At 51.9% G+C, this 58,831-nt stretch overlaps 1 protein-coding gene across 3 annotated transcripts; it reads right to left on the reverse strand.

Annotated features, from left to right (window-relative positions):
- Nucleotides 1–3,125: 3,125 nt before the first annotated feature.
- MAPK4 (mitogen-activated protein kinase 4) lies at nt 3,126–45,535 on the reverse strand. 3 transcript variants are annotated; one of them, XM_086771216.1, is made up of 8 exons: nt 45,458–45,501; nt 28,605–28,661; nt 27,868–28,142; nt 24,404–25,834; nt 15,388–15,532; nt 10,141–10,302; nt 7,867–8,068; nt 3,126–6,658 (listed from the first exon to the last, which is right to left on the reverse strand). In XM_086771216.1, the coding sequence occupies exons 4-8, from the start codon at nt 24,947–24,949 to the stop codon at nt 5,971–5,973; spliced, it is 1,743 nt and encodes a 580-aa protein (XP_086627342.1). In that variant the 5' UTR covers nt 24,950–25,834; nt 27,868–28,142; nt 28,605–28,661; nt 45,458–45,501; the 3' UTR covers nt 3,126–5,970. The 3 variants fall into 3 exon arrangements, with proteins under 3 accessions (XP_086627342.1, XP_086627341.1, XP_086627343.1); XM_086771215.1 differs by having other exon boundaries at nt 27,868–28,265; nt 45,458–45,489; XM_086771217.1 differs by lacking the exons at nt 27,868–28,142; nt 28,605–28,661 and having other exon boundaries at nt 45,458–45,535.
- Nucleotides 45,536–58,831: the final 13,296 nt, after the last annotated feature.

A 58,831-nucleotide genomic window follows, 5' to 3' on the forward strand; every position in this document is an offset into this window, starting at 1 on the left:
CTGCCTTTGCTTTGGGGTATCCCAGGCTCCTGGTCTCTTTATTCCTACACCAGTGCCAAGCAGCTCTCATTACGGAGAAGGAATTAACATCTCTGGAGGCAAAGGAGGCTGGAGAGATGTGGTTGAGATTTGTGATGAGAGGGAAAGATGCATCTATAAGGATGTAAACGCACCTTTCCGATCCAGAGGCCTGACCCAGAGGCATTTCTATGCGTGCACACGTGCACAGATCTGTGCCTGGCTGAGCCCCGTTCCTGCGCACCATGTTTCCTTCCACTTTCCCCCTTCCACTTACCTGGATGACCGGCATCTTCCCGACACCCAGCTGCTCACAAGCACAGATCCCTCACAGAACGCAGAGCAAAACTGCTTCGGGCTGAAATAATTTCCTTCCCTTATTGTGCGCACGGCTCAGCAGGGGAATTCATCACTTCTGTAGGCCCATGTGCTCTCTTCCCCACCCCATCTCCCTTCGGTACTGCATTTTCGCCGTCCTTCCTCTCACATGTGGGAGATGCAGCACCGAGCTTGTGTACGGGAAGACGCTTTTTGCTGTGGCTCTGTCCTGCGTGCTCTTGCTGGCACTGAAGCAGTAACAGTGGCCAGAAGGATTTGGGGACAGTGCCAACGGGACTAAAAGAAATGCCCCAAGATTTTAAAACCGTGACTGCGATAACCACGGCGAAGGCTCTGCAGAGTTTTAAGATTTTGCGTTTCTTAGCAGCTGGTTTGTGACACTGGTTTTAGCCAAGCTGCGAGGTTTCGGCTGCTCTGCTGTGGACTGTTTTCACTAGACTTGGCACTAGACTCAGGCTGTTCAGATCAGTTTTATAAAGGGTCCTTCTAGTGCGGAGCTGTATAAAAATAGGATATCATGAGAAACTCCTTATTCTTAAAAAAAACAACCCAAATACATCACAGTTCTTCCCTCTGCTATCCCTGATCTCAGAGCCAATCCCACCCACCGGTTATTCTTACCCGCTCCACTCTGCAGTCTGTATTATCGAAATTTTGTTTAATTACCCCAGATTTTGCCCCGGATATTGATACCACCACCACTACAACCTCGGTAGAAATTCCCGTGAACACGAGGACGGAGCCCAGGCACTGGGCAGCCATCAGACGTGCCCCGAGCGGTTCTCACCCGTGGACACCAAAGCACAGAGGGTAAGCAGAGAGTTCAAAATCACGCTTTGAAACACCTTTACCCAGATCTATTGCTGTTTTCTGGGAGGAATATTATATATTGCTTAAACTTAACACAATATGCCATCTGTGTGTACACACAAACAACGCAACAGTGATCAGTCACTGGAGTTAATTACATTTTTAGGTAGATTCTGTCCTGTCAAAGATGTACTCGGGTATATTCTCTCCAATGCTTAATAAAAATTTATACAGACTCCCTAAACCACCTTGTTTTCACTGCAAAATCCATCAACCCTTTTGAAATCCTCTTGTTGCAATCTATTCTGCTGCAACCCAAGAGCCGACGGGATAAGGCCCTGTGAGAAAAGGTCATCTTTTTAAGACAGATTCTCCTTTTTTTTTTTTGAGAAATAAATCCTACTCTTTGAATTTAGCAATGTGGTCATTACGAACCAGCTCCGACAGCGGCCAGGTGGCAGTTCAAAATGAGCACGGTCTCGGAAAGCCAAGATGCGCTTTGAGAGGACAACATTCCCCTGACTATTGTACCACTTCAAAATCAAACCCTGCCCTTCAAAATGTCAAAGGCAGCTATTCACAAGCAAACACCATATGGTTTATTTGTCCTCTTCAATTCCTCTTACAATCAATAGAAAAAAAAAAAGAACATTTCAGACCTGAAATGACTGCATGCCACGCTGTACAGTGTTCTCACCGCAAACTCTCCAAAATGTTAGGTGGTGGCATCAAAAATTGCTCAGCTACGTCCTTGCCTTGGGTTAAAAGGGACAGAAATGATCATTAGCAGTCCAGTCTCCAACAGCTCCGCTCTTAACACTCATGGATGCTATGTTGTGGTTTTACTCTGGGATCCAGGTGTGTTTTGCAGAGGAAACACTTCCCCGGATGTCCCTAAAACCAAAAGTAGCTGATTTTTTCATGACTCTAATGGTGAAGCTCTGAAGATCTGGCTAAGGCAGGTCTGCGATGGTCTAATAGCTGCTGAACCACAACATGGTTCAAAATAAACTGCAGTAAAGACAGTCACGTATTTGTGACTGGGGAAGGACAATAACTGGGCCAGCAACTGAACCATCGGAGGCATCATTTTGACATTTAAAGGTGTTTTTAAGAGCAGCTGCCCCCTCGTCTCCCTGATGGATTCCCAGCCCCCAGGGCAGTGGGTGGCAGGGCAAACTCCTGCACGGGGGCCACCACGAGCAGCTCCCATAGGTCCAGGGTGGGGTGGATGCTGCTCCCTCTCTTCTTCAAATAAAACAATGTAAAGGGCTGGCCGCCGTGGTGGGGACCCACAGGAGCACTTACCTACCTGATCACTGGCTTAAAGGTCAGCCTCTAAACTTGAGGTCCTCCTCAGCTTGGAGACATCTCCAGCTCCTCTGCTTCTGTCCCCTGCGTTGTCGTTGCGGCGCCTCTCCACGTCGCCAAACAGGACCACATCGCTCACTCCGGAGCTTCGGCAGTCACAACCAGCACCCTCGGTCCCTCCTGCCTCTGCTCAGCACACCCACGCCAACATGCCTCTAAGTCCAGGGCGTCCACCCATCTCCCACTGCCACACCATCTACATTATTAATGACAGCAATGCTCCTTTTTTCCTCTTTTTCAAATAACAGTAACGCGCGGAAATTTATTGAAATACTCGATGGTTAACCTTGCACTGACATGACTCTTCAAACACCTGCAAGAAGCAGCAGTTTGCAGGAGCAAACCGTGTTGGTGGCGAGGTCTCAATTCCCTCCCCTGACCCTGAGCACTCAGCGGAGGGCGCCAGCCATAGCAAAGCTCGGTGAAAAGCCACCCAACAACAAACAACTCCAGAATGCAAATGTTCATGTGATGCATGTGCTAATTCACGTGTTTGTGTTCATTTGCAGAAGAAACCGAGATGCGAGTAAAGGAATAAACATTTCAAGTCTCATAATAAGCAAAATAATTACACAATGCCAAGCAAAGAAGGCTCAGGCCTTAAATTTTATTGTCGTAGAGGAGAAATACATCTGGCTTGTGATCAGCTGCACACATTCAGGCGTACAAACTAAAGCCACCCCTCTTGTTCCCCCACTTTCCCAGCACGTGATGCTGAGGTTTTGGAACAACGTTAAATAACAGCTTATGAACTGAGATGGAAAATTCAGAGCAGCGGCAACAAGCTCCGTTTGCTTCTTAAAAAGTTAATATTAGACTTCAACTGTGGGCCCCCAAGCTCCCACTCCTCCTAAGAAGATAATATTCAAAAGCAAAACTCTTACTTTCATGGCCACAATAAATTGTCCCTGGGGAAGACGTTCAGGCCGAATGTAACAACCCACGGAAAATGGCTTCTGGTTGCAGAGGATGCGGCGACTGACATCCGCCGAGGAAAACGCTGGCGTGGTTTGATTGCTGCTGATTTCACGTCTCAGCACCTCTCCATGTTTAACCCAACAGTAGCAAATAGGTGCTGAATCTGTCAGAAGAGAGTTTTAGAAGTCGGCTCTCGCATTGTTGATTTTATCCTTCAGGTTTAAACTCCGACGGCTCCCAAGCATCTAATTTTCAGCTGATGCCTCCGGCTGCAGCGTTTGTGCATCTCCCATCAGGGGCGGGGTGCTATCTGCTCCTCCCAGGGTGGCACCAGGGAGCGACGGGGCACAACGGCGGCGGCGGCTGCTGCCTCTTCCTCTCTGGGCTCACACTCGCTCGAGCACCGGCAATCCCCTTCCCAGCCTTTGCTGGCTGTTGGCAGGCACGCGGCGAAGCTGAGCAGGACTACGGCTGGTGAGTGGTGGGCTGCTGAGGCCGGATTCGGATCTGTTCTACTGCAGGGGCGGCCACTCCTTCAGCGTCTGAATTTCTCCCACCACGAGTAAAAGTGCTGAACTCTAGTTGAGGTATATCGATAATTTGCAACACACTGGAAACTAACCTTTGGTCTTTCCCTTGTTTCCTCTTTCTAAACCGCTGTGGGGGATGTCCAAACACTCAAAGCAAAGACCAGAGCCCAATGGCTTTACCTTCCAGATGCCTTCTCCAATGGCTTTGCCTTCCAGACGCCTTCTCCACCCCTGCCCCAGGACTTCCACCCCATCCCATCCAGGCAGTCAGCAGCCTTCACACCTACACTGTGAATCAGCTGGAGTAACGGCATTTCAGGCAGCCTAAGGAGAGATCTTCACAGTAAGAACAAGTCTCGGGGCCTTGCAGAAGCTCTCCTACAGCTAAACCTGTACCTGATCCCACCAAGATCAGAAATCAGGGTTAATATAGTAAATGCTGCTGTTAGTTATCATCCCAGTCTCACACAAGTTTTCTTCACATCTCAGAACTTTTAGTCGATTGCTTGTTAAAAGGGTAGAAATATTTCATAATTCATAACAATAGTTAAATATGGACCTTGGTGTTCCTAAGTACAGTAGTTTCTCTTTTACAAATGGAAGCAGCGCCGCCGTGCTGGGGAGCACAGTGACAAGACGGCAAGGAGACCAGACGTTGGCTTTTATGACACTACTTACAGGTTTTCCATTTTAAAAACTGCTGAGTTTGATTAAATACAACTATAGAACATTTCTTCCATATACAAACTCGTTGTTAGCTGATTAATTATTAAGGTGCTCAGAAGTGTGGATGAAAACAGAAGTTACAGTAGATCAGTTGTGTTTGTGTCTATTTACAAACCGCGCTCGGCTGCCTGTTGACACCAGCATCTTCCAAAGAAGCTGGAAAGCAAAGTGCCTCGGAGAAACGCGAGTTGTTTTTTTTTTTTTGACGTGCCCATGGCCAGTTACGAATTGAATGCCACAGGAACTGTTGTTTTCTTCACAGCATCTTTGTCAGAAGGTAAAATAGTAGTCCTTTCATTCCTTTTTTTTATTAGCAAAGGTGGGTGCCCTTGCTGAGTCTGTGTAGCTGGTGGTGCCAGGCAGCATTGCACCGTAAGACACCCTGCTTCTAGCTCTCCACTCCTGCCCAGCCCCTACCACCAGAATTTGCTGGCCTGCTGGGCAGCTGCCCGAGACAGGGCTCGCAGCACCAGGCTGTGACACTGACATGCATCCTGTGGGGCCTCCTAAGTACTTGCAGAGCTCAGATCCACCCTGTGCAAAAGAAGGGAGAATTTATGTGCGGGAAACCAAAGAAGGAGAAGGTGCTTAGCAAAAATTTTGTCTTCCAGTCAGGAAAATAAAATCCCAAGTGGTCCATATTTTGCAGGTCAAATTCCTTCCCCATTAACATTCTCAAAGAGTTATTTTCTGTCTGGTGGCCAAATTCTACCTCTAGTTCCATTCTCTGCTGACTGACGGCTGACCACGGGCACTGCCTGGCATCGCTTCTCTCCGTACCGCCTGCACTCACACAGGTGCCTCAGAGGAGCTCAAAGTTTGGCATTTTGGGAACCCCTCAAACCAGGAGGGTATCTGACCATTACGAAAATGCTGATTTTGTCCTCGTCCTTTTAAGATGCTATAGGAAAAGAAAGGAAAAGAAGTTGATTTGACTTCTGTTTGCAAACTTATCATGTACTGTCATCCTGCCCTTGTACATTTAAGTTTCAAACAAGTCCCAGAGATTGCAAGGCAAGAGTGTTAAGGCAGTGTAAGAACTTGGTATTTCATTCACACCTCTTGATTCCCTTAAAGGTATTTCTAAGGCATCAAAAGGGGCATGTGGTTTGTGCTTGCCTTTTCAGAAAAAGGCGCATTCAGATTAGTGTAAAAAATGGATGCTCAATGACAGACGGAAGCCACTCAGCCCCGGGCAATGGCCACACCATCAGAGAGGAACAGGGAGATACAGCAAGGTTTGCCGGGTGTGGGCTCCTCACCATCGCTCTTTCTGGTACACCTCTGTTTGTACAATCTCACCGGGGTGCTCGGATATGCAGGCCCCGTTTATGTCATTGAGCTTGTTGTCTGGAAGATCCTCAGGTTTTGTGCAAAGTTTCAGCGCCCTGGAGATGAAGACGTCCAAGTCAAACTCAGGGTCTGTTCCACTGTTCACCTCTGTGGGTTCTTTGTGGAGATGGTGAGGAGAAGATGGCAGGGTCCGTTCTTGAATCTCCGGAAGAGGACTGGAACACTCAAGACCCACCTGCGTGCTCTTCACCCACTGAGCAATCTCCAGAAAGAGGTTGGATGGTTCTTCTTCCAGTGCTAGCTCAGCTGTGGGTGCTATGGTTGCTCTTTTCCAGTGGGATAAATCTAAAATCAGCTTGGGCTCTGAGTAGTGGTGGGGCTTATTGTCTCTCCACAGCAATTTGTCCAAGTAGGAAGGTGACCCCACTTTGTAATCACAGGATTTCCCGCAGTCAGCATCAAATACTCGGTCCATGGATGAGTGAGATAGCTCCAAGAACCTCTCCGAGCTGCTTTGTGAATATTTCCGTGGATCAACTTGTGCTTCTTCAGCGATGGATTCAGACCCTGCCCGGGGGTCCCGCTGAACCTCATCCATGTCGTGGTATTTATCGTGTCTCCATTCCAAATCAGAGGAGAGGCTGACGTGGTACCTGTGAAAGACACGCTGCTATTAGACATACATTGTCCTGGCAATGAAACATTATTCAGGCATCCCACAACACACAGGCAAAATCATTTCCCGTCTCCAAAACACTCAGCTTGTGTTGCAAAATTTACAGCCCTATAGCAGGGCAGGTCCCCAGCCAAGTGGCAGGACCAACAGTTTAGGTCCCAGCTTCTTGTGTCACACCAAGAAAGGGTGACAAGGTGACCTCCAGCAGCTGATTTGCTGCTTTGGGGACTGTAACGGTCAGGAATGCTGGAGCTGTGGGGATACACTGAAGGTAGATATCCTGAAGCTTCCAGCTTCCCTCTTTACCTAATTTACTTGGTTGTGCCCCCCAGCTTCCATCCTGATACTTGTTCTCTCAGGCGAAGAGATTAATAGTGAAGGCAAGGGATTTATTCAGATTATTTTTTCAATGCTGGTGAAATATAGTGGATTAAGAAGGCGAGGAGATTTAATTGCTGTGCAGAGAGGAACAATGCTGCAGACATCCTCAGCCAGCTCACCTTGCTCAGCTGGAAGGAGCTCTATAGGAAAATGAACCTTGTTAATTCTTAGCTGCTTATTTTGTCCTACCTGCTCCGGTACTGGTACTGGTGTAGTAACTGGGGTAATCATCTAGGACATGAGAGACCTCAGCTCAGGGCTTTGATCTGCTCTAAACTTCCTGTACAACTTTCAGCAAATCACTTAAAAGTCAACACAATTAAGGATGTTTTAAAAGACCCCAGATCTGTGGCCTCTGGGGCTTACGTGACTTGAAAAGTGATAAATGTAGAGCTCCAAATCAGGCCTGGTCCCCAGAAGGTACAAGAATGACATTATTTTATAACTTGTATTATAGGGACAGAGGGAAGAACTGCAGCGTCACTTAAACAGATGTAACTCAAGTGAAGACAATATGGGCTGTGAATAAAACCACGAGCAAAAAGAAACCCAGTAACTGGAACGTGCAGACCCAACATCTGCTCCCTGTGGAAATCAATGACGAACCTCTCGTTGGCTTCAGCAAGGCGCCAGCTTGGGCTAGAGTTACAGTATGGCATGAAGAAGGAAAAGCAGGTGTCGTATGTGGGTCTGGAGCACGTGTGACTGAACCCAATCAACAGCAGGTCAGACACCCACCAGTCAAGTTCTGCCTAAAGAATTTAAGGCAGTAACTGGTCTCTGTCCCAGCCCTGGGTACCGTACCTGTCCCAGTTAGACATCTGGCTCTGGTTGGCTTCCATCAGTAAAATATCATCAATCTCGTCCTCAATCCGGAACGGATGCTGAGACACCGGTTCGTCCTCGGGACAGGAATACGGACTCATGTAAGGATGCTGCAGACCCATCTCGGCCGTTAATCGATCCATAGGGTTAAATGTCAGTATTTTCTCCAGAAAATCAATAGCTGTGAAGCAGAGAGAAACAAGCTCACTAATTCCTCAAAAGCAAACCAGCTTCCTTTTCAGGACGAGCCACTTGAATCCCCCATAACAAACCCCCTCGAAGTAAGGAAGGAATTAAAGGTCACATCCCGTGTGCATCTAAAACAGGCACCTCTGTCCCTCCTGCATCCATCTCTGCCCCCGGGAGCTGTGTGCTGGCAGTGGAGCAATCCTGCACTCGCAGGTATCAGTTCATCTAGCAAGGCAGGAGAAATGACGGTGCAAGCATCACACCTCCACAGGACCGCACGTACGTGTTAGACCTGGTGCTAGAATGCTAAGCTTGTACCCCAAAAAGACTTTTGGATGGTATGAGGAGGTGTGATTCCACACTCTCAGACCCACACTGCATTTCAGACAACTGATTATGTGCAACTGAAGCGGGATCAGATTTGAAGTGCAATTTTAAAAATTCTTCAGCATGACCAACACGACAGAATTATTTTGCCCATTAATATTTAAAGAATTCTGAGTGCCTAAAAATATTTTAGAAAGGCTGTGGAGCATCAACTCTTTCTATGACAATGAAGCAGAAAATTAAGTGCAATTCAAGCGACTAGAATTAAATCCAAACACAGAGGGTCTGCTGTGATTTCTCTGATGGTTCCTTTTACCGAGGTTATGTGAAAAGATCAAATCCTGTCATTAAAGGTGTTGCTTATTAAGCTGATTCTTGGTGCATGGAAGAGTCCCTTAGAGTTCAGATAACACAAATAGGAATACACCTTTCTTCAGATACATCTTTTGCATCGTACCTTCAGAAACAAAAGACTTAATTGTGTGAATGAAACTGTTTCTTTACAGGCAAAATCGCTCAGCAGAAAGGAAGGGCCATACCTATTGCCTCAGTGCTTAAACATTAACCAATATCCAATTGTCTCACACGGGATTATTTCACTGCTTGGACTAATTAAGTAGGAAGGAATCAATAGCTTCATAAGGTCACTGACTGCGGGCAAGACGCATGGTGATATGATATATCACGAGTTACATATTACAATATATTATGGGTCACAGAGGCAGGAAAATGTCAATGAATTATGTACGGGGACGCAGGTGACCTTTCTTCCCGCAGTAACGACAGGGAATAAATCCATTCCTGCTTGCCAGCGGCTGACACGGTCCCTGGGTAAGCCAGGTCTATGGGAATCATGTTGCCAAGCCCATATAGCGGACAGAGTTACGCCAGCAAAGATAAGTTGGGCTCGGCTTTGATGTCTTCCCAAAAGCAGGTGGCCAGGTCCACCAGCACGGTTTAAGCCTTGGAAGGAGCTCAGAAGTGCTGACGTGCCCTCGTCCACCCTGCTCACCTCTGGCTGCCTACAAAGCTGCTCCAGGCAATAGTTCAGGTCCAAAAGCCTGTGGTTTGTAGCCCTCTCACAACACAGTGCTGATTTTTTTTTTTAAGCTTTAGCCAAAAGAGGGAAGTGGCTGAAGTGGTATTTGAGCACTGCAGGATGCAACAGCCCAATGCTGTGTGATGTCCAAGCCTTGGAGCACCTGGACAACGTTTCTGCCTGTAGCAACGACCTCATGGAGTTCAGATATTTCTGAAGGAAAAGCACTTTCTTGCACTACATATAATTGCATTCATCCAAATGGCACAGCAAGAAAATGAACAGGGTTTGAAAATAATCTCTGGGCTGAATCCTCACTTAAGCTCAAGAAGAAACATGGGAAGGCCGGGATGCACCTTGAGAGTGTCTGGAAATAGACTTGGAAGACTATTTCAGCCCTATTTCCGTACAAGCTACCTGTGAGAAAGCTACTGCATCATGAGCGCTGTCCTGCAGCCCACACTGTCCTTGGTGGGACAACAAGCAGGACCTGGTGGGACAGTGGTGAGGACACGTGAGCTACAGGTGGGACCATGCACCGCAGACCCCCAGATATCTGAATCCCATTCACTAGTGTTTGTGCACTTGGCCCTAGAGGACAATTCCTGTGACCCTCTGGGGAAATAGGTCTGAAAACACCACAGCCGGGGGAAGTCCCAGGAGAAGGACACTGCCGAAGCCAGCAGACACCACGGTACCTTCACTGTCCACTTCAGGGAGCAGCTTGCGCAGCGGCTTCCTCACTTCCCAGGTGCTGTTGATGAACGTGGGCATCACTTTGAGCAGCTCCTCTTTGTCTTCCTCGTGGATAACGGGGATCGTCTCCAGAATAAGCTGCATCTGTTCCAGCTCGTGACCCCCTAAATGGGCAGAAAACAGGCAGTGAGGTGAAACCCAGAAGTTAAATCAGGGGAGGGTTGGTATTATCGGCCACCCTCCTGCATGGCCACCCCTCTGAAAAGAATCAGAGGGCATGGGAGCTATCATCCATCGGTGAGGTCCCTGCCAGGCGGGGCAGTGCCCAATGCCGTCACCACGTGTCCCTGCCACACGCTGTGCTACACCGAGAAACAAAGCCCCTCTGTGCGGCAGCGACAAACAGCGCTGCCACAACCCCAACGCTAACAAGACCATCGTGAACCCAGCTCCAGGGCTCGCAAAGTGCCTGACCGCTGCGCTCTCCTGACAGGAAAGGCGTTTTCTGACCGGGTCCTATCTGGCTGCTGGGCACCAAGTCAAGGATGATCATAGCGGTTGTGGGGATCATATGTTTTAAATCCTCTTCCTTCAGGACGTATTTACCCACGCACCCCTAAGCCCCCGCTCGGGACTGTCTACCAGCGAGAGGAGAGAAGCGGCAGCGCCAGCGGAGCGGAGCCAAGCACCTCATTAATGAACGTTAATCCCATTCTTTAGCACGCTACTGGATGTGACCAAGAGCTCTGCAGCTGATTTCCAGCTTCCTACGTGTACAGAGAAGCAGCCCGGCAGAAATACTGAGTCGCACTATCGATTTTCTGTCTGCCAGAAAAGCCAGCTGTAAATATTCTGTCAGTAGAGGCAGGACTATCCATTAAGACAGCAAGATGGCTGCGGCAGACAAACCAATGGGGATTTTGGGGATAGCAAGCCCCTCGCTGTCCCACTGATGGATTTCAGGCTACTTCACCGGCAAGCAGCACCTGGCTGATCCACAGCAAGAGGAGGGAACCTCATTTATGGCACAGCACTTCCCATCAGTCTGCAGGGAAGGCGGAGAGGCCAGCTTGTAGGGCATGGTGGAGACCATCACTGGCTTCAAGCCCTCAGGCAACCCTGTCCCTTTGGAGGTCCCTGGCACCTCGCAGGTGCTGCCCTCCCCACCCCAGAGATCCCTGCAGGTCTGCAGGAGGTTTCCAGACTCATATCCCCAGAGCTGACTCCAAACGCAGCCTTCTTGGGCAAGAGTAGGTCCAAACCTCGAGGTTGGGAAAGGGTCTCCATCCGTCATGGCCTCATCACTCCAACATGGTTTGGTTCAATGCAGTCATGCCAACTTTCACCCAAATGGCAGAGCTCCGAGCCAGGACATGGTTATGAACTTAGACAACCCCAAACCAACACTGACGTTAGCACAGCTGGTCACCATCACATCACACGTCTGCTCAGAACAAAGCGTCAGAAGACAGAGCAATAGAAAAAGCACAAAAGACAGAGGGACACCCTCCTAATATCAATCCTGGGCAAAAGAATTCACTTTCCTATAGAAAAATGAATTTTAGGTCATCTAGAGGTTCACTGCATGGCTCCATGCGAAACCAAAGATGACCATCAGGGAACAAACACCTTGTTAGTCACCCCAATTCCCAAATTGTGGTCAAAATTACAGGGTATTAGAAGTCACCAAGGCTTCGTAGCTGTTCTCCCAGTGCAGCTCCAGCCACTGAAGGTACCTGGCAGCTGAAAGGCTCCGTGTTTAGTTACACAAAGAAACTGCTAATGCAACACTGGAAGCGTTGAATTATAGCTCTCAAGAACCCAATTCCCCACCATTATCCTCTGTTTATGTAATTCCTAGGGATCTTCTGGAGGCATTAATCCCTGAAAAGAGAAACACGAACTACAGACAGAATAAATGCAACACACTGTCGTTACCCAAGCAGGGAATGAGGAGCTCTGCATCATGTCCTGGAAAAGGGAACCCCTCCCCGGGCTTGCAGCCAAGTCCTGGGTGAGCACCCAAACCCTGCTAGCAGCTCCTCTGGGATGGAGGATGGATCCCATGGGATAAGCCACCACACCACTTCCTAGCTCTTGGTGACAGGCACGGCCCCACTCGTGATCCCCACGGAGATCTGTGAGGACAGGCAGCTTTTTTCTTTCTCCTGTTTTTTCTTGCTTCCACTGGCAATGCTTTCAGACACGCTTCGGCAGCAGAGGGTGGAGAAGTCACTGGAGGGAGCTGTAGGCGCTCAGTTACGGATGCTCTTCCCTGTTTTCCACGCTGCTCGTGATGGGGAGCTCTCTAAAAGTCTGCGCACCACATTTTAGCTGTTGGAGATGCGCTACGCTCCTGCGAGCTCTGGGCTAGCCAAATTTCTTGTGCCCTCTGGGGCTCTGCCAAACCCAAAGGTTCTCCTGAGAACGGAAGGGGCTGTGGGGAGGGCAAGGGGGCTGGGGGGTCTCGCTCTGCCGGGAGCTCGTTAACTTGAGTACCAGCATGAAAGCAGTGAGTGACATCTGTTCCTAATAATCGATCACCTTAATTGAACTGTGTTTCTTAAGCACCCCAGACCGAGCACTGAGTTGATTATATTGACTTATGCTAAGCACCCAATTTAAATTGTGCTGCTGACGGATACTCAAAAACTGATCTATCCAGTGTAAGGCAATTATGGGAGGTTTGCAACTTTCTGGGAACTGCATCGCTGTTATTTCCCACAGGGTGCTTGCCGGCGACCCAGGACTCTCCAAAAGTCTCATCCTGCAGCCGCAGAGCGTGGCTGCATCTGGCCAGGGACAAACTCCTTCTCCCAAGCAAAGAGAAAAGGAAAAGTAAAGATGAACCCCCACTGTCGTGCAAGTGTTTGCCAGTTTTAGCTGTTCTGAGTGCCTGGGTTTTTATTCTTCTCCTCTTTGGCACCAGGAGATGAAAGATGGTACGTGGCATGGGACGCCATGGGCTTCCCCCCACTGCCGGGCTCCCGCCCCAGCTCTGCTTTACTTACTGGTATAGGACAAAGCCAGGAAAATGGGGCACAGAGCCAAGACGTTTCTGTAACAACTCGACAGACTATTTTTAAAGCAACCCGAAAGGAATATGTATTTTGAGCTCCAGTTTTGATCCCCACCCATTAACTAAGTATCCTTATCTTGCCATCATCTCGGGGATTATTAAGCGATTGCACAGGGGTGGACAGCAGAGAACAGGGATGCTCTTGTCTAGCTGAGCCCAGTCTGCGATCTGTCAGACCCCATCTCCTGATCTCTAACCTGCTGTGGACTCTCAGGAACCAGTCTGTAAAGCAGGTTCCCGTATGGCTGCTCTGGGACATCAGACCGGGGCAGCCGGGACAGGACGGATCTCACCTGTAGCCATGTGCAACACCAGCACGTTCTCCAGATGCTCTTTATGCGTAGTAGTGGAAAAATAAATATTTCTAAGGCACAGTCAATCTCACTTAAGGCAGACAACTTACAAAGGCCAGATGAATCACATCCTGGAGCTGCCTCTGCCTCTGCCTTGACCATGACGGGAGCTGTAAGGAGCAGCTTGGCCACCTAGGCAGCAGACGGTTGGTGTCTGCCAACGTAACTTCTGCCCTGGGGTCCACAAACAGCACAAAACCCAAGCTGGGGCTGAGACAGGGGACAAGCACAGTCTGGAAAACCAGAATATAGATGTGTGCTTGGGTGCTATGGTGAGGATGGCCACAGAAGGACCTGGTCTTGCTTTGCAGTTGGCTATGAGAGGCAAGTATGGGAAAAGAGAGATTGTCCAAAAGAATTTCCCTGGGGGTCCAGCTACACCCAGTTTAATATGAGGTGATGTCTTGCTCCGGTCCAGTGCAACTCTTGCAAGACCAGGACCCTGCCATCTGCAGGGACAAGTGGGACGTGGAGACGTCTCCGCTCCTGGCACAGATCCCAGGGAGGCAGCAGGAGCAGCCACCTCTGATGCATGATTTTCAGAGCTGAAGTCCCTGGACTTGATAATTTTGGGGAGGGGAGACCGAGGACAAGAGGAGGGAAGGAAGGAAAGGGAGACAATTTTAATGATTTCTTTGAAATGATACCGACGGCTTCATTTTCAGCTTTCACAAAAGAAATACAGAAGCTGCAAGCAGAAACGGGGAAGGAGCGACAGAGCAGCTGCAGTCAAGCACTGGCTGCAGAGCATTGAAATATTTGTGAAGAAAGTGTCCTTTTCCATTATTAATGGGTCTAATTATTTATTTACACAACTCTGCGAACAGCTGCTCACGAAATGCGTTAAATCTTGTCATTCAAAACGCTACTGGGTGGTGGCAGAGACAACCAAGGAGGAGCGTCGCTGCAGACCCTGGGCAGGGAGGCAGCTGCTCTGATAGCAGGAGAGCGTCTCCTTCACTCCTGAATGAGCGGCTCCGCATCTCAGTTTGGGAAGCACAGCTTTGCACCCTGCAGTAGCATTTTAAAAATTTTTTAAAATTTTATTAAACAAAGATTTGCTTCTCAAGAGATCAGAGCTGAGCTTCAAATGCTGCACAGCTCCTTGCTGTGCTTTTTTTGTCTTTTCCTTGCACTGCACCTTTACAACTCCAACACCTGCTCATAAGAAAATCCTGAAAAAAGCTGAAAATGGGTAGTGGCACTCAAATGTCTGCCCTCAAAGAAAATAAATACCTTGAAGACAACAATCACAATTAAAATCCATAGCACAGAGCAGAAAACCGCTGGGGACAGGGCCACATTATCTGCTGTCCTTATACTCCACCCTATGATTTTTTTTTTTAGCATCCTTCCTCCCAACAAAAAGCTCTTTTTTTTGTATGAATTGTTCTTTGTTTGGGGTTTTGCTTTCGTCCCGGCCCCGCAAGGCGTAGCACAGAGGCACCGTTGACCCTGGCCAGCATCGGACACCCCACCGTCCACTGGCGTCCCACCGGGTGCCATCACACCCGTACCACCCTGTGTCCATCCCAGGCTATCATAAGAAGGCAGAGTGAAAATCAAGATGGTAACTCTTCTCCAGGCCTGCCTGTACCAGGGATATTTGCACCAAACTAGGGACCCTCTAAGAGCAGAGGTTGTGCAAGTGGTCTGGAGACTAGTCTCATGTCTAACGACCAACTATGGGATCCCTGTACTGATGCTGGCTACAAAGAGAGGGGAATTCCCTCTGCCACGCTAAAAAGCCTTGGAATCGGGCAGCAAGAAAGGAGGGAGGGAGGAAGAAAATGAATCAATGGCAGCCAGAAACCTACCAGCGAAAAGCATCCTTCCCGTCAGCATCTCAGCCAGGATGCAGCCGGCTGCCCACATGTCGATGGCTTTGGTGTAGTTGTTTGGCGAGAGGAGGAGGCGAGGGGAGCGATACCATTTTGTTACCAAGCCTTCAGAAAGGTAACCCTGAAAAAGCAGAGACAGAGACATCAGGAACCTTGCAGGAGAGCTCCCCTGCTCCTCCCTGGTCATCCCTCTCTGCCTGGCCCCACCGTCAGATCTTGTAGAGAAACCTGCCCAGCGCGCTTGTGCTGCTTCTGTGGTGGGCTGTGGCTGTGTATCCTGCGGGAAGCAAAGAGGTGAGACGTACTTCTCTGGAAACATGCGTTGCTTCAGTGCTCCAGGAGGCAAAGCAGTTGCTGCTCCCCCAAAACTGATTTGCTGCTTGTCTCTGTCGTACCGAAGCACCTTCTGCAAAGGACAGATGGCTTTACTAGCACAGAATTGCAGATCATACCTGCAAAAGTTATTTCAGGTCACTGTCAGAGGACTTAGATGAATTAAATAAATCCCAGTTCGACCATCTGAGATATTCTGAGGTTAAGCATGTTATGAAAGTACTTTGCTGGGTCCCAGCTGCAACCCACCGGTGTGTGAAGGAAGCCCTTTCCCAGCTCAGTACCCGTAACCACCGTGCCTGGATTTCCAAACATTACCAGTCTGCAATCTTTTGCCAGTTCCATCTCTAGTTAAGCCTGTATCTATAGTCCCTCTGTGGCTACCTACACCGCCGGTAACAGCAACCCACGCAGCGCTGAATTCCCACAAGTCCAACTGCCAGCACTGATGCTGACGCTCTCAGCAGGATCCGGCCTCGCGCAGAAGCCAGGCGAGTTCGTCCTGCCTGCATCCTCGGGATGCTGCCGTGGGGGAACCCGTTTGGTTTGAGGTGTGTGCCGGGAACTGCGGATGAGCCCACACAGCATCTCGGAGGGATGGGATCATCTCAGATGTGGGATCTCGTAATAAAGAGGAGAACGAGGGGACGGGCAGAAAAACAGATTTACGGAGGAAAATCTAAAAATCCTTCCACCACGTGGGAGGAAAGGCTCCTGGAGCAGCTGATGTCTTAAAGCATCACCAAGCACGTCACACAGCCCTGCAAGGGCTCCTAGTTAAGAGTCTTGAAAATAGGAAGCCAAGGGATAAGTGGGAAAGCCCTTCTGGGGATTAGCTAGCTGATGAAGAGCTAAGAAACCCTGTCCTTTCTGCACCGAGCCGTTCCTGCCTAATAAACCGCCTCTCTCCCTCACCGCCCAGTCCCTCGGGCCCCAGCATCGCCTCTTTGTCCTCCGTCCTACTTTGCTTACAATGAGGATGGTCGGTGGGGATGCTTGACTTGGTTTTAAAGGAGGTGCCCTCAGCAGCACCTCACGGGACAAAGACCGAGCGCTGCCGTCTCTTTGGACCGCAGCCCTCCAGTTCCTGAACTCACCCGGGAGATTTAACACAAGTGCCAAGCGCTCAAGCAGCTCTTGCTGAAATCAAGGGGATGCGTTCAAGCCTGTAAATGACGCTGGCATCGTAAGGGATGTCCCAGCGCCCCTCGCCAGCCAAGCTCCGGATGCGCGGGTGCCATGCCGGGGCTGGACGTGAATGGTGATTTCATCAGGATAATGTTGGAATATTCCTAAGTAGTGTCTTCTGTATTAAATATCACGCATTAGCAGAACAAGGTAGATTGAAATGCGGTAGAAAAGACAAAATAAAATGAAATTGTAAAGTTGAATTGCATTTAAATGTCATTAAACATTTGGAGGGTATGAAAATGCAAGAAGACCATAAAAACTCATTCAAAAACTCCATCCTAAGTTTAAGTTCCATAAACTCTTTTCAGTTGCAATACAACTGCAGTTCTCCCATCAGAAATTATGCAGCCAGGTCAATTTTATTTATTTTAGTTCTTACTCCTAATTCTTTTTTTGCTCTTTATTGCTCACGATGAAAAGGGCTGGCGCAAAGACGCAACAGGACTTTTTACCCCTCTAGTTTCCCAAGGCACACGGGCCGGTGTCTCCGAGCATCCTTCCGCAGCGGAGGATGTGCCACCCTCCCCTCCTCCCGCGGCACCGGGGGGATTTCTTTGTGCACCATCACCAGGTTTTTAATACTCGTCTTGCCCCGATGCAGATTCTTCTTCCAACTTCCAAACGCGCAAGTCATCAAGCCTTTAATCATAAAGGGTTTGCTTTTAAAATAACATTTTAATTTTGGTCTTCTTGAGATAAGTTGCAATGGAGACTGATTACTGAGAAGTTTCATTTAAAGATGTTTTATTTTTGCTAATGCTGCAGAATCAGAACGGGCACAAAAGCCCCCAGGCGTTATCTGATCAGACTGCAGCTTTTCAGCTACTGTAATTATTCCCAGCAATGGAGATGTTGGTATTTATTGGAAAAATCCTAAGAAAATAAACTTTGCGGATAGTGATCCAGGGCGATTTGTGGCCGGATCAATTTCCTCCCTTTCCCAGCAAAGGAATGCCGCTGTCCTTACAGATTTAATGCTCGGTTTATACATTTCTCCTCTCTGAGAGCAAGATGGATTTGAGTTCTTGGGGGTGTGTGCACCATGCAAAATGTATGAGCGATATCCTGCACATGTCTACATGTTGCAACAAGCCAAACCTTTTCTTCCCCAGATCAGAGAAAATTCCCTGCAAAAACTCACCGAATATTTTGGACACGTCTTCAACCCCTCCTCTGCCGTGTGAGGTTACTGGTGGTAATTAATTAGGTAATTAAACACTCTGCTTCCCCCTTCTGTTACCTATCACTGTGTATTTGACTGTTGTCTCCCTGCTTTCGTCTGCTGAATAACCCAGTCCATCGGGTCGCCCACCACCAAGGACCCGTGGAGAGGAGCGACCTACAGCTTGTCTTCATCCCACTGACTCGTGGACCATACAAGCTGGACCTCCCTTGCTTCCCGTGGCATTCCGCTGCTGGGCTCTGGGTTATCCCTTCTCTTCCTCGGGGGGGGGAAATACTGGGAAGGGCTGATGGGTAAGGATCCACCTAAACCTGGCTTAGGTACGGGCACAGATCTTACCGGTGGTACCAGGACCTACTCGAAGGCAGCAGTCATGCCAGGATGGAGAGCCTGAGCGCTTCCAGCCATCGCTTATGCAAGGCATGGGCTTTAGCGCAAGAATTTCACCCTTTAAGTATATTCAACCAGACAGAAACACCAAGAGCAGAAGCATATTAATGAGTTCTAATTAAGATAGAACGTACATCTTCATGACAATATTCCACACCGCCCTTTCTGATCTGAAGAACTACTGGAACCTCTTTAAAAAACAATATAACGCAGTTAATTTAAAACCAGAAAGAGCTTCAAGTCCAAGGCTTGCTCTCAAGCCCTCTCATGCTTTTTTTTTTTGCTATTTTAAAGTATCATTTTTCTGCTTCTCCTCCGCTCCCGCAGCATGTGCAGGAACAGCTGAGGCAATCTATAAAGGTGATGAATCACTACAGGTAGGATAAGCACCAAGTCGTATCAAACAGAACAGCAAGGGAACTGAAAAGCAAAGAAAAATGAATGCTTATCTTTACACAACATGGATTTTGTGCGTTGCTTGTAACACCAGAAGGAGAAACAATTTCGGATGAGTGCGGGTGCTGCTGCATCCCGCTGTCACGGTGGTCGCGGCACGCTGGACCGCCTGCATCCCGAGCGCGCAGAGGGAAGCTGGCACGGCACGGCAGCACGCGGGGAGCGCAGCAAGACCTGCCAGTGTCCCAGGACAACAGCTGCCCAAGCCTGGAGCTTCTCCTTGGTGCTGGAGGGATCGAGAGCATGTTTCCTCAAGGCCGATGACAAAATTCAGGATCTTACCTCCTGCAAATCAGGCAGCCCCAAACGGTGCAGCCCAAAGCCTCTCCCGTGAGTATTTCACACCAAAATCCATCTTTCTGCATTCAGAAAGACGCAGGACCCAGCTTTTATTTTAAAAGGCAGGTAGGGCAGCTGTAGGAAGGGCTGAGAAAGACGCCTGGTTTGCAGGAACGCTGCTTCATAATAAAATAATAAAACCGCCGTTGTGCGCAGCTCCGGCAACGTGACTTGTGTTCCCATCATTTTGGGATGACAGAGTGCATTTATTTCAGGACGGCAGACTATTATGTGCTTCACCAGAGGACTGGGAAGGAGAAAACCGAGTCGAGGTCACAGTGGGGAGGCTCGGTGCTGGCTGCGCAGGGCCACCGACAGTTGCCCCAAGGGCTGAACGTGGAGGGTGGTCTCCAGAGCAACGTCCCACATCCTCGTCTCCTTTGAAGACCTCCTTATGACAGCCCACCTGGGAATTTTGTTATTTTACTGGAGGAACTGGAAGCTATTACGTTTGCACTGATGAGCAAGTACAAAGCAAAGGGAGGACTTCAAAGGTTTGAAGATGTTCTGGAAACTATTAACCAGGAGATCTCCCCCTAAAAGGGCTGTCACATCCTCCTTGGTGTGGAATTTCTGCCAATTAATTCTGTAACTAATATTGCCAAGAAGCAAAGGGAGAGAGGGTCTCCTGGAGCCCTGTGCAGATGCCCCCAAGTGCTTTAGGGCACCAGGCAGAGACCCCAGACCCCCAGAAGAGGTAATCTATCCTATACAACATGAGCAGGCTAAGGAGTGTCCCACCTCACCGACTCATCACTCGAGTAGAGAGATTCAGCAAGTCTCTGTAACCCCATATAGCAGGCACTGCTGTTGTCTTCTCCAGACAGGACCACCCAACCCAACAGCTCCTTTCGGACCAGCACCAGGCAACATGCTACGTAAGACGAAAGGCCAGGGCTGAGTTTGCCCTCCAGAACTTAATTCTTTTTAAATCTAGACATTCATTGGTGTTTATCCTGACTTTTAATGCTTGGCTTTGCTGTCTCCCTCCTGCCCACTACAAGCTGAGGGTGCTCAAGGGAGGACAGCATGTCACTTTTACACCCCCTTTTCCCCCAAACTTGGGGCAGATCACAGCTGGACTGTCATTTACAGCCAAAATATATTTATGAGGGCATAAGAGAGAGGATGGATGGATAGATAGGCAGCTACACATGACCTTATGGAGGCCGGAGCTGCCCTTTATCTTCATCTCCAACACTCCTCCACTCATCGTTTGGGCACCACGTTGCACGGCAAAGTGATCAGACCACAAAGAGCAGCGACCAAGGAAAAAAGGATTAATGTGGAGACGTTCTAGAGAGATAAACAGGAAGATTAGTTACTCTCAGGCAGAAAGAGTAGTAAGAGGGAAGAGAAAGATGCCTGCACGGGTGGATGGTGAGTGCACTGGGGAAGAGACAGGGCAACAGAGAGAGGGGGACGCACAGGATCACCTCCCGAGGGTCCTCTGCTGCTCAACCTGGTATTCTGTGCCCTCAAGAGATGTTTGCAAGTACGCGAGCACCCAGGGAGCTTAGAAGCGTGTTTATCTGAGACAGGGCTAAAATGTAAGCCGTTGGGTGCAGCCAGGTCTAAGGTGCAGACCCAGATCTGGACATGACCTTGGCAGCCTGAAATTCATCTTGTTTGCTACTGGGAAGTTTCAGATGAACAGATGCCCCCACGCTGCTCTTCCCACATGGAGAAAGGGATGTGAGCAGCAAACAACACCAAATGGTGGGAGAAACGCAGGCGAAGCTGCTCTGCTTCGAAGCTGGTGAAGGGCAGCACCCCGCTGTGGTCCAGGGCATCTCCCAGAGCTGGAGAGCTCTCCCCTTCCCACCAAATTATCCTAATTAAACAGTTGCCTGCTGCCAGCCATGTAAACAAGACACACTGCCAAGTAAGGGCTGTTATTTAGGTGGCATATGTATTTCTAAACTGTGTTTAAAACTGGAGTCACGCTCTCCTCTAGTTATGATTTGCCATTTTAACAGTGAGCAGGGTGGTTTGGGATTTGAGAGACATCGGGTCAGAAGAGCTGCCACCTTTCAGACATATGCAACACACAACCTGCAATTTTTCCTGTTAGCAGGCCCCAGCCATCAGTCTCAGCATATTCCAGATACAAAACATCGTAAGGGAAAAAAATCCAAGCGCTTAAGACAAGCCTTCCTCATTGCACAGGCTTGCAAGAAAACATTAGAAGTGTAGCTCTGCACTGCCTTCAGAGGTTTGGATCTACTGGGTCTTTAGAGCAATTAATTACCCGGGGAGCAGGATTTCCCCTGGTTTTGGTTAGCTCTGCATTAGCACCTGCTGGCAGCACCAAAACTCGCGGTGTGAGGATCCCTGTTCTGATGGACGCCGATCAACAGCGGAGATGGTGATGCGCCGGTCCTCTCCCTCTTGCTGATGCTTTCTGCGAGAGCGTAGAGCAAGCAGCTTATAAATCTGTATGAGCCCTTGAGGAAAGAGAAGGTTGAAAGAGAAATATGGAAAGGAATTGATTTTTCTGAGTCATCTGAGAAGAGCTGGAAATCAAAGGTGGGAATGACCCAAGCCCCATCCTGCTGTACCTCTTCCTCTGCAGCACCCGTCACCTGGCTCCAGCAAACGCAGCCCTCCTCATCGCCAGAATTCACAAATACCTGACATTACTTGTGGTGCTGGATGCTCACCCACAGCGCTGCTGGTTTTGGCTCTGCAATGGAGCTGTATCCAGGTCTCTCTGCACAGCGGGGCTCTGCTGTGGTTTGGTTTTTTTTTTTTCACATTGATGCTCCAGCCTCCCACCCCTGGGAGGAACTGGAGGATGCTCATGCAACAGCATCTTCCGAAGTTACGTCCCGCCACAGAGCCGCGGCCCTTGACAGCTCTTTCCCACTGCACTGGCTGTTATTAAGGAGACAGAGAACGGCTTAGGAAAAACAATAATTCTGCAGCAGACACGGACAGACGACTTCCACCCTCATCCTGCAGTCTCTGACAGGATGATGCTCCTTACAGCAGCGACTTTCTGTGTTCATGTAGCGCTGCCTTGCTTGCAGGGGTTTTCTCCAGGAGTTATCTTCCCTTGGGAAAAGCCTCTGAATGCACCTGACTTTAAAAAAAAACAACAAAACACTCACTTAAAAAGCCAGGAGCCTCTTGCTGAGCTGGGTAATGAATAACTGATGAGGAAGGGAGCACAGGAAGGGCAGGCAGCTGTGAAAAGGACCCCGCGCTCACCCCGCAGTGTCCCTTGCAATCTTTTTACAGCTCCTTTTCCCCAGGGCCTCTTTCTGCCCAAACCCCTGGCTGAAAACCAGAACGGATCAGGGGTCAGCTTTAGGATCACCCGATCATCTGTTCCATCACCCTTTTCCCGCTCCCCTTCCCTGCCTCCCACTGGTGGGGAGTTTTCCTGCAGGAACCCACTGGTAATCGCAAAGCATATTTAAACCTCGGCGCAGGTGCAACGGCGGGTCCATGGGGAACACTGAACTCGTCCACAGAAACATCCAGCTCAAAAAAATAGATTTTCTCTTATCTTGTAATAAGAGATTTATAGCAACTTTAACCAGAAACCGGCTGCAGACTGCATCACGTCTACTGGTGCAGACCACGCGATGCTTTGCTTTCTCCCAGGACCACATGGATCCGCGAGCTGACGAAGCCTGCGCCGTTCCAAACCTCCAGCAACCTGCATTAAACATCTTCAACTCCCTTCAAAATCCGTTAGCATCAGGACCGCGTGTTATAGAGACCTCTCGCTCGTTTTCCTTGCCTCCTTGCCTTCCACGCCGCCTGCCCGCTGTCAGCACAGCCGCTGCTCCCACCCTGAGCTGCTCCCAGCTCCAACCTCCCTTTCGCACGGGCACGGGAGAGCGGCGCCGTCGCGGTGCCCTGGGATGCCGGGTTCCTCCCCAGCCCCCTGTCCCACGAGAGAGCAACGCATCCAGGGATATCCCACCAGGAGAGCTGTACTGCGAGACTGCCGTGCTGAACTAAATTTGTTAGAGGAAAAACACAGTTCTTTTAACAGCTGTATTTTCGGCTGAGTATAGAACTGGTTTCATTACCTTAAATTATTCTGCAGGCTTTGGCAGTTGCCTGGGAAGACGATCCTTTGCGGAGCAGCCCACAGCCTGTGGCTCACTAATTGCTCGTTAGAAAGCGTCACTGAGTCAGTCTCAAAGACCCCCCCAAGAAGGAGATGTATTTCCCCTACTCAAGGGTAGGCATTTGTTTTTCCTGCGTTTTGCTTCATTGCTCCTCTCTCTCCCTCTCCACCCCAGCCAGACTGCTGTGAGAAGGAGTGCACGGACCAACGGACAGGATTGCAGGGGATGCCGAGGCTGGGGGGTCCGAGGGGCTCTGGGCATCCCCTGTCCCAAGCAGAGCAGCGGTGGGGCACGCTACGCTGCCCCCGGCCACTCACAATTATTATTGCATCATCATACAGCGTGTAAGTACCAAAGAGCAAACAAATTTATACTTTATTTGGATCTTGACCTCAGATGAAAGAAATATGATTGTACCTCAAAGACCCATCCCTCTTTCCCTATCATTAAGTGTAATTCAGACAGAGTCGGGTTTTTAAAAAGCCAGCTGGCACAGGAGTGAGGGCAAAGACAAGCAGAGCGGCTGCGGATGAGCCAGGTACCCTTTCCATGCGCTTCCACTGCAAGGATGAACGGCAGCTCCTGTTTTAGAAAAGCAGCAAAGCAAAAACCAGGAAGTTTAGTCATTTAAGTAAAGTCAGCAAACGCATGCCTCCCCACAGTCCATTGCTGGAATGGAATAAAACGTGTATTTGCTATAAATGACACAAAGCAATGAAAGACACCTGAGTGGCACATGAACCCTTCCTGCTTGGTGCTTTGTGGCGCTGGAGAGCCCTAGGGTGCACTTGGCAGAGCTGAACCCATGGGCTTTGCCCAGGAAACACGACCTGGCTTGGGGCAGGGAGGGCAACCACCACCAGTGACCGCCCCAGCAGCGCTTACAGCTGCCCAAACAGCCCCAAGGACCGGTTTCTCCCTAGAAGATCTGTCACGGTCTGACCGCTTCACCCTATGCGCGTTCAGCAGCTCCGCGTGCCAGCCAGCAGCTCACCAAGAGAGCATCACCTACCTTGTGCGAGTAATGCTGATCCACGATTCTGGCCAGCCCAAAGTCACCGATCTTCAGCACCAGGTCCTCCGTGCTGATGAAAATATTGGCCGGCTTGAGGTCGCGGTGGAGGACGTTGGCCGAGTGGATGTACTTCAGCCCCCGCAGCAGCTGGTACATGAAGAGCTTGGCGTGCTCCTCAGCGAGCTTCCCCTGCTCCAGCAGCCGTGCCAGGTCCGTCTCCATGTACTCCTGGACGATGTACACCATGTTAAACTTGAAAAAATCCCCACGCAGGTTGGTGCCCTTCGGCCCCAACACCTCGTACACCTTCACGATGTTGTCGTGGTCCAGGCGGCGGATGATTTTGATCTCCCGGAACGCGTGCTTCATGCTCCGCGCATCGCCAATGGTGATCTTCTTCACCGCCACTTTGCGGCAGCTCTTGCTGTCGAGGGCTGACAGCACCAGCCCGTTGGCTCCGAAGCCCAAAGGGCGAAAATTTATGAAGCGACAGCCCAGGTCGTACCCGTACATGCTTGCGATACAGTCGCACTTCTCTGCCATTGTGGGTTTCCTCCTCTTTTGGCTTTTTCCTCTTCGTCACTTGAAAAGCTGGGAGAGTTGATGGGCTTCCAGATCACAAACGTGGCTTGAAATCAAGCGCCTCATGATTACTTACAGATGCTTGGGGGGGTCTCTCTGCGAGCCCATTGCATCAAGATGACACACAGATGCAGTCAAAGTAGATCTGAGCGCACACACACACACAAATAAAATGTTTTAAACCTGGTGAGAAATCAAGGGGTAGAAGAGACCTTCCAAGCAGCGTGGATAAACGCAGCCCAGAGATCTCTCAAAACAGAAAGGTTATTTTTCTTGAGACTAAAAGAGCAACACTGCTACATTTTTCAGCCACTTCCTTGTTTTCCTTCTCCGATGTCCCAGAGACGACGCCGGTGCGTGGGGCTGGTGGTGCAGCCGGATGCCCGGCCCGACGTCCGTGGCGTCTCAGCGTCAGGGCAGCCGGTCGCTACCCCTGCAGTGGGGCAGAGCCCGCAGCAGCCCCATGGCCCCTCCGCTGCCCCAAATCCTCCCTGCCCACAAGTTTCGACAGTGTTTTCCCCACCAGTGAAGCGCATCCAGGCACAGGCCGGGCTCCCCCGCAGTCAGCAAAGCTTCGCCCTTCTCCTCGCTCCGTTTTCAGTATGAGAAGACTCCATCTCCTCCATCAGCAGATAAAAATCTTGATGGTATAAAATGTTTTGCAGATCAAAACTGACTTTATCAGCTGCATTCAGTGCAGCAAGTTTCCACATCTGCAGTTCCAACACCTTCCCCTTGTGCCTCCTTTTCTGGCGAAGCCAAGCGCCATCTGATCTCGACAGCTTGCCGGAGGAGCTCCCTGCGCCGCACGGCCCGGTTATCCCTCAGCAGGTCTCAGCCCCGCTCCTGGAAGAAAAGAGGAGATGGATTCATTTGATAACAGCACCGTCTACGCCCTGCCTACGTAATGGCTTGCTGAAGGTTAACCGTGAGCTAAACTGCGACCTTTTGGAAGCTCATTAGTTATCCCCTCCCGAAGCACGCATCATTACCAGCATTTCTCAGATGGTTCTTTTTACCTTTTCAATTTGTAATACAAAGCAAATTGTAACTCTTCCTTTCCCCTTCATTGTTTTTTTTTTTTTAATTTTAATCTGTCTGAAAACGTTACAGAGTGATTTGCAGGAGGCAAAGGTTGAACAGCGCGCCGCGTCTCCGACTGCCCTTGTAAACCGCATTGCAAGGAAAGCAAGGTAGCGGCCCGCGAGGGTATGAACCCTCCCCGCCAAGCAGCTGAGAGCAGACAGGGCCACGGAGTCCTTCAGCTTATAACCACCAGAATTGCTTGGGCAAATGCCGCCCCGGCTAGTTTTGCAAAGAGCCTTAAAAACCAGCTGCAAGGGTGGGACTGCTCCTGAATTCAGGGTCCCAGAGCAAACCTTGGCAGCAGCCTGGGAATGCCGCTGGCTCCGACCCTGCGGTCGCGGGGAGCTGCCACCCCTTCCCTCGTGCAGCAAACCACACCAGTTTAGTGCCTTTATAAAGAGAGATGCTCCGGCATTGCTCAGCCCGGGGTGCACTAGCAGCTAAGGACACAGCTCATTTCTTCTCCAGCATCCTCATCGAGATGGACGAGCCGTGTCGTGAGCTGCGGGGATTTGCCATCCATCAGCAGCGCCTGCAACTGCAGCTTTGCTGGTGATGAACGCAGGCATGGGAAGACCCGGTGGGAAAACTGGAGCTGACATCCTCTCTCACCATCTCCTTCTTCAGGATGCGCTCGGCACCCAGGCGCTGGGAAAACACTTCCCTCATCTGTCCAAGTTTTGCAGCTACTCAGTTCCGAGGCACGAGCCAGCGTGCAGCCTCCCAGCTTTGCTCTTCTCCTCTGGTTGTGGCTTCACAGACCCAAGAACTCCTCCACGCCAACAACATACATACACAAGATAAATATAGGGTCCCATGGTGATCTTTAAAAGTACAGCTGAACCCATAAATATAAATATATATATGAATTATACAACATGTAAGCTGTGCTTTTTTTCACCTCCTATTAATAAAAAAAAACCCAAACTTTGACGCCTTTGGCATTAAGAAGCTGGAATACACGAAAATAGATGAAGGTGAGCAACAGCACCGAGCACAGCCTCATATTTCAAAGCCTCTCTGTGCTAACACATGCCCTTCCAAGCGCCACAGGAATCTTTTATCAAGATGCACTGGCTTTTAAAGAAAAGAAAAGCAGAGGAACCTGCTTGGCACCACAGCAGACCCCTCACCCCACTGCCAGCAATAGCCTAACAGGCAAATACCGATGTCTGCTGGGGACAAGAATGTAGATTTAGCCAGAAGATCCTAATATTTTGGGGATTTTCTTGATAAAATGTCATTTTCCAGTGGCAGGTGAGCATGCAGGGGTGGCCATGGGCAGGGGACCACCTCTCGCAGATGTTCCAAAAGAAAAGACTGTTCAAAGCCCTCAAAGCACTTCAAGTTTTCTAGATAAAACATGGTGATTTTTCACCTGCAATTACTTAATTTAGAAACAGAATTGAACAAAAGGCTCGAAGCATTAGGAAATGGTTGGGCTTTTCTTTTTTTCCAAATGATCAGCTCATCAAGGCTTTTGACCTACCGTATCTTCCTGCAATATTTATGAATCTCAAGGAGTGAAGACATCCACTCCTGCCTGGCCCCGGCCCCCATCCTGCTCCCAAACATCTCCCGATGCCTCGTTTCGCCGCACCCCCTCTTTGCCACAAAACCTGTGCGCAGATCCATGCCCCGTGCCACCCGCTGAGGGGACCACCGGGTCCTTCTGAAGCCAGGGAGACCAGCCAGCTGCATGAGAAGGGCTGTGATCTTGCACAGGGATGTCCCAAATTAGACACCGGTTCCAGTGCCGCAGAGGGAAGGGAAAAAAAAAAATATAAAATTACCGTGGATCTGCATTGTGTTCTCCGTGACGGATGAACACAGCCCTTAATCACCAGAGCTGCTCCGTTAACCTGGCGGCAGGTTCACAGCCTGGTCCTTCACCGTGCGCTCCCCAAGCACCAGGCGTCGCCGGCAGCACCCTCCTGCTCTCTGGCAGAAGTTGCCCAGAGTAACGACAGGGAAAATATCAAATGCTGAGCTTCGTTTTGGTTTGCAATCATCAATCATCCACTAAAGGTGGAAGAGAACCGTAATGCTTCAGGCCAGCACGGAGCAGCTATTCGAAGAGGGAAGCAGTTAACGGTTAAAATAAAGATGTACGGACCGTGTGACGGCAAGGAGGGATACTGAAGAGCATCTGCCAGCAGTTACCAGGCAGTTTGGCAAGCACTGCTTGCTCCTGTAGTCGGAAGCAAAAAAATAATTACAGCCTCTCTTCAATTCAACAATTATCTAATGCTTTTGTACGCAAGGACTGAACAGAGAAAGCTGCTCTTGCTATTAGGAAGCGGGACAAGCCAGAGAGGTGCCTTGGGCCATGGTCACAGACTGGGAAAAAAAGGATGAGAAACAAGAAGTGGAAAGGGAGCACACGTTGCTTAAACCCCAAGAAAGTGGTTGGGGGTCTGCGGACCACGGGGTGGTTTAGGGGCAGGCTGGGACCTGACGAGCAACCAGGGGCTGCAAGAGGTACGTCTGGCTGCGGCAGAACTGAAGCTTTGCCATTTGTGGGACTAACCTGAGTTTCCTAAGCCTGCGCTGAAGACCTCAGTCTCTGCACGGGTCTCCTGGACGTCTGAGGAGAAAAAAAAAACAAGAAAAGTTGCAAAAATTTCCTACCAGCAAAGGGAACTGTGTGAAACAGGGCTTGGGCCAGCAAGCTTGAACAAGGTGCCACGCTGGGTTTGAGATCCATCTCTACATCTCATCTCTCAGCCCCACCACCCAGAACCCACCAGGCTTCCCAGCTTTTTGGCACGGTGAGCCAAACTCCACAGGGTTTGCTGAGACCGGGTAGGGCTGGACGGGACACGGTGCTAGCTCCCACGCCGAGCTTCTTGGCTTACCCTAGATGCAATGGAAGGAAACCAAGTTTTTCCTCGTCAGCTTAATTATTAATAATTAGTACAGTTCTAGAAGCACCGAAAGGGAAAATGCGCTGCGTAAGACTAAAAGGGAAGAAAGAGCCCTGTTTTATCTCACGAGCAAAGCCATGGGCTCCGCGGAGCCCCCGGCTATGTCTCAGTTCCTGGCTGGGTGATGACCCAGCAACATCTTCTGCCATGACAGAGGGCCCGAGGCAGAACCGTCCCTAAAAGGCTGGCAAGCCATGCTCCTGTCCTTGCCGTCACGCCTGGGTTCCTCTCTCTGAACCATCCAGGGAAAAGCTGCTGGTGAACACGGGGACGCAGGGCTGGATCCTCGGGCAGTTCTGCAGCTAACCAAGGGGGAGTTTCGGGACGCCAGCCTCATCATCAGCAATCCCAGTTTTTCCTCTCTTCTTGGTTCTCCAAGTCTATTGTAATGAAGAAGTATTATCTCAGTGGCCTGACGAAAACAGCTGCCGAGACCAACAGCGGTCATAAACCCAGAAGAGATGCTGTTTGGCTGCAGATAACGGAAAACACGTCTCTTTTCACGAATCTACGAACCAGAGTCCCAGGGGTTTTTCAGCTGACGGGGCCAGGATCTGCCACCCACTTGAAAAAACCGAACTCAGTGGGAGCTTCCAGGCAAACTGCAGCAGGATGCAGCCAACAGGTCCTGAAGCACAACAGAGGGTCAGGAGCAGAGAGTGATAAAACTTGGGTTACACCAAGATGATGCGCAGGGAAAGTACATCTGACTTATTTATGGAGTCACCCCAATCTTTTGCTTGTGTGCTTGACAGAGGGTTTTGCCGGGGTGCTGGAAGATGGTAAAACACAAAGGGACACTAGTGTTAAGAGACCTGAGTGCTAACATTATTCCCATCCCCTTCCCACCTTCTTTCTATCCTAGTTTTAAAGCCAGGGAAGTTTTGGGGTACTTTCACAAAGCATATACCAAAAATTTTCCCTGTTGAACAATCCTCCTGGTCTGCAGAGCATAAATCCTGTCGGTTTAATAAATACGTGCGAGGTCAAAGTCACCATTCCAACCTGCAGCTGGGCCGGAGGGAAGGGTCAGGAGCTGCCGCGATGCCCTCAGAGCCCCCGCCCCCACCAGCCCGCCCTCCATCGCCCGGGCACAGAGAGGCAACCCAGGAAGGGATGCGGTTGCTTACACGAAGAATTGCACAACCAAATTCCCGAGAAAAATTGCGCAGGAAACACAGAGACACGTTCCCTCTTTATGAACATATTTTACAGTTCAATTTACCTCTCACTTGCTTTTTCACTGAGGGCAGCCGTCTCTGCGCAGACGCAGAGATTTTATAATCAGGACATCTTGTGCCATAAAACGCAAGGATGAGGGAATTAAGAAGTTTTCTTTCATTCTTCCACTCTTTCTCTCTCTCTCCCACACACCCTTGTGTGCAAGGAAAGCATTTGCCTGCTGAGGGTTGTGCTGACCTTTCTGCTCCCTCCGAAGGCTCGGGGGGCTCTGGGTGCCCCTGCACGGGCTCAGGGGGGCTCTGGGTGCCCCTGCACGGGCTCAGGGGGGCTCTGGGTGCCCCCGCACGGGCTCAGGGGGGCTCTGGGTGCCCCCGCACGGGCTCAGGGGGCCTCTGGGTGCCCCTGCACGGGCTCAGGGGGGCTCTGGGTGCCCCCGCACGGGCTCAGGGGGGCTCTGGGTGCCCCTGCACGGGCTCAGGGGGGCTCTGGGTGCCCCCGCACGGGCTCAGGGGGCCTCTGGGTGCCCCTGCACGGGCTCAGGGGGGCTCTGGGTGCCCCCGCACGGGCTCAGGGGGCCTCTGGGTGCCCCTGCACGGGCTCAGGGGGGCTCTGGGTGCCCCCGCACGGGCTCAGGGGGGCTCTGGGTGCCCTTGCACGGGCTCAGGGGGGCTCTGGGTGCCCCCGCACGGGCTCAGGGGGGCTCTGGGTGCCCCTGCACGGGCTCAGGGGGGCTCTGGGTGCCCCCGCACGGGCTCAGGGGGGCTCTGGGTGCCCTTGCACAGGCTCAGGGGGGCTCTGGGTGCCCCCGCACGGGCTCAGGGGGGCTCTGGGTGCCCCTGCACGGGCTCAGGGGGGCTCTGGGTGCCCTTGCACGGGCTCAGGGGGGCTCTGGGTGCCCCCGCACGGGCTCAGGGGGCCTCTGGGTGCCCCTGCACGGGCTCAGGGGGGCTCTGGGTACCCCTGCACGGGCTCAGGGGGGCTCTGGGTGCCCTTGCACGGGCTCAGGGGGGCTCTGGGTGCCCCTGCACGGGCTCAGGGGGGCTCTGGGTGCCCCCACACGGGCTCAGGGGGGCTCTGGGTGCCCCTGCACGGGCTCAGGGGGGTTCTGGGTGCCCTTGCACGGGCTCAGGGGGGCTCTGGGTGCCCCCGCACGGGCTCAGGGGGGCTCTGGGTGCCCTTGCACAGGCTCAGGGGGGCTCTGGGTGCCCTTGCACGGGCTCAGGGGGGCTCTGGGTGCCCTTGCACGGGCTCTCCGCTGCTGTCCCCGCTGAGGTCCCAGCATCTCCCAGCGCAAGACCCGACCACGACGGTGTGATGAGTTTTTCGTTTTCACTTGAACCCGCTGCAAGCAGCGGCGACCTCTCCCGCTGGATGAATTCATTAAAGCTCAAGTGTTGTAACAAGATGTCTGTTATTAACAGAGCACCACAGGTGCCAATTAAAGGAGGATAACAGCCATCTCTTGCTTGAACACCGTGTAAAGGGCTGGATTCTGCAAACCATTACATCTCAACAGTCTCTTCAACTGGGCCCAAGATTAAACACCACGCTGCAGAGCAGGAGGGGTCTAGCAGGGGCTGTGCTCATCGTACGGGCTGAGCTCGTTGATTCCAGCATCGGGCAGATCTGTCAGGAGCACAATGAGATTCATTTTTCCATTCTCTCTCTTCACCCCAGCATCCCTCCTCCCTTCAGCAAAAGCCTTTCAAACGTCCTTCATCTCGGCCTCGCTGCTCCCCGCGCCGCAGCAGCATCATCCCCGTGGCGCACGGCCAAGGCCGTCTCCGACCCGGGGGAGCCGAGCAGCAGGGACCCCGTGGCAGAGCGTGCAGCGGACCGAGACTGGGGAGTCTGCTACCCACCGCTCCCGTGATGGACTCGCATGGCTTTAGGAAACCTCTCCAAGCTTTAGTCACCGTAACGGAGTTACTGAAGCAGAGGGAAAAACGGGCAAGCCTCCCGTAGCTCTTAGCTCCCAGGCCAGCACTGGCTTCAAGGCTGAAACTTAATTAGTCCTTCCCATCACTAAACACAGGCTCCTGGTGCTCAATTCTGCAGGAAAATCCCGCAGGGAGCCCCGGGGAGGGTCACTCTTCAGGGCTGAACGCAGGCAAAGGCAACACTTCTGCTCTTGTCTTGGCAAACAGCCTCCTCCCTTCCCTCCTGCAGCTCAAGCTACAAACTGCAGGATCTGGTTCCCTGCTTTGCAACCTCCTGCACCTCCCGGGAGTGGGAGGTTCCTGTCACGGAGCTAGGGGTCCCCGTGCCCTGCCCGTCCTGAGAATATGGCCAGCAGCAGGAACTGCTCAGCCTTCAAAGGATGCTGAAGAACAAGCGATGCTCTCACGCTGTGTGTCCTCAGCTACCTCAGTGCTGGGGTCTCCACCAGCAACACCCTGTCCTGGTACCCCAGAAAGCATCACAGGCTTCTGCGCAGACTGGTAAGCACTTGGTCCTGTCCAAAATCAAGCTGCAGAGTAAAGGACTGCTGTTTGAACTCCTCTGAGTGAAGGCCTTGCTAATTATCACCGGCAGAGTCATCCTCCCCCCGGGCAGAATCAGATCCTCTTACGCCAGAGCCACTTACAGCGAAGAGTCAGAGATCAGCCAAATCAACGAGCGCGCTCCGGGTTTCTGAACGTGGATTTTATCCTCCCAGCTTCGCCAGAGCTGCCAGTGCATGGCACATCAGGTACCCTGGGTGATCTCAATCTGTTTTTCATCAAGAGCTCTTTTTCCATTAGGATATATCATGGCCAGACAACCCAAACAACAGCCATGCAACCTGCTCAGGAGTGGATTATATACCTATTTCCCCCAAAAATAATACTTATCTGATGCCTTTAATACAAGGATCCAAACGGAAACCCACTGAGAAGGAGATGAGCAGAGCTGCCACCAGCAAAAGGCACCAAGTAGCACTGCCCCAGAAAGAAGGTAAAATCTCTGTGAGCCTGTGGGAAAAGCCAGTGGGAGAAGGCAAAACCAAAGGGAAGCAGCACAAAAATGACCCCAGAGTCCTGGCTTGAACAGCAGTAAAACACACACAATTTTCCCGTAAGCAAGCAGAGTGGCATCACTCAGCACTGCAAAGGCACCTCTGCTGCACAAACCTCCTGCGGGAAAACAGGAATTTTCCTCCTTAACGGCTGGGGCACTTGTGGACAGGCCAAATTACACTCAGGAAGAAAAAAAAAAAAAAGAAAGAAAAATCAGACAACGCTCATTAGTTCACAGAAAGAACAGAAAACAATGAAGAACTTGCTGACACTCGCAGGGATTTTAGGCGGCGCGGGAAAGCCACCCGGCTGCCCCCGGCCAGGCAGCCGGTTTTGGGAAACCAGCCACGGCAGGGGCCTGAGAGCGGCTGAACGCAGGAGGGATGTGGGAAAAGGTCCCGTTTCCCAGCGCGACCCAGCCCGCTCTGGGCTCAGCGACCAGTGCCCAGACAGCGACCAGACAATGCCTTGAACAAACACGGCTCGGTACGTGCGCCCCGCAGCCAACGCGCCCTCTCCCACCAGCCTAAATAAATTCGTTTGACGTGGTATTAAGCTGGAAAAGCCCAGCTCCATCTCCATGAAGGCATCCGCCCGTGTCGAGCTGTCCATGACAGACTGACTGGCACATTATGCTGCACTTGCAGGCTCCATCCTGCTCCCTCTTCAACCCTAGTCCCACCAGCTGCGGTTTTCACGCCACACGGGCTTTTAATGGCTGAAAACACATTGATTTAAAACCAGCGGAATTATTTCCGTTACCTAAGCAAAGCAATTCCTAGAATGGATGACTCAGAAGCCTCTCCCCTAGCCATAAATCAAAGCAGAGACACCATACCTTATCGGGGCAAATCACTTTGCCCTTTCGGTTTGGCACCAACATGCTTTTCTTCTAAAAAAGAGAAGATCTGTTCTCTGCCGGCGCTTCATCGGAGAGCTGAGCCTCAGCTCCCCAGGACGCCACGGGTCAGGACTTTGCCTGTGTTATCACTGGTGGGGCTGGACCAAGATAAGCAAAAGCAGGATGGTTATTAAAAAATAATAATTAAAAAAAAATACAGAAACAGACCTAGAGTGTTTTTTTTTTACTGTGACTGAGGAGCCCGCACCAGGAATTTGCCCCAAAGGAGGTATGTGCAGCACGTACTGGCAGCCGGCGAGATGGCAAAGCGACTCCTTCAGCTCACCCCGACCCTCCGTGGGCCCCAAGAGGAACCTCTGCGAGCAGAGAGCCTGGGATCCCCCCAAAACACTGCTCTCACAAAAGTCCTTGCGCTTGTGTCTCTCGGAGATTAACCTCCCCCTTAATCCCTCTGCTCACTGACACATCTCGTCCAGTTTATTCTGGGGGCCGGACCGCTTGCAGATCTGCATGCTCAGCTTGGGAAAACAGCGAAGATAGGCTTTAGGGAGAGGAAATAAAAACCTGCATCTGTCTGCAGAAACCATTTTGTAAAAGGTTTCCACCCCCTCTCTTCCCACTGCAGTCCCGCAGCGATGGCCCATCCATCTATGAACACCCCTCCGGGAGGGAGATGGCAGCCCTCGCCGAACCCATGCTCCTCCGAGGGGCACGGCCGCTGAGCGTGGCAAGACCAAGTACGTGGAGAACATGACCTGTAACCCGTCACAAACAGCACAGGCTGTTCCAGCCTCAAGGAGAATTAACCGTACAGCCAGGAAACTGTCCAGACGCGGTGTTTCGCGGTAAGCTCTGGGATATACGGCCACTGTTGAAGAGTCAGTCCTTGATCCACGCGTGCGGGGGTTTCGGCAGCAACGTTTCCTGGAAGATGTTCCTCTCCAAGGGCAGGCTTGAGCTGCCTTTCAAGCCCAAAGCGCTTCACCACTCCCACAGACGCAAGCCCTCGCTCGGAGCTGGATTGCCGCGGTGCACACCTCTGCCCCACGTTACCTCCCGACACAACCGAAAGGGCAGCACCCCCAGCCTCACCCACACATCCAGCCTGCCTGCCAAGGCAGGTCCGTCCCAACGATGGGGTCTCAGCATCCCAAACTTCAGCCCTTCCCTCTTCTGACTCCCTAAAGAGCAGGGTAACAAGGTCCCACACCTTAAAACAGATGTCAGAGGCCGGGAATCCCACACTAACAACTTCACACGGCAAAGTTTCCCCTCTTCTACTCCCGGAAAAAGGTCTCTGCTCTTCCCAGTCTCACAATTCTGGGAGATTGTGATGCGTAGTCATGGGATGCCAGCAGCCGGCAAAGCCGAAAGCCAGTGGCAGCAGAAGAAATATGCCGGCATCACCAAAAATAATGACGGAGATTTTCTAGAGAATTAAAGCAAAGACGCAGCAAGTCCTGGTCCTAAAACAGCCCGAGCAAAACCAAAACACACTCCCAGTGACTTTTAGCCATCCAGATAATAGACAGGGAATAAAGGGCTTTGCTGGACCACTGCTAAAGCTTGCTGTCAGCATAATCACCTACTCCTATAATGAGATTATGTGGATTAGCTGTATTTCAAGGGAACGCCAATGAACTGGACAGCCTTTCTAGGCAGGTTTTTAGTGCTACACAGAATAATACCAGAAAGACACCAAACCAGGCGGCTATTTTTAGAAAGCATTCCTCTCAATAACCTAGGCGGAGAGAGATGGCAAGGCAACAGAGGTGCGTTAATGCAGGCAGCAGCTGAATGAATGAGTGTTGCAGAGAAAAAACAGATTCATCCCTGGTTGCTCTTGGTGAGCTGCACAAGAAATTAATTCAGCCGGACAGGAGCTTGCATTCCTGCCGTGCCGTGAAAGAGGCTCGGGATGCAGGCTGCTAAGAGAGGAAAACGCGAGGCCGGGATGATGCAGGATGAACGCGGTGGGGTCTGTGCCTGGTGCCCCCCGGGGCACCCGCACTCCCCCACCCCGCAGCCCCAGGGAGGTGACGAAGGCCCAGGTCCCCTCCCCGGCTGCAGACAGGGCACGTGCCTGGGAAGGTGTCCCCTAATCAAGTCTGAAATTAGACTTCATCATCATCATCAGAGCAGCACAGCAAAAGAATGGCCTCTACCCCAGGCAGCTCACAGCCTGGGATGTTTAGCTCCTACCCTAGTGAAGCAACAAAAATAACTCTTTAAAAAGTCACTTTAATTGCCTTGCCAGTGGTTTGCACGGACTCCAGCCAGTGCTTGAGGTTAAAAATGGATTATGACTTAAATAGCCAATTGTCTTCCGTTCCTCCCACTTTTACCCTTAAATCTTAATGGGGCGGTGAGGAGAGGGGAAGCAGATCCAGCCAGTGCTCCAGCTCCTCTGCAACAGGGACCAGGCTCAGCGCTGCCGGGTTTGCTCCGCCACGGGCTCCCCATCGGATCTGGGACAAATCGCCCAGGCTGCTGCCTGGATGCAACCAAGACAGTTATGAAGTTGACGTTCCTCATGCCAGGAGGGCTCTTAACCGGGATGAGAGAACTGAAAGGCTGCAACCATGCACCGTGGTCCTCCAGAGCCCTGGGAAGATCTGCCGAAGGCTTAGGCTGGTTTGCTCTGCTTTCCCATCTGATGTTCTAAACATAGGGCCAGAGCATCAGCCTGCCCTACGCCGTGTTGAGAGCACTGTAATTAAGGTTCCCTGCGCCAGCTTGGGCTTTAGAACACCCGTGCCCGTCGTTTAGACAAACACTGCTCCCAAACATCCCTTCTGCTCTGCGCGGGGCCCTAAAAGAGCGATCAGGACGGAGCAATTTCACAGCCTTAATCCATTTATTGACTCTTGGCTCCAGTGGGCAGCAAGTTGCCCATTTTGCAAAAGGAATTGTGCCAAGAAAACCTGGCTGAGTGGTTGGGTTTGCAAGACTCAAGCCTCAGAGGCTTACTTTTTCTCCCCCTTTCAATACCTACTGCTCAAAAATTGCTTATGTTTCTAAAGCATTCTGCAGATCTTACAGTACTTTCCTGGGATAAAGGAAAGCTGACAAACGTGTTATAGCAGTAAAGATTATTTTTTCTGTCTGAGTAGTAGCAGTCACATGAGATTTATTCAGATAAGAGAGGCCAGCGTAGGAGATGAGCTTGGACTCCAGTGTGTGAGCCCAAATAATGGGGAGATTTGGCGACTCCACGGGGTACAGGCATCCTGCATCGCCAGCGAGGGATGTCCTGCGTTAAAAGCAGCGTCCCCACACCCTTCCCAGGGTCTGCAGGACTGCCTGCCTTTCTCAGTGTCACGGCACTGGGTGAAATGAAACGGGTGAGGTGAGCAGAAGTACTAACCCACGCTCCTGCGCAGGGAAAAACGGAGTTTTCCAAACTTTGCTGCCGCAGTTTTTCCCCTAGCTGTTCAGCTACTGCGTTAATCCTGCGACTGCTCCTGGGATCTGCTGAAACACACAACGTTTTCACTAACTGAAAAGATGTTGCAAGTATTATAACCAGAATTTCCTTCAAATGTCTTCCCTTTTTTACAAAAGGCACTCTACCCATTTTGCTGCGTTTGAAGAGCAGAGAGCAATCAGCTTTCCATCTCAGAGATGTGTATTTATTTTTTTCATCCCTAGACCCGTCTTTCTAAGAGACACAGTCATGGCATTTCTAATGACTTAAAGAGACAAAGGCTGTAAAAGCCTTTCCCGAAGGCAGAATTGCCTCCGCGCTCTCCAAACACACAAAGGCAACGAGGCCCTTCCAGTGCCGTCATCAAACTCCTTTCGACCAGCCCGCTTAGCGCCGCGAACAATCTTCCTTGTGTCTCCTCCGTCCTCACCCAGTTCAGCGAAGCGCTCTCCCGCAGCACTTACACTTTGTTCACCGGTTGGTATCTTCCCAGAAATCCGAGGTCGCCGGTGCTGAGCTGTTCTGCCTGCTCACCTGCCTTAACGTCGGGGGATGCGGCGAGGCGATCGCTAACCCCCGGCAAAACCCAGCGCCGAGGAGGCACGCAGATGGCACGGACGTCTGTTGCGCCTAAAATCAAGCAGGTATTTCAAGAGCCGGTGCGGCCATCTCGTTACTCTCAGAATTTTTATGTTCTTCTTAACGGGCCCCTGTCTAACAACAAGAGCAGACAGGACTCAGGTGAAGCTGGAATTTGAGACAAGTTGAAAAGTCAGTAATATCAACCAGTTTTTGGCAAACACGGAGCCCATCAAGATGTCCTCTGACATTTCCCTGACTCAAGTGAGAAAGGAGATGACACCGTGCGCATCACAATATCTTCACAGCCACCGGTTACGACTCCAGGTTTACTTTCCTAAAAGAGTCTGTGCAAATTTCACACTTCCTTGTTGGTCTCTGTTACAAAAGAGCCCAAACCTGACCTCAGGTGTAAAGCAAACACAGGAAAAAACAAAAAAAAAAAGAGAAAAGTGCATATGAAATTTCAACTTTGCATTAAAACTTCATCTTGCTGAAGTCATGCAAACGGTGGCACGGGCGTGCAGGCGTGAGGAAGACGTTGCCGGTACAGCTGTACGCACATCTGGGCCCAGTCCTGCAGCATCCCCTTCAACCTAGCAGCAACTGTGGGTGCCCCATCCCTGGAAACATTCCAGGCCAGGTTGGCCGGGGCTCTGAGCAACCTGGTCTGGTTGGAGATGTCCCTGCTCCTGGCAGGGGGGTTGGACTGGGTGGGCTTTGAAGGTCCCTTCCCACCCAAACCCTTCCGCGATTCTATGATTCTAACTCTGGGGACAACGAGAGCTGCCCCTTCCCACCCTGCAAGCATTTTTTCTGCTTCATGAAGCTTCCCTTTTTGGCTCCTATTTTCTCTTCCCATTCTCCTTGATCTCATTTTAACTGGAACCAGTCCCAGCTGAATCGGATCCCGAGAAGCCCAGCATCCGCCCTCTGTCCTTGGAGTCATTTTAAGCCGAGACCTATTTCCACATTCGCGTTTCTAGCCCTGCCTCCTCCCGGCAGGACAGGGTTTAATTCACCTTTACCCAACGGCGCTTTCTGATAGCGCAAAACTTTCCGTATTTCGCAGGAGGGGGCAGGGGGAGTTAATGGAGCACTCAGCGCCGGCGAGGGGCCGGGTACAACCGGTGCTGTGGCGGCAGCAGTGGGATGATGTTCCACCTCCATCAAAAATGGGATCCAGCCTGTTTCCTCCCACCTCCTCTCCTCCATTAGCCCCCAGAGCAGGAGCACACGGGCTGGGGCTGGGGATACCCCCAGCTCCCTCCAGAAGGACCAGAAGCATCACATTTTTTGTAAAGTGAGAGATGGGAAAGGGGGAACAATTCCTCCGTAGCTGATACACTGCGTTCCCTGCGCCCTGCTTCACTTCAGCATAGGAAGGGTCTGGAGACGACCTGCAGAGGTTCCTTCAGGAAAGAATTTTGGGAGGAGGGCTTAGGAAGCCTCCAGAGGGGTGAAACCTGTACTCTGAAACATGAAATTTGATGAGGCTTTTTATCTTAGTTTACATAGCTAATTGCTGCAGGTGTATCAGTTACCATGTAATTAGTACTGTTGTAAAATCAGGGGTAGCCAAGAACCGACTTGTGCAAACAGTGCCAGCAGCTGGGACAGGTGGACACCAACGGGTACCGGCCCGGGGGGCTGTTTGCTCTTCCCTGAATCCAGAGGGATCCTTAACATTGAAGCTGAGACCTGGGAAATCGTACGGACTTGGAAGATCTCCCAACAAGACAACAGCTCAGGCAGCGGAGGGTGACTTTGGATCCGTGGCAGGTCAGGGCCGGTGAGGAAGGCACTAAAGGGTGCAAGAGCAGACGCAAGACTGAGGGTCTAAGTGCAGGATGGAGGGTTCTCACCCGCACGTGGCGGGTCTGCACCAGGTCCCAGGATGGGACCGCTCTCCCCACCGCAGAAAAAACACGTGAGCATCCCCGACGGACACGCACGTACCTGGGCACCGCTTCTCACGCCACCAAGGATGCGCACATCGGCACTCCAGAAAGCTTTTTCCTCGAGTTCCCCTGCCCCTTCCCTTCCTCCCAGGAACGCCCCGAGGATAAGCACTCTGAGAGCCATGTAGCACTGGGCTGCTGCAGCGGCGTGGGCCGGCCAGCTTCCTACAGAGATGAGTGTTGTGTATAATATAGAAACTGAGCTGCTTGTTCCAAGCACAACCACGCCGGCTGCTTTTTACAGACAGGCTTAGCTCAGATGCAAAGCGCTGCAGGAACAAGCAACGCTAATTCCCCCTGCAGCCTCTAAGCCAGGGGACACTGTCGGTAGGGAGATTTGGGAGCTCATCCCGCTCCTGACACAGCCCCACGAGCCGGGAGCACCCGCAAGGTCATCCTGGCACCTTTCAGCTGGGCTGGAATCGGCTCCTGTAAATCCTCGCATGCAGTTCTGCCTGGAAAGCCCTCAAAGCAGATCACTGTTAAACCTCACCCTAACACGGATCACGGAAAGCACACGGTGGCGTCCCGCTGCCAAGCCCGGGCTGGTCGGCATCACGCCATCGGGGCACAAAAATAAGAGATTCGGTGCTGAAACACAGAAGAATAATTCAAACTGCATGAAGTATGTGATGTTCTTCCTCAGAGGTGTCAAAGACCCTTGAAGACCATTTTCTGGGCGTTCTCAGGCCACAAGCACCGAATTTCAGCCTCTTGGACACATTCAGCCGCACTGGTACAAGGAGGACAACGTCTTGCCACCATTCATCACATCCATACACCCAGAGAGGCAAATAAAAATACCACAACGCACACGAGTAATGAATAATCAATACCGAACCCAGGGAACACACCAGCAAGTCTCGCAGATGAGGAGCCGCTGGCTGGCACGTGGAGTAGCTCACGTTCCAGCACGAATCACCCGCGGAGCAGCAGTAGATCTACGTCACGGGGATGAAGACAAAATGAACTGCCGTGTCTCTCGAAAGCCCTCTTCCATTACAGCTTCCTTCTGTTTCTGTGCTAGTCACAGAAACTACGAGCCCAAAATAACGTGTCTAAATTTAAAAGGGCAAATTTTCCAAAGCCAAAAGCAATCGTTAGCATCACTGGGAGTACGAGACTCGCTTGAAGCATCTACCAAAGACCCCAAAAGTTACAAATCCTTGTAGGGCAGCAAGAGTTAAACCAGGCAAAAGCCATGCTGGCAAAAATGAGATGCAGAAAATATGCGGATACGTGATCTTTCTAAAGGGCACAAAAGAAGAAAAAGAAATGACACTGAAAAAGAAATGTCCAGGGTGGGTGACTGATGAGGAGCTCTAACGGAATCCCTTAAATCTGAACAGCCAATAGAAAAAATTGTAAGGTAAGGCACTTTACAGTAGAGAATTAGATAGCTGCCAGATTCACTGTTAGGTACCACCAGTAAAATCAGAAGTGAGTACCTGTGCTGCCCGTGGGATGTGGGGACGGGATAAAACAGTTGCCAAAGAGGACGAGGGAAACTCGGTCTACAGATTAACCTCACTGTGCAAAAGCAGAGCCGTTCCCAACAGCCTCCTGTAAAATCTGCCTTAAAACTCCTTTACGACAGAGGTTTCAGTATTGCCAAAGATCTGCTAAAATACAGCATTTAAAAAATCAACCAGTGAAGCTCAGGGAAATTTTGTGTGGTCACAGTATTTTATGAAAGGACAAAAGGTGAGAGGCAGGAGCAGCTGGCAAGCTGGGGTCAGCTCCGGCTGGAACAGCGGGACCAAAATTTCAGGTAAATAGATGAACTGGAGACTAAAAATACAATTCCAATCAGCCAGCTGAGTTTCCTGGAATTAGGTCTATTTAAAAGACTTATTTTTCGTCTGACAGCCAACAGGGCTGCGTGACGCAGGCAACCGCCTCAACACAGCGTTTGCCCGAACTTCTCCAAAGCACGTAACATTTTGCAGATGAATCTCACACCAGGTGACACGAACCCCACGCACGTTCTGCGTTAGAAGCTGGAAGGCAAGCTCACACCAACGCACGGCATTGCCAAGGTCACGGTTGCAAACAGACCGGCACCCGGACGACGCTGTCGCACCAGCCAAGTCTGAAGGGTGGCCACAAAAACCACGCACGATGGAGCAGCAGCCTTTCCACGTGAGGTTGTAGCCCCTCCGGAGGAGTGGGCGACGAGGTGACCCGATCCCAAGGAGCCGGCAGTGAGGAGTCACCTCTGTGACAAGGGCACAACCACGTCCCCCCCTCTGCAAGTCAAAGCTAGGTAAGTTCAACCTTGAAACGAGATAGCATCTCCCCAGAGTGAGAGCAATTAAACGTTGGCACAAGGCAGCGGAGGAAGGTGGCGGGGGGGGCTCACCATTGCTTAAGCCATTAAAACAAAACGCACAGGCTGGTTTTCAACCCAGCCTTCTGCGACGGGCGGGAGGATGAGCTGCAAACGCTTCCCCTGCAGTCGCATCTCTGCAACACCTCCCACCTGGGGACGGGGAAAGTTTCAGATGCATTATTTATACCTTAAAAAAAGGCCTGAGTGGTAGGAGAACAGCAGGGTCATGCTGAAAAAAAAAAAAAAAAAAAAAAAATTAAGATCAAGGCGAAAGGACTAAAAACCAAGGTTTGTGAGTGTTGGGTGAGATGAATCTCACTTAAATTTAGACCTCCCAAACTCACACATCCAAGTCTGAACCAGCACTCTGAAAGGCACGCGCCTGCCCCACGTTTTGGGGTTTACCGTAGGGCGAAACAAATCCTGTGCGGGAGACGCCTGTCCCCTCCATTTGGTGGGGGGCAGCTCTGGCCAGACACTTTCAGATGCCCAGCTGAGGGCAAACAAACGATGCATCCGCCAAGACAGCTTCAGCTGCAAGTGAGCTACCGCACGGCGCCTGGAAAACGGAGAGGTGATTTCGGCTTGTAACGCCAATTCTGGCTGCTTTGCCTCGCCGAGCTGCCCAGCACCCAGGAGGCAGAAGCGGGACGAGAAGCTACTCCGGCACCTGGGGGCAGGTCTTCATGTCTTTGTTCGAGGTGTATAGAAGAGAACAAACAGAGACTATCTGCATGAAGCTCTCAACCTGGAGAGCCTGAGGTTGGCCAAGACGCTGAGAGTTCAGCGTGTCCTTTCTGAACACGGGTTATTTGACTCAGGTTTCAGCCCTTATCGGTCCTCACTAACAGGCTGGGCTCAGGGAAGGGACTGCGGTGAGCCGGACTTTTCTCCGCTTGGGCTCTGAACCCAGGCAGTCTCACAGTGATGGTCTCCCACGCACAGGAGAATCGGCAGCACGTGGGTTATCACATCCCTCTACCCCTTCCCCTTTTATAGGGAGAGGGAACAGCGATGCTCGCTTGCTGGGTGTGAGATTTACCCTCAGAATATTAAGTGCTACTCCAGCCCCGGCTGCCGCGATATCCTCGCTGTGGTCCTCGTCTCCCTTTCCCTGCAATCCCTTGCACACACACTGACAGCATGCTGCAAATCCGAGTCTCAGTTGCATCCCTCGGTCACGTCCAAGGTGGTGAAAAGGATGTCACTATCCCCAAGCCTTGTTCTGCAGGACGGTGGGCTCCTGCTGCAGATCAGGAGAGGGAGAAGGACTCCCGGGAAGTTCCGAAGCTCCCAGCGCCAGGTAGGATTAGACTTCCCTAATTAACAGCAAGGAGCAAGCAACACAGAGCTGAAGGCAGAGACCAAAACCAAGCCAGCTGCTTCACCAAGAGAAACCCTTGATAGCGCACATCACCTTTTCCAGTCGCGACGTCCCCCGGGAATACAGACACGAGACAGGCAGCAGAGGTACCAAACACCTCCAGCACCCAGAAAAGGCTGAGCTCTGGGTGCACAATGGACCCCGGCGGGACCTGTCACCCCTAACCCGCCCTACGCCTCGGGGCTGGAGGATGCAGCTGGGCAAAGCACTGTGTGGGAACAGCCTGTCAGAGCTGCTGGGACATCAGGGTCAGGTTTTTCCTCCTCTTTCTGGTACTCACACTACACGGGCCTGGGATGGATCTTCCTGAAGTGCTGTGCCTCCCGGTGCAGCAGCCAAACACGCGCTCACCATGCATTGAGCACATTTGATGCCATTAAAGCTTGGACCGTTGCCACCTGCCATCTCCAGCGCCCGCTCTCAGACCCGAGGGTCTAGTTCAGACAAAGAGTAAATAAAGAAGACCAAGAGCAAATGCAACCTGCAATGGAGGGGGGAAAAGAGGGAGAGAAGCAGGTTTCCCTCTCTGGACATGGGGAAAGGGGGCCGAGGATCTGCCAGGCATGTTGATGGCAGCTTGGCTGTAAGCAGATTTAGCTGTGCAAGCCCACAAGTTTGCGTATATATACACATGGCATGGTTTGCGTGGGAAGGGACCTTCAAAGCCCACCCAGTCCAACCCCCCTGCCAGGAGCAGGGACATCTCCAACCAGATCAGGTTGCTCACAGCCTCGGCCAACCTGGCCTGGAATGTTTCCAGGGATGGGGCATCCACCCCCTCTCTGGGCAACCTGGGACAGTGCTCCATCACCCTCAGCGTAAAAATTTTTTTCCTAATATCCAATCTGTATCTACCTCCCTCTATTTTGAAACCAACACCCCTCGTCCTGTCCCAGCAGGCCCTGCTGAAGAGTCTCTCCCCACCTTTCCTGCAGCCCCCTTTGGGCACTGGGAGCCGCTCTCAGGTCTCCCCGGAGCCTCCTCTTCTCCAGGCTGAGCAGCCCCAGCTCTCTCAGCCTGGCCTCACAGCAGAGCTGCTCCAGCCCTCTGAGCATCTGCGTGGCCTCCTCTGGACCCTCTCCAGCAGCTCCACGTCCTTCTGATGTTGGGGGCTCCAGAGCTGGACGCAGCGCTGCAGGGGGGTCTCACCAGAGCGGAGCAGAGGGGCAGAATCCCCTCCCTCGCCCTGCTCCCCACGCTGCTGGGGTGCAGCCCAGGGTGGGGTTGGTTTCTGGGCTGTGAGCGCACGTTGCCAGCTCGTGTTGAGCTTCTCCTCCACCATCACCCCCCAGTCCCTCTCCTCAGGGCTGCTCTCCATCCATTCCCCGCCCAGCCTGGATTTGTGCGGGGTTTGCCCCGACCCGCGTGCAGGACCTTGCGCTGGGCCTGGCTGAGCCCCGCGGGGCTCACGTAACCGCACCACACGTAAAGCACACGCGCACACATACGAAGCGCACGCATACGTACATACATACATAGGAAGCACGTATGTACACATAAAGCCCGTACCGCACGGGAGAGCGGCACATGCACGCGCACCGGCGGGGCACACCGCCGCCTCCCCGCAGGGCCCGCCAACCCCACCGTTGCGGGGAGGGGGTCACCGGCGGGGCCGAGCCCCGGGGCGGGGCAGGGCGAGGCGGGACCGGGCGCTCGGGCTCCCTCCCGCAGCGCACCCCCTCCCCCCGACAAAATCCCCTCAGCGGCGCGAGTCGGGGCGCTGCACTCACCGACTCCGCCATGGCCCGGTCCGGTCCGGTCCGGTTCGGTTCGGTTCGGTTCGGCTCTGCTCGGCGCACCGGCACCGCGCGCCCGCCCCCGCCGCTGACGTCACCCACCGGCCGCCGCGCGGGGGCCACCTGCCGGGGAAGGGGCGGGGGAGGGGGGCGAGGCCCGGGGAGGAGCCGGGACCCCCGGCCCGCCCCTGCCAGCGGCCGGTGGCGGGGATCGGCTTCCCCCCCGTGGCGGGGCCGGGGGGGATCCGGTCCCCCTGACCCCCACCATCCAGCCCCTGTTGAGGAGCGGTTCCCCCCGGCTGTCCCCTGTGAGAAGCCGCCCGAGGGGGATCCGGTTCCCCCTCACCGTCCCCGGGAGGAGCCGCTCGAGGGGAGCCGGTGCCCCTACCCGCACCTCGCCCCCCCCATCCAGCCCCTGTGAGGATCAGTTCCCTCCGGCCGTCCCCGGGAGGAGCCGCCCCGGGGGATCCGGTTCCCCCAAACGCGGCCGTCCCCGGGAGGAGCCGCCCCGGGGGATCCGGTTCCCGCAAACCCCGGCCGTTCCCTGCGAGGAGCCGCCCCGGGGGATCCGGTTCCCCCAAACCCCGGCCGTTCCCTGCGAGGAGCCGCCCCAGGGGATCCGGTTGCCCCCTCGGAGCAGCCCGAGGGGGACCGGTTCAGACCGGATGAAGCGGGGTCCCCCTGCTCCGAAGCGCGGCCGTTCCCGAGGGGAAGGGTGTAGAGGAATTTGGGGAAGCACCCCAAAATCCCAGGTGAAGTAGCCAAGGTTTCTCCAACCCCGGGGTGGCGTGGCCCACTGAGCAGCCTTAATGGGGAAAAAAAAAAAATAAAATTTCCCCCTGTGCTGTATGTACAGCGTGGAAGAACAATTAAAGGCAGCTGCTCCCACAGCCTGAGTGGAGGGAGCGCGATATTTCGGTGGCTATCGATCCCCTCCAGACAAGCGTGCCGCTTCACCGGAGCAACTGAGCCTCCCTCGTCTTTTGCCGGGGAAACGGTGAGAAAATGTAAAAGAGAAAATGGTCCGGTAAATTAAACTCTTGGGGAATTATACAGCAGGAAATGAAAGTGTATACACAATTTTCGGTCATATACCAACAATACCACTGTTTCGCTAAGGTTACAATGAACGTTCCCCTCCCTTTGCCCCATGAGCAGGAAGGTGCTGAGTTGGTGCTCGTGCCAGTGAACGCATGGGGAAATAAATGAGAGAGAAGGAGCGTTCACAGTTATTGTTAAAACCTCCCCATGAAACTGATTTCGTGTGTCCTGCTTCGCTGTGAGCTTAGTGCCGCTTCCCAGTGCCTTCCAGAGCCAAGTGTGGGGGCTGATAGGATGAGAAGAAGTGGCCTCAAGTTGCGGCAGGGGAGGTTTAGGTTGGATATCAGGAAACAAATTCTGCACCGGAAGAGTGGTCAGGCACTGGACCAGGCTGCCCAGGGCAGCGGTGGAGTCACCATCCCTGGGGGTGTTCAAAGAACGTGTAGATGTGGCACTGCAGGACATGGCTTAGTGGTCATGGTGGTGTTGGGTTGATGGTTGGGCCTGATGATATTGGAGGTCTCTTCCAACCTTGAAGATTGTGTGATGCTGTGAGGTTATTCCCCTGGGTGACACAGGTGACAAACACCCAGGCAGGGAGAACGCAGGGCATCCTGAGGCCCTCCGGGGAAGAGCTCAATGGGGGAAAATGGGGGTGTTTGGGCAAAGATGTTCTCAAATGTGACTGTTGTCTGGCATCTTCCTTCCGGGTTTTATTACAGCGAACCGCGCGGTGGTACTCCCAGCCCTGACTTGACGGCCCTGGCCATTCAGGAGAGACTGATGCTCACAAAGCCCATGCTGTGGGAGCACGCTCTGCATCCGCGCTGGCTGGGAGTCACCCGGGATTCTGAGGACTTTTCTTCCACAGCTTGGACCCTTTGGTTTGTGGCACTGCCGTACGCTGAGCCGTTTTGTTTTAACAAGTAGGCCAGCAATCTCTCTCTTGCAGTTAAGCTATAAGCATATGCCCACGCAAATAAACATTTATATTTTCTTTTAAAAGGTGGACGCTGCTTTGGTTGATATGGGTTTGGTGAAGGGGCTGGATGTTACTGGCACTTGAGGAAACCAGGGCAGCGCTCAGCATCTCACAGGACCTTGGCGGTCATCCCCGGCGCGGTGCCGCGTCAAAAACAAACTCTGGCAGTGCCGTGAATGGCGTTGTGGAGCAGCTCTCACGCCTCCCTAGCAACGAAAGCCGCAGCTTGGTAGGATCAGTCCCGAACGCCAATGAGATAAAGAGGCCTGCGTTCAAACAGGGTGATTAAACGGCGGTAACTCCAGGCACCTATAGTTAGCTCGCCGTCATCGTGAAGCTGCCGAGCGTGATGAATGGAAATACCGTATTTACGGTATGCGGTGTCGGCGCGACTCAAACCGTACGCCATAAATCGCGGGTTTTTGGCACCTGCGGCCGTGCGATGGTGCCGTTACACACACATCATCGGAGAGCTGCCGCGCTCTGGCATGGGGTACGTGCAAGGCTGCGTGTTTCCAAGCACGGTGGAGAGAGACGGGATGATAACATGATAAATGACCTAATTAAACACTGTGGGGGCTGAATAGATAATCATGGGCCTGTGCCGCATCTTCATGCGCGAGGAATTGTGTCTCTTTTAAAGTGGGGAGAAGCAAAGCTCTCAAAAACCTGCCCGAGTGTTTCCATCAATTTCCTGGTGATTGGCGAGGAGGGACCCGACGCACTTGATCAAAGCGGGCAGTGCCGTTGCCCAAAGCGCATGGCAAGAACAGGAGGTGTAAGGATCTCTTTTTTTCACCCTGCCGTAATGTGGTTTTTAATCCCGGCTCTCTCCCTTCCCTGTGTGAGACAGCCGAAAGCACGGGTGAAGAAAGGCAGAAAGGCGTAGCGTTAGTCCTGCCTGAAACCCGGCAATTCAGCCTGAAATTCACCCCGTCCCCAAGCGAAGACTGACGGGCTTATGCCCTCTCTAGCTGTACATCTCACTCCTCTTGCATAACGATGCTGTTACACCCCCTGCAAAACATTTGTCTTGCATAACGTTATTCTGTCTCCAGTTACAGGACTAATCCAACGCATTTAGGAAGTTAAACCCTTAGCCGCCGAAATAAACAGGACCTGAGTGCCCACAGCACGTGTGAGTTTCGGAAATCCCCTGCCAGATCCGAACTTGGCGACGGCGGTGAAGCGATAGAGTCAGGCCGGCGCTGTCGCTTCCCGCTGTACGTTCAGCACATCCTTTCTGACACGCGTAACGCCGCCGTCTCCAGGCGCATCCCCCAGGTTTTGTCAGCCTGCAAAACGTCGGTACTCTCCCTGTCTGTGGGTGACCTGCAGCAGCACACGCTGGGGTGAATCGTTAAGGCTTTCGCAGGACCGTACACAACAGGCAGAGGGTAAAGACTCTTTTTTTTTTTTTTTCATAACAAATTCCATAAAATGAAGCACTGGTGTAATAAGCGGCCACGTTTCCAGAGGTGCTAAGCCCAGCTGCTGGGCTTTGGGGACATCTCAGGACTCATGAAAAAGAAAAAAACAAACCAAACATCCTTTCATTCATCAACGCTTTGTAGGGTGCCTTCTCTCTACATAAGTGGGGAATACTGCTGGAATTGCACCGTGTTGTAAGAATGTCCTGTTTTACTGTTGCTTTCCCATGGTTGTGGGGAACCTCAGGATGATTTATGTGGGAAGAGACCTGCAGAGTCACCTCGTCCAGCGCGTCTCAGGTTCCTCGCAGAGTTTTCCAGTCGAGTTTCGAACATCTCCAAGGATGGGAGGTTGTACAGCGGGGTAGGGCAAAGGGGATTTAACAGAATCAGGTTTCGTGTGTGAGGCAGCCAAAAAGGAACCGGCGTTTCTTGCCTCAGCAGCCTCTTCTCTCCAGGCTGCTGGCTTTGCCTGCCCCACATGCTGCTCACCAAATTTTAGCTTTCCTCAGCACTTAGAGCTCGCAGCCCAATTTCGTTCCCTCAGCTGTATTATTAATCAGCAGGCTGCAAATTATGTTGCTGCAACCCATGTGCTTTTTGTATTTTCAACTGAAAATAAAATAAATTGGTGTACAGTAAACAAATCCCAGCTTTTCCGGGAGAAGCGCGCAACCGGCGCGGCAGAGCAAGGGGAGCTGCGGGTGCTGCGAAGTTTGCCTTCGTAAAGGTCAGTTTGTATTTCTAGATTCAGTGCAGCACAGGGCTTGGGGCAAGGGACAAAAAAAAAAAAAAGAAAAAGCCATTTAATAATGTATATGCTTCTTTTTCCCTGCTTAGGTGCAGCTCGTCGGATTTGGTTATCCAGCGCTGGATCCGGTATAAACAGGGTAAGGCACTGCTCGAGCGCGGTCCGGGTGCGTTACCCGTGGCAGCTCCGCTGAAGTTACTCTGCATTTGCACCGATGCTGTCAGGGAAAGATGCGTTCCCCAGGGGAGTGTGTGACAGTAATGTGTGATCTGTTGCCCCGGCGTAGTATTAACGTGCAAAAATAAAGTGGAAATTAAAAACAGCAGGACAGGAAAGTGCTGCGAGTGTCGAGCTGGGGAAATTAAACCACTCTAAGTCACCACACGCGCCGTTCGCTCCTCCGTGCACGCTCCGATTTCTCCCCAAAGTGTTGTAAATCAAGCAGATGCTTAAATATTGGTGTCTACAAAGCAGCCGGGCGGGTGAGCCCTGTCCGGTGGGGACGCGTCGGTGGAGCGAAGCAGCCCTCCGCAGCACTAGCCCTGCCGTGGCTGCCTGCGCCCATCACGTCACGCTGCTCCAACACCGCCGTCGATGCACAGCGCCCTTCCCACTACGACCGAAGACATCCGGAGACACCAACGCAAGCTCTTTGGCACAGGCACAAGGGAAGTGCCGGCCCCTCCAGTGCTCTGCGAGGAATGGGGAACTAAGCAGAGGAGGAAGGGTCTGAGATACTTGCGAGCCGCGCCGGATCCAGGGCTGGATAACGTGGCGAAGGACAGCGGGTCTGAGGAATAATCGAGCGGCTGAGCAGATGCAATGCCCAGACATCGAGCTCCTGGGGATGAGTCCATGCAGTGAAAGCGGTGCCAGCAGCACAACCCCTTTACTTTCTGTTTATTGCAAAGAGGCCGATGCTTGTTTGCCACCTCACGCCCTGTCCCTGCTGCTCTCTGCCCCGTCCCCACCTCACCACAGCTGCACCCAGGCCTCAGCGCCCTCCTTTGCATCCTGAACCAACAGTTTATTCACTTCTTCTTCCACCTTCCTGCATCACATTTGATCTAACGCTGGTGTCGGAGCACCCCCCCAGCTCCCTGGCTGCGAGGGATCCCAGTCTGCTCCTTCTGTCTCACTGGCAACAAAACTACTCAAGAGCAAAGCTTTTGATTTCCCAGACTGTCACCAGTTTGCCATCAACTTCCTTGAAGGTTTCCTTTTTTCTTCTGTCTTATTAAACTGACCTAAAACTGCCAAAGCAAAGAAAAAAGATGATGTCTCTCTCATGTCGTAGGCAGCCACCTTTGTAAATCCTTGGGAATGAGCTTGTCACAACTCCCCGGTACGGGGGGATGCCGTTAGAGCCGTCATTCTCCACACACCCACATTTTCCACCGTTTTTTACACCTCCTGCTATTATTTTTCACGTACGCTACAGCCAGCCTTTACAGACCACGAACCTCGCACCCGGGAGCGAAGGAGGAGAAGGAGATTCCCCAGGAGGTGACACGACTCCCAGCCGTGTGTGCTGAGCGACTCCGGAGATGGAGAGCCCAAATTTTGCCACTCTGCTTCCCAGTTTCTCTGCCACCCCAGAACCCGTTTTTCAGGAGGAATTAGCTCTGGCAGCAGCGCATCAGGGCACAAGGAGCTCCTGCACCCCTCAGCGTCACCTCCCTTTCCCTGCCCCACATCCTTACCACATAAATCGTTTATCCTGGCATCGCAATCGTTAATAACGATGCTAATTAACAGCAGTCTCTGCCGCCCCATAGCCACCCAATGTCGCTGGGTTAGCCGTGGCTGCTGAAGCCACGATGGGCGAGGGGAGTCCCGGCACAGCGGGACGGGACCAAGCAGGGGTCTAGGGGCACTGCAAGGCAATTTTGGAAACTGGTACCCGGATCAGCTGCATTCCTGGTTGCTCTAAGCATTTTGCGCCCACAGCAGAAATCCAGCCAGAAGAAAGAAACCGAACAGAATTTTTGTCAAACCGTGTTTTTCTTTCTAGAAGCAGATGCCTTTCTTTAGCCACGGCTGTCCCCAGCATGCCAAACCCGGACAACGCCCGGATCACCTCAAAACTGCCATTTCCCCAATTTTTCAGGCCAATCCATTGCAGCACTTTGGATCCAGGCTTGACTTCAAGCCAAAGAGGTACCCCAGGAACAACTCACCTGCTCAGGTGGGTGTTTCAGCGTTCCACCAGCTCCCGGCATGTGCATTCCTGCTCGTTTGTGGAACCAAGCCAGCAGAAGACAAGCAGCCAGGCTATCATCTTCTGCACGGAGCTGCGGAAAGCATTGCTCCAAATGACCTGGGAGAAGCACAGGCAGCAGAAGGGAAATAAAAATGGGAGTCAGTCAGGGTCTTCCTATTCGTAAATTATTTTATCCATTAATTAAAGCAGAGCAGGCTTCAGAACGGAAACAGCTTCCCTGTGGTCCCAATTAAGCGGGATGGCTTTGCAGCAGCCGCAGTGGGTATCCGAGGGACTGGGTGAGGACGGCGGGACTGATGGATGATAATGCAGGAGCTGCTTGAACATGTGCAAGCGAAGTTCTCAGTAAGCAGCCTGGTTTGGGAAAGCTATCCCGGGAGATGCTATCTCCTCTGAGAACCCAGCTGAGGCATCATCCAGCCCTTTGCATTTTAGATCCAGCGTCTGGGGAGTATTTCAACCTGAGAAATATCCAACGCCAAGTGCACAGCAAGGTAATTTTTTTTTTTTTCCCCCAAGACTATCCTTTCTGCTGCATTGCCTTTCTAATTGTAAACAGTGGTTTTAAGCTTAAAAAGATGTTTTTGAAGTGGTGCGATTTGTCCAGCCTCTCCAATACCGTGACATACTGAAGCTGAGCAGTATTTCGCTGCGCTAGCCTTTTAATAGGGGTTCAACCTGAATTTACAACCCAAACCCTCCAAAGCTGACAACAGCCTCCCTGCAGAGAAGCCTCCGGGCCCAACGCATGGCTGGGAGCAGCGTCTGGATGTTGCATGGGGAGGACATTTGAGATAATGCCGAAGGTATTTTGGGAAATGAGCTTTTAATTAATACTACTGTGCCTTTTCTAGAGGCTCCCGGCTGGGAGTTCAGCAGAACAAGGCGGAAAGCAAAGCTGAGCTGCTCTCTTCCATCCCAAGCTGAGGAGATGCAAAATACCCTGCATCTGATGTGCTTATGACGGCAGCATGGCTGTTTGCGGAAGAGTAGCTCAAAAGACACTTGTTTAGCCCAAGATTGCTTAAACTCTGCCTCTGACGGCACCCGTGTTGTCACACACCGGCTGTGATGCTCCAAATTTCACTGTGCCTCCGGCAGTGGCTTACAGGCAGCCTGAGGATGGGATGTGGGAAGCGATGCTGTGGCTTGCTGGCATGTGGCAGCTGGTGGCACTGGGACCTCCAGGTCACCAGCAGCACAGGAAAATTTGGCTGCTGACAAATTTGACAGCTAATGATGGCAGGGCTGGGAGCTTGCTCCTCCCGGCCAGCTGGGTCTTCTCCAGCCATATGGTGCTGGACGAGTCCGGCAAGCCTGGCTCCAAAATTAGGCATGGCACATGGGGCAGGGCAGGATAGCTGAGGGTCTCCAGCTGTTCCCATCACCCCCTTTCTCCTAAGTCCCCGGGGCTGGATTTTGCTGGAGTTGTCCAAAAGGGATGAGGAGGCAACTGCCTGCTACCCCTGCAATCTTCTCACAGCTGCCTGCTCCTGGTGGGCTCCAGCCGCTGCTTTTCGTAGAATCCTAGAATCACAGAATGGTTTGGGTTGGAAGGGACCTTCAAGACCATCCAGTTCCAACCCCTCTGCCCTGGGCAGAGACACCTTCCACCAGATCGGGTTGCTCAAAGCCTCATCCAACCTGGCCTGGAATGTTTCCAGGGATGGGGCATCCACCACCTCTCTGGGCAACCTGCACCAGTGCCTCACCACCCTCAGAGTGAAGAATTTCTTCCTTACGTCTAATCTAAATTTCTCCTCTTCCAGTTTAAAGCCATCACCCCTTGTCTTATCACTACATGCCCTTGTCAAAAGTCCCTGTCCACTTTTCCTGTAGGCCCCTTTTAAGTACTGGAAGGCTGCTTTATGTTCTCCCTGAAGCCTTCTCTTCTCCAGGCTTTTGTGCCTGGAATAAGCCTTGTGTGTCCTCATTGACTGGGAGGTCATCCCAGCAATGCCCTCTCTATGGGACGTCAGCAGTTGCTGACGGGGACACATAGACCATCTCTCTCATGCTTTCCTTTTTTAGGTGGCCGCAGGTAAAGGTTTCACTGTGCCAAGGTGGAAAGCAGAGCTTAGGGCTCTACCCCTCAGCCTGCAGCTTCCACACTCATGTTTTTCCTTTTGGTGCTCCCCAAGAAAAGGCAAGGACTATGTGATTTCACCACGACATCTACTTCCTGATGGTTCCTCCATGGTTCATCACCAGGGAAGGGTCTGGATCAGCCAGGGCTGCTTTTTCGTGAGTTGAAGGAAGCATCAGCCCCAGCTCGCATGGACACACAGAGCCCTGAAGGCCTTTTCAGTGCTGGTTTGACCTCCCTGGTCCTCCCAAGCTTGCAAGATGGGGAAGACGTTTCCAGCTGAAGAACAAAACCAGAATAACCAGCTAAGCCACCAGTGCCAACCAGTGCCTTCAGACAGGAGAAGTCTCCAGCTACCAGACAGTTTCTATGGAAGGAAGTCCTCTGATGGCAAGTGGAGTCTGGGCAGGTTGCGTGGCAGCAGTAGATGATGCTCGATCTCTGCCAGACCAAAGACAAAAACTGCTCTCTGCGATGAGTTGCAGTGGCCCTGAGGAGGATTTGTTTCACTCAAACTCCGGGAAGCTCTGGATCAGCTGCCCCACGTACCCACTAACCTCTGCTCAAGGTCTCATCGCGGGACGGTCAAGGTGGCCCCAGCTCCAGCCACACATCCAGAGATGCACCTCAACCCAGGTGCATGACCTGCTGCTTCTGCAGCCCCCACCAGCCTCCAAGCAAGGCACAGCCTTTTATTTTCCACGATAAGGACTGAAAACTGCCATCTGAATGACACTCACCACTAGCACTTGGAGTCAAACCGGCTCATCCTGACTCTTTTCCTCCACTGAAGAGCCAGTTGGCATCACCAAGACGTTTTCTGAAAACTTTGTCTCTCGTGACACAGACGCGGGCTGGGGAGGGGGGGCAGGAGGGTGCAGGAAAGGAGATGTTGAAAGTTGTGCCGCAACAGAGGAAAAGAAAAACGAAGCTGGAAACCCCGTTTGAAAAGGCAGAACAACCTGCAGAAGGCACAGAAGACATCAAGCATCAAACCTTGGCATTGCTGTCACTAAAGCCCACCGGTGTCGATGACAAGGTACGTGGAGGAGGAGAGGGAGGAAGGTGCTGCAGGATTTCAGAGGACAGCTCTAAGAAACGTGCAACAGGTTAATCTGTAATTTGATGTTTTCAGCCAGGGAAAGTTTATCTCATCATCTGAGGAACTCCGTGACCCATTTGTACATTGTCTATGTATTTGGGAGTTGTGTGCCCCCGCCTAACAGCCGAGACAAAAGCTTGGCTGTAGAAAAAGCGAATAAAAGATTAGAAATGCTCCCATGGAAAAAAATGACTTGAGCAGGCTGAGGAGCTCTGTGTCTGTCATTAATCAAGCTAATTCAGATAAGTGAGCGGTTCAAGTGATATTAGGGCCAACAAGAAGAGCCAGAGCGAAATAATCAAGGCTTGAGAAGAATGAAGAAATCTCTTGAAAATACAGACCAGATTTCTGATGGCTGCTGTGAGCACGCGTACGGAGCCAGAAAGCCAGAGAGACCGAGTGCCTGGAAGCCCAGGAGATGCTTCTGAGACAGAGCACGGAGGATTTGGTGGCCACCCTTCAGCGGATGGACCTAGGTGAAGTTTGGTGCAACGTTGCGTCCCATCACCTCAGTTAACAAAATGAAATGGTTGGGTTGGACACTTCTAAGCATGCTTTTTCTGGTCGTTGGGGATTCGCTTGCCTGGATCTGAGTTCAGAAAACAGGAATAAGTTATGATTCACCATCTCTGAAGCACCTTTGCGAGAAACCCCCTCTGCAGCCAGCGCTGCCACCACCACTGCCTTCCAGGCATCGTCCCGCGGACGTGGGTGCAGAGAAGAACAGGCGTTTCAGCCCATTCCCTCACTGGTGCTTTTTGGGTGAGGAGGAGTTTGGTAGAGCTTTTGTATCGCCCCGCACCAGAGTTTGATGACAGGAGGTAAAACAGAAAGCAAAGGATAAGAGGTGCTGCTCAAGGACCATCTTATGGTTCCTCTGTCACCTCCCTCTGTGCTCTTTGTGCCTTAAAGTGGTGTTTTGCAGAGCTGGAAAACATAGGAAGTATTTTCCCCAGCCGCCAAGAGAAGATCTCCCTGCACGGGCTCCCCATCTTTCATGCAAGGCAGCCTGGCTTCTCCCTGCACTGCTGAAAAGCCAGGACCTCAGCTTTGACTGGATGAAAATATCCCAGCTGAAGGCAGATGAAGGGAAATGCTGAAACCGGCCTCAGAAAAGCTGTGCTACCCTTGCAGCAGCAGGGAGCTGAGCAAAGCCTTCAAAACCCTGCATTTTAATCTTGATCTGCTCCAAAAGTCAGCTCTGCAAAGCCTCGCAGCTTTGTGTTCCTGGCCACCTCCGCACCACGTGCTTCCAGATTTACACGAAAGGGTGCTTTGCTGCGTCTTCTGATGCTGTTTTGCAGAGCATCTCTCCTACGCTCTCCATTTCCAGGAGAGCTTCCTAAGGTTAATGAATAATATGGACACGGAGCTGAGAAAAACCACACAAGGGAGCAAATCTGAAGTGCAGGTGGGAGAAACATGGATGCAGGTGGCTTCACGCAGGGAGGGGCTCCTGCAGCAGCATCTGCACAGGATTCAGAGGCGGGGAGCTGCGTAGAGAGTGCGCTGGAAAAGTGTCATTTCCCATTTCTTCCCTGCTTCTGGGCACGGACACCTCAAAGCCCCAGCTGACCGTAATCGGGAGAAGCGTCCCAATTCAGAGGAAAACCTGGAATCACGTAAAACTTAGGGTCCCAAGATAAGGTCCCAAATTAAGAGATGCAAATCATTGCTAACCCAACGATGCCGGTGGAAGATTCACTACCTTCAGCCTGGTGTCCTGAAGGACCACGACCATGAGTTTACTCTGTAACATCTGGCCCTACTAATGGTGTCAACAAACCCCATGGAGCAAAGGGAGAGGTAGATTCCTGCCAATTTCTGGCAGCGGTATCCCTGACCAAGAGGATGCCAGGACTGGGAAGGAGAGGAGCTTGCTTAGAGAAGAAGGTGAAACGTGGGGCCGGAGCTCGCACCAAGCAGCCTCCAAGTCTGGGCACAAGGTCCAGAGGTTTTTCTCAGCCATGGCAGGATTTAAGCTGCATTTTCGGAGAAGTTTTCTTTTTGTTAAGGCAGAAAGATCCAGACTCACCCAGTTGAAGGGGCAAAGGTGAAGCCAAGTGGGTTTAACGTGGAGCTTGGCAGGGCAATGGGCCAAGAGCATCGCTCCTCAGAAGGGGATTTCCAAGGTAAGACCTCAGGGGAGTGTGGGGAGGTGGCAGCCAGGAACAAAGCCAAGTGCTCTGCACTTTAATCTCCACCACTGGCTGGTGGTGTGGCCTTGGGAAGTTCTTTAATGCCCTGACAACTCATTTTGCTTTTGTACAATTAAGGATAGTAATACTAATCCGTGCTTAGGAACCACTCCAGCCATTAACGTTAAGGCATAGTCACAAGAGACTCCCTCCTGGTTCACACTGCAGCATAAAATATTAATAACTTCAAGTCATTTGTGACAATTTGGGAGTGGGAGATGCCAACGATCTCATCCAGGTGCTTGACGGACTGCTCAGCCCATCCCAAAGCAGGAGGAAGCCCAGTGAGCACATCACTGCAGATGATGGAGCAGTCTCAGTATCTCAAAACCTTTAAATCCCTCCAGGAGGGCGGGACAAGCGGCTACAGGAAGGAGCAGGGATGGAGATGCCGGAGCCAGTCCATTCCTGGGCACCTACCAGCACAGAGGCATCCCTTCGATGCTCTTATACTTTATTAATAAACCGCGAGTCCCACCGCACTGGCTCGGCTCGCTCTCTGCGTCGGAGGCTGTTTAAATTTTAATTGGCGCGTGCGCATACGTTCATACCCAACCAGCTCCTGTCTGAGATGTTGCTATGACATCTCCCAGGCCCAAAGCACCAGCGTTTGGCTGCCGGATTATTCACACCTGGTGCTGCCGAGCAAGAGCAGGGGATTCACCGCCAGCATGCAACGCTAAACTCCAGCAGTTTCCAGTTTTCCCAGTTGCTGGGAGGGGAGAAGCTGGCTCACCAGGACAGCCCCAGTGCTGGGTTCGGGATGCACCTCGTGACAAGGCCCTGCAGCACCTCAGCTGTAGGGTCAGCACTTCCCCAGCTGCTCATATCCATGTTCCATGTATCGCATCCTCCCGGGTGCAGCTCGCACACAGGATCCCGGCGCCGTTTCCTAGCGGGAAGCAATCCTGAGCCTTTCTCTCCTTAAGCAACTAAGCGAGAGCCAGAAGGAAACACTGGTGCGAAGAATAAATACAAAAATCAACATACTTCCAGCTTGTAACAGTCAGCACATTATTTAATTAAAAAACCCCATTAAGATGAATGTGATTTCCCAGAGGGAAAAACATATTTAAATTACTTCGGCAGCTGATGCTCGCTGCCATTATTGAAAGGCAGGGAGGCAGTTCTGCCCTGGACCCCCACTGCACCCAAGAATTATAAGAGAAGGAATATTTTATTTTTTTTTTTTTTTTAGTTTTTTAACACTAATTCCTCATGCAGTCAGGTTATGGGGCCACTTTAACTTTGTTGAGTCTTCCTACGAGGCTGCGGGCTGATAATTTACAGCCTATTTACTGGGACACATTTAAATGAGGAGCCCTTGCATGCTGTGTGAGTTTTGGGGGGTTTTCAAAACCTCTGACTTCTAGGATACTGCAAGAATACGTTACTGGGCATTGCTAAAGAATTAGAAAATGCTAAAAGTAATTTTGATTTAAGGCCAGCTGGAGGCATCATCTAGAAGAGCAGGATTTTCCCCCCGTTTTACTTACAAGGCACCTGGAGCTCTGAGGGAGTGGAGGACGCCATCCGGAATTACGGATTCATTTG

The sequence above is a fragment of the Chlamydotis macqueenii genome, chromosome Z (assembly GCF_036417535.1).
Source record: "Chlamydotis macqueenii isolate bChlMac1 chromosome Z, bChlMac1.mat, whole genome shotgun sequence".
NCBI lineage: Eukaryota > Metazoa > Chordata > Aves > Otidiformes > Otididae > Chlamydotis > Chlamydotis macqueenii.

Coding starts and splice junctions, on each gene's coding strand:
- MAPK4 (XM_086771217.1), bottom strand. CDS start 24,949: ATGGCAGAGAAGTGCGACTGTATCGCAAGCATGTACGGGTACGACCTG. Junction 10,303..15,387: donor GGGAAGGATGCTTTTCGCTG/GTAGGTTTCTGG, acceptor CTGCCCATTTAG/GGGGTCACGAGCTGGAACAG. Junction 6,659..7,866: donor CAGATGTCTAACTGGGACAG/GTACGGTACCCA, acceptor TGTCTTTCACAG/GTACCACGTCAGCCTCTCCT.